The following is a 65,805-nucleotide window of genomic DNA, read 5'->3' on the forward strand; positions in this document are numbered from 1 at the left end:
TGACCTTTAGAGGCACAAGCAGCCTCAATACAAATATTCTAGTTTGGTCACTAACCGCCCCGCTGCCAGGGGGCCACACATGATGTTTACTTCTGCTGTGGTCAACAGCCTTTTCCCATAGCCCCTCCCCTGCTAGGTCCAGGCTGCATTTCTAGGTTGCCAGGGAACACGCTGGCTTGTTTTGTTTACAGTTGCCTCAGGCGGACTCCACCTGCCTCAGGCAGTTTCATTCTGCTGCCTGGGCGGTGCTAACCCTGCAGGGGAGTGCAGCCTCTTGTCAGACCAGGTTTCTCCCCCCCCACAATTGGGGTCTCCCCCACTCCCCAGCATCTGGCCTGACTACCCTGTTACAATACCAAACCTAGATTCAATACCTGATTTAGTTACAGTTTCAAACTTTCGCAGAAATATAACCTTAAATCAACCAGTCTGGAATTTTCTACTCAACACCGGTGAGATAAATTGTTACTCGGGCCCTCTCCATTGCCCATAAGAAGAAGAGGCAATCTGCGTGAGAGAACACTTGGCTTGCCCACCCCTCCACCCAAAAGAAGACATCCTGGTCTAAAAACAATCCTTTGTTTTCTTTTTGCTAATGTATTCCTTCCCACACTCTTCTTCCTCTAAAACTTTCCCTGTTGTACAGTACTTTCCAGTGCCCTTCTATTTGCTGCCAAATTCACAAATGGCTTAACAGAGCCAATTAGATGTTCAAATTTACTGAGTCGACTTTTGTTACCTAACAGAGCCTAGATTTTAACCCTGTCAGATTCCACAGCCCACACTTTAAACATAATATATTCCAGCTCTCTATAATACCTTATAATGAGCAATATTTCCTAATGAATTTACACAGATATGTGAAACTATACACATTCTCATTATACCAATATATTGTTAGTCATGTTTTACATATCTTATTTTTAATGTTAAAAACATAAACTATAATTACTTAATCTAGTTTAATACATATTTTATTTATCAGTTTAGATACAGTGAATCCCTTTCTAATGTCTGTACTCATGGATGCCTTTATGAAATGTAGCAAGCTGTTCAACACTAAATCCATTAAATATGTTACATATCAAAAATAAGAAACAATGTTCCTTTAGGAATTTACACTACAGAATTTTCTTCCTTTTCTAGTCAGTTAATACTAACAAATTTTAATTTCCAATGAGTAAAATGAATAATGCATTTTTTCCCTAAGGCATGAACAAAACCCAGCTTCTTTCTTTTCTTTGCTTTTAAAATAATAATTCCCAGTGTTTGGCATATAGCAGAAACTCAATAAATATGATGAATTCATGAGTGAATGGCAAGGGACAAATTCATGTACACCGAGACTGTCAAAATCTGCATTTTCTCCTCTGCAATTACAATCTGAACTATTTTTTTCTTAAATGGAAGTAAATAGTATGCATCTGAAACTCTCATTATTTGTAGACAATATTATTGTACTCTTGAAGAACTCAAAAGAATCATTTGAAATGTTTCTATAAAACAAGTTAGTAGAATATGAAATAAATATTCAACTACCAATAGTCCTCATATGAAAAATTAAATATATCCCTTATATATAATAGAAGATACCATTTTAATAATAAAAAATAAAATAACTCAGAATAAACTCAAAGTATTAAAAATTGTGTGAAGAAGGCATTAAACTATCCCCGAAGGACACAAAAGAGACTTGACAGAAGAAACATACTTGGGAATGTATTAAATGGGAAAACTCAACATTTTATAAAGATATCAGTTTTCTTTAACCTAATGTACCACAATAAAACTGACAACAGATTTTCTTTTATCCTGGAAATGAGATGATTCTAAAATTGTTATAGAAATATAAACAATCAAGAAGCTATGAAAATTCTAAAAAGCAAGACATGGGAATTCTGGGGTTGAGGCAAGGAAAACACAAGAGGAACCCCTAATTTTATTCACCTAATAAATATTAATTGAACACATATTTGGTACCAGGCATTTTTTTAGGTGTTAGGAGTACAAAATCTTTGCCCTCATTTTAGTGGAAATTAGTGTTATATATTTTACATTTAACACAGATTTAATATGTTTTAATGTATACTAATATATCATAAATATCATATATGTATATATTATTAGTATATATATACTTTGTCTTAAGGGGAATAAATGCCTTTAGAAAAATAAAGCAAAGAACAAGGCACACACCTAGACAATGGAATTTAAAATAACTGGGGAAGACAAAACCTTACCTTTATGTTTGCTTTTCCAACTTTATTTAGAGAGACAGTCCAGGCTCCAGTGCTGCCATACCCTCTCCCACTCCCACCATTATTAAATAACTTAGAAACAGAGTTAGGGGTCCAGTTAGGTTGGGGTGGGAAAGGAGAGGAGCCCAGTACAGCCACTGCAGCATTGCCTCTCGTCTTTTTCTTGGCCCCCACCTTCTTATCGTGCTTGCCAGCGTGCTTCTTGTCCATGGTGCCCTCCACTCCTCCCAGGTACCCGGGGGCCACGGGGTGAGTGGAGGAGGCTTCCTTGCGCACAGCGCCCCCGTGGATCCCGGAGGTCAGCCATACCTTGGGGAGAGGTACTCCCAGCAGTTTTCCAATGTAGACGACTCGCTCCCTGGTAAAGGGCAAACTCAAGGTTAGGGTAGATAAGCAACACGTTTTGGATTCCTAATTTGGTTGTCCAGTCCCTCCAGAGCACGTAGATGCAGATCTCGTCATTGGCATCCACATTCTGGTAGAACTTGGTCAGGAAGTAGCCCTTGGGCAGGGAAGCCAGAAAGTCTTTCCCTAGAAGTTTCACGCCCAACAGGGCTCTGGTCTATGGAGTCCCCTCAGGGCCCTCAGTGGTGACCTGCTTACTAGTCAGTAAGGTCATCCTCAATGAGAAAGACCTTGATGCCCTGGGGAGAGTCAGCAGTCAATGTCATTAACCCATGCACACCAGGTGAATGGACATGGGGAGGCAGGTTGTCCATGTGAATAGTTAACACTTAAGAAAGACTTAAAGCTGATCAGGATGTGAACCTTAAAGATTTATGGAAAGAACATTCTATGAGAAGGTCTTGAAGTGTGTGCATCATACTTAAAGTTTGCAGGATTCCTCTTCACCTCATGAGAGGAAGAGAAGAAATTCTGGCATTTCCAGGTTCTAGGTATGTAATGAAGGAAGCTGGTTTTAATATAAGCTGTTAACATTTTATCTAGAGAGTGTCTTGGAACACATGTACATAATTCTTTGTAATTCCAAGGAATACTATAGTGAGAAAGGATAGGAACAGTAGAGTACCAAGAGGGCATGGCTAAGTCTCCATAACTGAGCAGACCTACTTTCTCCAAGAGTTTTAAATCAATAACATTTTCATTTATTTCATATGTCAATCAACATACACTTACTGCATCCTCAATACTTCAGGCATTGTGCTCTTCCCTCGAAAATCCTTGTAAACAACCAGTTTCTGTCCATAGAGAAGACAGAGCACAATACACACTGGCTGAGTGAGTATATTCAATAGAAATACCCATTTCTTCTCTACAGCAGAATATATATATTCGATGGCACAAGCATTGAAGATAAAATATTAATAATGATTTGAAATGTTTCAGCCAACTGAACTAGATGCAAAGCTTAGAGTGTTTCTCATGCACTGTGCCTAGTGCCCTTTTGCTCGGACATTGTCAGACATAATATACACAACCACTTTATATCATTAAAAGACAAAAATGCTATGAATCACTTAAAACATGCAGGTCTGAAGAAAGAAAAGAATGACAGGCATACATATTAAGGTAAGGAAAGGTTAAATTATTAAAATATTTGAATTGCATTAAGTGTTTAGTGAAGCATTTCATACAGAAATAATTTCAATTTCAGACTTCCACTATTTTCAAAAAAGGTCAAATTCTTTCTTAAATTACTTCCATTTTAAAGAACAAAACATTTAAAATATATTTGGCTTCTTGAAATATATTTAAAAATGCTACACATTTGGCAATGAGTTTTAGAACTTAAGGTAAATTTAGAGATTATCATGTTCTTAATGCTTGTTTTATAAAGGGAACAAAGTCGAGAAATCTGAAGTAGTTGTTTTGCTAAGCAGTGGTAAACCAGAAGGAAAGGGCAAATGGGTTAATTATCAATCTGGTCTTTTTTTTATGTGCACAAATTACCTAAGAATATTGGTAAACTGCAGATTCTGATTCAATAGATCCAGGAGGGGAGATGATGCTGAATTTCTAACAAGCAGTCAGTACTGCTGATCTGGGGCCCACGATTTGAGTAGAAAGGTTTTACACCATCCAGACTGAGGTCAGTCTATACAAACGAAATAATACTAGACATTATTCTGGCTTCACATGGCTCTAGATGGCAGTTTCCAGGGATGATCCATGGAATATAGATTAAATAATTCACCAATATTCACATATTCACTTTGAAATTTGTACCATAGAAATAAAAAACTCATTTTACAATTCTCATGAAAATGTACTTTTTTAAAAAACACAGCAACATAGCCCTGGCTGGCGTAGCTCAGTGGATTGAGCACGGGCTGCAAACCAAAGCATCTCAGGTTCAATTCCCGGTCAGGGCACATGCCTGGGTTGCAGGCCATGGCCCCCAGCAACTGCACATTGATGTTTCGCTCTCTCTCTTTTCCCCTCCCTTCCCTCTCTAAAAATAAATAAATAAAATATTTTAAAAATCAAAAAAAATACACAGCAACATAGATGGAAGTTAACATAAAAAATTTAGCCAAGGAAACCCGCTCAGTTTGATTTAGGAAACTCAATTAGAAAACACTGACCTAGAAACACCAAACTTCAAATTAGCAAACAGTGAATTCTAGAACTTTCATTGAAAGAGTTCATCAAAATTTTATTTACAAAATATGTATTAAAATTAATGTCAATAGAATATTTATAATATCAGTTACAGAAAATTCAAAGTTCTCAGTGAATTTATTGTTAAATAAAATTGAATAAAGTAAATTGAACTGCTTTGGTTCTTATCTGCATCCAGCTGGAAGATGAGATCTTTTTTTTCTTTTCACACATTTGCGCAAATAGTCACTGTTGCTTTGAAGTTTGTTCAGACTGAACTTATGAAATCACTCCAGCGCTGTGAGGGGATTTCAGGAGAGCTCTCAGCATAACGTCAGTTCTCTCTGATTCAGATATTCCGTTGTGAGCATACAACAACTTTGCATGTTGGCGATGCAGGGAATACAGGTCTTTGTGTGAAAGAAATAGAAAGAGAAGAGTAAGCAACCAAACAGAAGCCTCGGGGATATGGAAACACGTGATGCTACAGACTAGCCAGAAACAATGTTTCAGTACTTTGTCAAAAATTCTGCAGTAGCATCGATCTTGGAGAATAGATTTACTCACAGGAGTTGGACACCCAGTCACTGCCCTTACTTCACACAGAAGAATTATATTATCCCATCTTCTGTAATGTCCTGGAACATATTAGCATCTTAAAAAAATAGTATGCTTTATGAGTGTTGTTTCAAATCACTATTGAAAACTAAAAGAGCACTCGTAACCTGAAAACAAATTAACTTTATGTTATTAAAACATTGCTTTATTCATTTTCCTTCCTCAGTATGCAGTTGTACTGATTTTCTTTAACTTCTATGGAAATTATGTCACTTTAGAGGACTAATTTTGGCAGCAAAATTAATATAATTTAAGCCAGACTCCCTGCCCTTCATTGCTCCTCAATTGCTTGTATCTGAAATTTTACTACTAAAGAGACTTTCCTTTTGACCTTGAAAAATTTTCTAGCATATACTCACTTTATATTAAAATGCATATGCCCAGATTAGTTAACACTTTCATTATTATCAGAATAAACTTATAAGTGACAGAAGGAGTTTCTTCAGAATGGGGATAACATGGAATGTACAGGATTCTAAAACAAACTTCCTTATCTAGTCAGAATTAACCCAGATGTATTCTTCCCAGATGCTGTAAGAATATTTTCCTTTTAATGAGGTAGTCATTAAATTTTCTCTATAGAAGATAGTTTTGATTTCACAGATGAATAAAATAACACAAAAATAAAATAACACAAATGGAACACGTATAAAGGACCCATGGACAAAGACAACGATGGGGGAGGATTGAATGTGGGAGGTAGGTGTGGGTAGGGCAGAAGAGAGTAATAGGGGGGAAATGGGGACAACTATAATTGAAAAGCAATAAAAAATAACACAAAAATAAAAATTAGAACGTTGACAAAAGGTGGCTGATTTTTTATTATGCCAAATAAGGAATTAAAAACTAAAACTACCATCATTTATTTATTTATTTCTACCATTACTCTATGAAAGAAAGGACATTTGATACCAAACATGAAGGGAGGAAGATAAACTCAGAATGAAGAGCTGAATTTGTTGTCAGGCTTTCTTATTTCCCCAAAGATTAAAGCAAACTTTGCCAACTCCAATATCTTATTCTTACACATTCTCACATCATCGATGAGAAGCATTGCTCTTGTTTTCCACTGGGGATAAGTTTGCCCCCCAGGACATTTGGCAATGTCAGGAGATATTTTTGGTCATCACGACTGGGGAATGTGCTACTAATATCTTGAGTAGAGGTTAAGGATTCTGCTAAACACCCTACAATGCACAGAGCAGTCCACACAACAAAGAATTAGCCAGCCCCAAATGTCAATAATGCCAATATTGAGAAACCCTGATCTAGGAGATCAAAGGAATAAAGAAATTCCTGTGTTGACAAGAGAACAGTTTAGTGGCATTTCAGGACAACGTTTTTTAGAAAGGACAGCACGGCCTTGTTTCCTGGGATTCTGACTCCTATTAAGCACTTTGACTCATATTTGAAGCCACGTGGGTCTGAGTTGTTTACCATTTAACCCAGTGCATTTCTCATTACCTCTCATGCCCTTTTTCCAAGGTAAATTTGCAGTAGAAAATGTTCATGGAAGTACTTGTCACAGCATCTGGCATGTACTGAAAGTTTAATAAATGTTGCTTTTCTAATATTTCCCTTTAAATCTTTTTTTTTAATAAACATTTTCTCCAGGTATAAGTCCATTGCTGCCTAATCAGATATCTGAAACAACTCACCAACGTTTCCTCAAAAAGGAAAAAATGGGAATCTCACATGCTGGGGGGATGCTGGATAGACTGATAAATGTAATGTAAATACTGAAGTTCATTCTAAATGTTCTGAATATTTTAGTTTGCTAATTTGCATAATACCGGTCTCAGAACTTTCTGGAATCCAATTCCCAATCAAAGAACTGTTTCTGTCTCTCTGCATTGAAAACACTTTAATGGATCACAGTTGCCATTTGGACAAAATAAAAACAAAATGGCCCCTTGAGCTGGCACTTTAGTTTGCTTGCTGCCTCCAGCTTCACTGCATCCTAATCTTTTGTCCTGCATTCTAGCTTCTCGGGTCACTCTGAATCCTTGTCCTTGATGAACTCTTTCTTATTTCTAAGTTTTGGTACATTTTTAAACTGCATCTGTGACCTACTGTTTACTCCAACCATGTTATTACACTTTCAAGGAGGTAGGGTGCCTGGTCCTCAGGTCTGCAATGGGCACCTCTCCATGTGCCCCTTTCCACCCCGCACTGCTCCCATCAGAGCTCCGCACTACAGAGTACCTGGCTCTGAAAATGGCTACCCCATTAGTTGTAAAACCTCTTAGAGTGGAAATCACACATGCCTTGTTAATTAATGGTTGGATTCCTAGTGCCTTTTTTAAGGTTTGGCAGATAGTGAGTGTCCAGTAATTATTTGTTAAATAAATGACAAACTCTTTTAAACAAATTATCCTGCTTTTCATATTTTTACTGAATTAATTACCTGGAGGCCTTTTTAAGCAATATTTAGGGAGTAGGCATTGACAGGAGTCCGAAAGGAAAGGGAAATGATAAACTCCACAGTTAGCAATTTGGCAGCATGCCCTGGAGGTACCCCTGAAAGTTCATGATCACTTATGAATGGATTTATTATAGAATGGCAATTGAGCCAGATTATTGAATTATGTCATATTTTCTTCCACAAGTGTCATAACAGCACTTCAGATTAACACACTTGATATTTATCATCAGAGGCACAAAATTGGAGTTAGGAGGAAATTTGAATTGGCCTCAGGCAAAATAAGCTGTGAGAAAGTACTTTTGAAAATACAACTCAGGCCATAGCAACACAACATATTTCCATTAAATGCATTATCACTGCACTGCTGTGATATTAGGAAGTGGCAGAAAAAAAATGGTACATAAAGTTATATATAACATAATATGGTAAGAGTCATATATAAAAATATTCTTTTAACTATCAAAACTGTAATCCCAGTGAGCTCAATGTCCAGACCAGAAGGGCTATCCCAGGCTGCTTGAGGGTTTCTCAAATGGCCACAGCGAAGTAGGCCGTACCCACTCAGGTAAGGTTACTTCACTTTTTTGTTATTATCTTTTCATTTAACATGTAAAGGAAAAAATATGTAAGGAAATAAGGATATAACCTCCAGCACCTCCCTTGTTCTTCAAAAAGTGTCATCTTTGTTTTATCAGTCTAGGAGTTGATGATAGAAGGGAGGACAGTTCCACCACTTTGGAGAACACAGAATCCCAGATTAGCTAACTTTTACCTTCTTATGTTCTGGGGAGAAGTAGAAAATCATATGTTTTATAGATGTGGCTATGAACAGAAACCAACTCCATCTCTGTGTCCCAAATGTCTTCAAGTTTCCATTCTGTGACCTTTAACCAATCTCACGGTCCTTAGCAAAGCCTTCTAGTTGATGATTATCTGTGTTCCTTAAAATGTAGCCATAAATATTTTTGTTAGTAAAGACCAGAATAGTATAACAACTGAGATCAGTATCAAACAGGTGATAGTATCGATAGCATCTTGTAATCATCCATCATAAGATGACTAGGAGGTAACAACATTCTTTGTCCCTTTGTCTTGTCAATCATTAGCACCTGAGTCATACTATACAAAAAATTAAGTGCTGTAACAGGAATTGTAAGCAGAGAAGAATCTGCACAGATTGCTGGGTCATCTGTCTGTTCTGACCTGACAGTGTCATGAGGAAATTACCCCATAATAAATTCTGTTATATTCTATGAAGTTGCCTGCATCATTCTTTGGTTTTAAGTACCTTTGTGTTATGGTGCCCATTACACCTTTGCCTCACCATCAGATGATCTCATCACCCATACTTAATGTCCAGGTTCCATATTAAACACTTTTTTTGCCCCACAGCTTAATAACCTCTTCCAGGTTTCATTTATTGTTGCATCATTCAGCCTGTTCAAATTATGGTGTAATAGTAGTCCCAGGCATGGAGTACAGCTTTTGATTAAGGCCTCTGAGTTTTAGATAATAATAAAATTAAAACCTTGAAGGTTATCAGGTGACATCTTCTTGGTACAATGCTCTTTCACCCTGCCATTCTCCAGATAGAAAACTTTCTAAAATGTATCTTTCTCTATTACTGCATGTACATGGCCTGGAGTTGAATTTGTGCTTATCTCACCAATTATATTACCATATTCGTGAAGAAAATAAAGTATATATATTATTTTTTATTTCTACTCAATGACAAAATCTAAAGCAATTAACAAAATATTGTTAAGCCAATGAATAAGTGTTTGTATTGAATGGATAACATTAGTTGAAATCCAAGTATTTTCAAAGGCTATGTTTCTTTAAGGATTATAACAGAAATATCCAGGGAGATGTTGGTTTCGATGATGGGTTACTTAATTATGAGTACTACATTGTATTTTTATCATTATTACACATCCTTTTCCTACCTTATCCATCATTCATCCCAAGCTTTTAATATTTTCTCTAGTAAAGAAAAAATCATAAAACCCAAATGTCTGAAGTACCATATTGCTGGTAACATTTGGTAAGACTCCATTTGACCTTTGTCTTTTTGTCTGTCTTTCATTTAGGTGAAGCGATAGTATTTAAGATTGGTGGTGAACACTTAGGCAAAAGGAATTATGAAACTGACCCTATGTGGCCTAGGGTAAAATCCTACTCTTAACAAAGTTGAACTTTACCCGTTTGAAAAACAAGTGATTCTAGAAACCCAGTCACATCATAAGAATTCACTTGGCCATTCATTACCCATCTGTTTCTCTCCCATTCCTTTTTTTTTTTGGGGGGGGGGGGGGAGGTGCTGTTAGTTATCTGCAGGTGGGTATTGTAGGATTAGAAATTTCTTAGCAATTCTAGTAACAGTTAATCAGTGTTGCAGGAAATAAACATCTGAGAGCAACAAGGGCAATTCCACTTGCCAAGCAAGTTGTTCCTTTGTAAGGAAAAGGTGACTTCCCTGTTAATGGATTGCAACGTCAGGAACTGAATAGTTTAGTTTAGCTGACAATGTAGTTGAGAGCATATACGTTGCTGGTCCTGGGCAACACTCTTATTTGTAGTGTTTGCTTAAACATTTCATAAAAGTGAACTAGAAGTTCAAGATGTTCTCAGGAACTGTGAAATAGATTTTAAGTTTCTGACATTTAAAATGAGCTATCATTATTTACTCAGTTGGGAAAATCAGGAAAATGTTCCCTTGTTGTTTCAAGAATTTGTAAAACACGCAATGCCTAAATAACATTTCCAGTAGACATATGAAAAGATGCTAATGTCACTAATCATCAGAGAAATGCAAGTTAAAACCACAATGAGATACTATTTCACACATGTCAGAACAGCTATCATCAATAAATCAACAAATAACAAGTGCTGGCAAGGCTGTGGAGAAACGGGAACTTTTTGTTGCTAGTGGAAATGCAGATTGGTGCAGGCACTGTGGAAAATAGTATGGAGATACCTCCAAAAATTAAAAATAGATCTGCCTTTTGACCCCGCAATCCTACTACTGAGAATACATCTGAAAGAACTCAAAACACTAATTTGAAAGAATATGAGCATCCCTATGTTCATTGCAGTGGTACTTATAATCACCAAGGCAAGAAAGCAGCCCAGGTGTCAATCAGTAGATCAGTTGGACAACTATGGGACATTGACTCAATGGAATACTACTTGGCTGTGAAGAAAAGAAAATTTTACCCTTTGCAATAGTATGGATCGGCCCAGAGAACATTGTGCTAAATGAAATAAGCCAGTCAGAGAAAGACAAATACCATATGATTTCACTCATATGTGGAATCTAATGAATGAACTGAAGTAACAAGGAAAATGGGGACAGACTCATAGATGGAGAGCAGGATGATAGCTAAGGAGGGAGGAGGTTAGGGGGTTGAGGGACTGAGCAAAAATGAAAAAGGACTTATGGACATGGACAAGAGTGTGGTGATTGCTGGCAGAGAAGGGGTTATATGGGAATTAATAGTAATGGAAAAAATGCATACAGATTAAATTAAAAAGTAACATTTCAAGGCTGTGCCTCAAAGTCAGCTTAGTGGTACTAGGAAAATAAACCAATATTGTCCCATGTGTGATGAGGAGCGCCACACTTGGGTAGCCGAGTAGCCAGCCAGATCTTCACAAGTCTTTCTCCTGCCTTTGGCTGTTTTCTTTCCATTTGTAAATGGTTTTCTGTATAATTTTAGCAATATCTGTGATATCAAACATTATATAGATGTGTGATGATTCCTAAATCTCTATCCACATCTTCAACTTTTGGGGGGGCACCAAATTCATTATTTTAACTTTCTGCTGGGTATCGCATCTCTATTGTAATGCAGTAACCTCACACTTAACATGCCAAATGTAAATCATTGCTTCATCTATATGTTCACTGTCTTCCCTCTCTTTTCTAATTGCAACAGCATTCATGATCAGTGTCAGTCTTACTCTCTCTCTTCTTCATCCCCATATCAAAACCATCTAAAGTTCTAACAATTGGAGTACAAATATGTTGTTTGATACCGCCATTGTTCAAGCCCTCACCTCGGTAACCTAGGATAGTCTTTGAACAGACTCATACTTCTTTAACAACTATTTTACTCTCACTCATTTTCTATGAAGGACAGAGTCACTATATTCATTACTCTTCAAAATAGCATTCAAACTTCTAATGCAAGAGGAACATTTTTTACAAGCCAGTTACAAACCTTTATCTGTAGGCTTATTTAATGTCATTTGATACCACATGCTTTTCTTCAGCAAAACTAAACCTACCATTTTAAAAACACATAACATTTACTTATAATCATAATTTTTTTCAAAAGCTGTAACTGCAGTAAATTTCTTCAGTTTCTACTCTATCTGAAAAAATCATAATCAAGTTAGTAGTTCCAACTCAAAACCTCCTTATTAAATTCTTTTCTAATTTCTCCATATATCTTTTTAATGTGATTCCATTAAGCATTGCTCATAGTTTCAGTAGGATAGTCCTTGTATCACATGGCATTGCAATTTATGTTTACATATTTTGCTGAGTGGACAGTGAACTACTCTAAGAAAATAAGGCGTCTTACTCATCTGTCTATCATCAGAACCTGGTCCAATGTTAAATTCTCCCCAGTGTACATTCTCATGATGCCCTATAGTTCATTTTCCTCTGTAACCCTTGCCTTAACTGGAGTGAAATAATAAATTGTGCAATTTGTTTTAAATTTCTATTTTTATTGATAGCATAACTCCAACAACTTATATTTACCTTTTCACTGCAACCATCTACAATAATTCCAGCAGATAGTAACTAATCAATAAATAGGTACTATATGAATGTGTGGAAAAGAAGTATTTCCAAAGCAGGAAACACCAAAAACATAAAAAGTATTGAGCCTGGTAAGTGATGATTATGTAATATCTGTTTTCTATTATACATCCCTTTGTTCAGTAGAAATATACTGAGCATTTAGAACATAGTACATTAATCCATGTCCCATTGTATTATTACTTGTGAAACTATCCTTCAATCTCACTTAATTTATAATTGTTAAAAGATAGTCTTCCCAATCACTTACCATCTGGGGAACCCTATGAAAATGAATCACTTTTTCTGATATTGTATTTTTCTTATCTATAAAATAAGAATAAATAATAAATTTAAAATTGCATTTTCTGAAGATGAAATGAGATACTGTCAATATGAGTGCCTAGCACATTGCCTGCTGCATATTAAGCACTCAGCAAACACCCTCCCTCTTCAACAGCTTCCCCTTGCTTCATGGCCATTCTCCATCTCTTCTCCACTCCCCATTCTTCCTCCTTCCCTTTCCCTCTTCCTTTCTTCCATTCTCTACCAGAAGGAAATTCTTTTAGAGAACTGTGTCTTATTCATCATGTTGTCTATAGAAGCCAGCACTGTCGCTAATAAATAGCAAGTATTCAATATATCTTGTTGGATTCATATCTGAATTTTCTGAAATATGAGCCCATTAACTTCAGGGCCATGTTAACCAGATTAGATAAATTGAGTCATTTACTCAGAAAAAAATCACACTAGTAAAAATAAAACTATTTTAAATAAGTTTTATTACTTGAGATTTGTCAGCACTGGGAGTAAAGAATTGGTTGCCTCAATTTATAAACAATCTACAGTGTAGTGCTGCTTGTCTTGAATGCTGATGAATGAAAGTTGTGAGCTTTGATTGTTTTGGAAGCTAGTGATTTAATTTATCTTATGAACATGGAGAGGAGAGTATAGAGGGTGGTTATAATAACAAGCTTAAGGGACTTACAGAAAGGTACTGGTCGAAAACAGAGACTAACAGTTCAATGATCCAGTGGAAAGAAAGTAAATCTCAAAACAGATAGGGCAGGTCAACACTTGAAAAAACAAGACCCCTAAACAGATATAGGAGAGGGGCAATGTTTTAATTTAACTAAAAGAAAAATATGGTCAGAGTGGTCAGGAACACAGTTCTGCCTTGAAGTACGAAATGTGGTCAACAAGGAACCCTAGTAGTCACATTCCCTAAGTCTCCTAGGTGCCTGTGTTTTACCTCCCATTACATCCTTCCTCTATTAGAATTAGCCATGTTGGTCTTTTCCTTTGCATTTGCTGACTCAGTATTGCAAGCCTCTTTCTAAGATTGACACAGGTTTGTGTCTTTTGTTACCCAATGTAATATTCTTCAAGCCAGAGGCATTAACTCTATCTACATTTGAAATAGAAAGAGTGTTAAAGAAAGCATAGTAAATGAGAGAATGGTCACACTGGAGACTGTCAAGAGGGTGTCATTCTCTTTGGTATGGCTCATTTACCATATAGAAATGTTTTGCAATCAAATTTATGATAAATTATTTTTTTCCAAAAGTGACTAGTATCTGTGTATGCATGCACATATATTTATCACATTTTCTTTCCTTTCTTCTTATACTTAAAGTATAAAAGGATACTGAATATTGTTTAAAAAATAAAAGGAAAAACCTTACAAGAAAATTATACTAGATTGTCAAGGAACATGTATAAAAGACACATGGACAAAGCCAAAGTGGGGTAGGATCAAGGGTGGGAGGTGGGGATGGCTGGGGTTGGGGGGAGTCGTGGCGGGAAATGGAGACAACTGTACTTAAACATCAATTTTTTAAAAAAGGCCAAAGACCCTTGAAAAGAGAAAATTATAGTAAATGTTGAATGCATATCATCATTTTTTTATTTTACTGATTTTTTAAAAGATTTTTAATTTATTTCTTTTTAGAGAGGGAAGGGAGGGAGAAAGAGAGAGAGAGAAACATCAATGTGCGGTTGCTGGGGGCCTTGGCCTGCAACCTAGGCATGTGCCCTTACTGGGAATCAAACCTGTGATGCTTTGGTTCACAGCTCGTGCTCAATCCACTGAGCTACGCCAGCCAGGGCATATCGTCATTTTAAATGTTGTATTCTATATTATGAAATTATGAAAAATAACTTACCAGTTTCAATTATTTGTAAAATGAGCCAAGATTGAGATACCTGTTTGCATCTGGATTTTGGCAACATCAGATATGGCACTTATCTCAGAAGCCTGGAAAATTGACCTTTTGGGCACTGAAATAGCTACAGCTCTTTGGAGGTGCAGTTTTCTTTCAAAGTGCTGATTCCTAAAAAAAAAAAAAAAAAAATGCTTTTGATACTCCTGTCAGCCCTGTGAGTGAGGTGCTAAATTAAATGAATGAACTCCTAAGTGTCACACAACTGTTTCTTTGTTTCTCTTTCTTCCTGTCCACCTGTGCTGCTAATTCCAAAAACAGAGCAGCATCAGTGAATTTAAGAAGGAAGTCCTGTATCAAGTAACAACCCTTGAGCAATAATGAGAAAGGTGATTTAAGTGTGAGCGATGGTTCTCATATTTGCCCCAAGAAAGTAATTGATTTCTCATTGTGTGGCTATAAAAGCAACACCATACAGACAGACACAGAATAGAAGGATAGAAAGACTGGAGAGTTGAGGCAGCTGACTTGTAATAAGGGAAAAAGAGACAAAGAGACAGAAAGAATATCTATTTTGAGTTCTTCATTGTTCAGGCATTGGGATAAAATGTTGCCCATCATATTTCTGAGCACCATTTGGCTTCATTTTACTGTTGCTGTGGCTTCAGAACCGTAAGGGAATGTTATGCTGTTTATTCATATTAAAGTACTAGCAAAGTGACCCTATTAAATACGTTCTGCGTTAAAATTTGATGTTTTAACACTTCTGAGATGGAGTTCTGGTTTGCTTTAAAAACTTTAAACAAGTGTATGAAGGGAATTGACATATTTTTCTTAAGATATCTCTCTCTGCATACTCAGAGTTTAAAGTAATGAAAAATGTGTTTCGGGACTATTTTAATAAGCTAACAATGCTTTTTATGCATGTTTTGGATTTCTCTTGTACTTGTTCAGAGTGTTGGTTACTTTCTTTGCATAGGCAATATATTCTATGGGTCTCCTCTGTGATTCAGAGTCACTCTACAGAAAAGGCCTGTCTCCACCTTTTAAATCTCAATGAGTCTGTATCCTTGAGCATTGTCTTCGAGTACGATGAAGTCAATACCACTATTTTTGACCAGTATGTGGATGAGCAGAGCTTCTATGCTTGTGCAGATTTCAAGGTGAGGTACTGATTAGACTATTTCAGAACTTTAAGTGGGAAGATGAAATTATTATTTAAAATTATTAGAATAACAAACTTTGATTTCTGATGAATTATGAAAGTTAGAGAATAAAACTACAGAATTTCTGAGAGGCAAAAAAATAAAATGAAAATTAACATAGGCAAAAAAGTGAAATATCACCATTTTTCTATTATAGGAGGCAATTATAGGATATAATTACTGCTTTTTTGAGAGAACTGTTTAAAAATATGAGAAAACGGAATGTAAGGCAGCATAAGTGGAACTTAGGTCAACAGAAAAATAGAAAGGAAACATAAAAAGTTTATTAGAAACTTTTTTCATTCTAGATAAAGACATTGTAACAAATAATCACCAAAGCTCTCATTGAGAAATAAGCCTTAGGGGCTTATAAGGCTCTTTCAGGCTGAGAAACTAAAGATATTCATTGTTCACATTCTAAACACCTAAAAATAATTGCCCCAATCTCTGTTCTCTAACATGAAACAGGTTTCTCAAAAGTCCTCTACACAGTTAGCTTTTGTGACATTGTTGGCTAAGGGAGATACTGTTAAAATCTTTGAGAGGAGGTCTGTAGCACTCATTTCGGAAGAGATGGTAACCTTTGTGCAGACAGATAAACCCATCTACAAACCTGGAGAGAAGGGTGAGTCAATATTCATGTTTTCTTTGTATCATTGACCTTGGGAACACAGTCTTTAAATTTAGAGTAATCCAAACACAGGGATTTTAGTCTTAAATTTATTCTTAATGTTATGGGATCATGTATTTCTAGACTTTTTACTGGTTGACTGAGTCAATTATAAAATAATTCCCTCCAAATCCAGTAATTGAATGCTTTGCTTCTTAAAATTTTGCAGGCTGCTATTACTTTGTACAAATTTTTGTGACAGGCATACATACCATGGATGTGGAGCAAAATTATTTGGCTTGAGTTATTGCTCCATAATTTGCTAGTTGGGTAAGCTAGTTAAATCTCTATTTAGATGCAGTGTTTTTATCTGTAAATGAAGATAATTAAAGTATCTCCCTTATGCAAATATTGGGAGAATAGTCAGTGTCAAACAGTACCTAGCACATAATAAAGACTCCATAAATGACATTTTATTACTATTATTATTCTTCATATCAGTAAAAGTAATCATAAATCTGAAAATCAAAGCAGAACCCTACAATTTTCTTTATTTTTTAGATAGAAGATAGAAACAAACACCAAACAAGGGTTCAGAAAGATGTTCCTTTGTCTTGACTCTTTTAATAAACGATTGGCTTCTGTCAATCAAATTCTGATGTTAGAGATTTTTCGTTTTCTCATTTTTAAAGTAGAGGGTTAAATGAGAGCAACTATACATTTTTTTAATATTATATATGTTTATGATTTATTGAAAAGAAAGAAATTAATTAAAACAGAATGATATGGTGAGATTTTTTACTGTATTATATTCTCTCTCTGGACTTACTGAAGTGCTCTGATGACAGGTATGTATACAAAAGTAGCTAGAATGGTTTTCTAGAATTCTGCTGAAATTAACGTGCTGTAATGTTTACTAGCATCAGTACATTTTCCCAGAAAAATTATGTCGAACTCCTACCACAAATATTCTACCTCTGTCCTTCTATGACTAACTCTGCCACCAGTTCCAGGGGTGGCAGCAGCTAGTGTCAGCTTGGTTAACAGCCAGCTTCCTCAACATGAGAAATTACAAATGTGCAATAAGACATCCTCCCAAATAAAATTCAAATCTCAAAGGATCAAATCAGAGCTAGGGGAGAAGGAAGGACAGTATTCTGTCATAGCAAGGCAATTAATTTCCATGCCTATTTGTAAACAAGAATACTTGGGAGAGAAGTAATAAGAAAAAAATTGTCCCCCTCTCTGTTGTCTTTTAGTTCAAGTTCGCATTGTGACACTGAATACACATTTCAAGCCTGTTGAGGATTTGGTGAGTTCAATAATTTCTAATGGTACAATTCAAATTTAATCAAATTGAATAAATTTATTGCAATATAAAGTGTTGTCGGGAAGCTTTTCATAAGCATGAAAATAGATGTAACATGGAGAACCATATAGGTGTAGTTTCATTGGTAGATCTCACATTTAAACATAAAATTTTTCTTCATCATGACTTAATTTATACTTCTTTAAGACTTTTCATTATATAGGAAAAGTGTGAGTTGCATGTTAAAGGTAAAACATGGGTTTACCTGTAGCAGTAAAACTTTGCCCTCTGGGAAAGTGAGGGCTAAGTCTCAATACTTAAATTACTTCAAATAGTCTTTATAAATACAAATATGTGGCCAAAAAGCAATGCACTGTTACAATATTAACTTGCATTTTTTCCCTCTTTCAGTATCCTTTAATCACACTTCAGGTAAGAGATCAATTTTTCATTCCCATCAGTTTAAATATTCAGGTAAATAGTGATTTGTGTCTAATTTTCATTATGCATAGTTATAAATTCAGGTAAATCTTTATGTACACAATGCAACACATCAGACAAAGATCTACATAGAGGGCTGTCACTTTTAGTCAAAGCTTTGTGACAAACGCAGTGACTTAGGTTTTAGAATTAGAATTATGCTTTTTCTCTTTTTTGGACTTAAGAAAAATACACTATAAGATTGAATCTGAACATCTAGGAAATTATGTTGTTTTTACAATTTGAGTTATGAGTTCAATAGAATGTTAGAACTTTCTTTACTTCCCTTAACCACACAAAGTACCACATGAAAGAAAAGATAATACTCTCATATGGCTTCCGTTTTTATATCTTCTTTATTTTCTAGGATCCTCAAAACAATGGGATTTTTCAATGGAAAAATGTGACTTCTTTTCAAAATATTACCCAACTCTCATTCCAACTGATTTCAGAACCAATATTTGGTGATTACTCCATTGTTGTGGAAAGGACATCAGGAAAGACGCTGGTGCACCAATTTACTGTGAATAGATATGGTATCTGATACTTATAGTTGTTCTACATAAATGAAGGTTTCAAAGGACCAAACGATGTAACTTTTACATTAAAATTAGGAATCCTAGGCGAAGCTGGATTTGGTGTTCTGCCTTCTTCCTTTCTTGGCCTTTCCCGCTTTGTCATCTTTCTTGCTGCTCACTTCTTGCCAGTATCCTGTTTCTGGCCCCTGCCTTTTCTTCCTAAGATATATCTCATTTTATAGAATCCACACAATCTTCCAGGAAAAGTCTAAAGGATTACCACAAATAAAATGTAAAGTTATGAGAATAAAGAAGAGAAAGGAAAGGGGAATAGTTAATCATTAATGAGACACCATCATTTACTAATGCCACACAGATTTTGAAGCAATTGAAGGGTGGTCTATACAGATGTATACAGAGAAAAATATTGTGCACAGAAGCATACTTAGTTTCATAACTCTGATGTTTTGCTCTCCGGTGATTGTGGGGGCTGAACTATGTTTCCCTTTGTTTCCAGTGTTGCCTAAGTTTGAAGTAAAAGTCAGTGTACCACAAACAGTAGCTATTTCCGAGGAAGAATTCCCAGTGGATGCATGTGCTAAGTAAGTATTTATTCAGGAGATTTGACTCCACAGGTCAACACAGGCGCAGAGAGAATGAGAAATGAAATTAACAATGTAACTTTAATTATTTATATGCTTACGTTAAAATTATCAGACAAGAAATGGATTGTCATTGTAAAATATTTTCAAAATACAAAGAAAAACATAAGAAATTACCTATATATTAATTCTACTGGCATGATTAATAGTGGGATTTATTTTCCTCTAAATGTTTATGAAGTTTCCACAATTGCAATCATAATTTTCTACCCCCTATAATTAAGAAAATATGTCCCTATAGTATGCCAGTCTTTTCATGAATTCCAGTTCGTTCCTACACAAATGTCTCTATATGGTCATTCCAAATTTACTTAACCATTCTTTTATTCTACAACATGTAAGCTGTTCCATTTTGTCTTTCTAGTACTAAAAAATAATATAGTGTATGTCTTTGTGTATAAGTGTATAAGAAGTAGTTTTTTATTTAAAAATTACTTAAGAAAGAATTCCAGAATTGGAATTACCAAAGCAAAATATGTAATATTCTTTTAGTCTTTTTATTGCCACGTTGCTCACCAAGTATGTTACTCCGAGGCACAATTCCAGGGGCCGGTGCAAAACTACCTGCCTCCCTGAACCTTCATAGTCTTGGGTGTTTTCATTAACAGAAGAGAAAAGAAAAGAAACTTTCACATATGTCTTGGTAAAAAGAAGGCATTTTATCAATTGAGTTGAATTCATTTGAATCCTTTTAACGTAAAAAAAAGTTCTTATATGACTTGAGAAATATTTATTTTCTTTTTGGGAAATTATTTCTAATGCAATTTAACTTCTTAAAAAGTGCGATGCCTTTTCTCGCCTTTCTAAAAAATAATTTAAAATAGCTAATATTTATTGAGTGCCAAATACTGTGCTAAGTATGCATTTATTATATTCTCACCACGATGCTATGTGATAGCTATTATCACTTTTATTTTATATAGAGAGACAATAAGACACAAAGAATTAAAATAACTTAACATTAATGGAGCTTTCTGATGACAGAATTTGGATTTAGATCTACACTACTTGACTCCAGAACTACTCTCCTAATCAAAACCTCTGTTGTAACTTATGTAAGCAATTAAAAATACTAGTATTTGCCACATTTTTAAATACTGTTTAATTGATTAATACAAATTACTTGCCTTTGATATTTTCAGTAGTATATCAAAGATACACTGGGTAAAGGGCTATCTAATGAACAGATGCGGTAGTGCTCACGAATGCCACAAAGAATCTTGAAAAGCACTTTCTAGCTTTTTTATAATATTTAAAATGTTCTTGGGACTCCTGGAAAATAATCATAATTTTTTTGAGTTTCAAGAAGGGTAGCTGAACATATGTCAGAATTTAATAAATGTAATATTTGAGAGATTGTAGATTATCTTGTTAATAAAATAATAGGATAATCAACATAAATTTGAAGAAATCCAAGATCCTAAACTGGCTTCACTTGAAAACCATACGCAAAGCCAGGATTGTCAATGGGATTAACATCTATAATTAATCTGCCCAATGGTATGCTAAATTCATATCAGAAGAACCAAAATGTTTAGGAAGCATCACTTTCATAAAAGACTTGTTAAGCTAAATACTGATATGGAATTGGGACTTTTTGAAACTTCTTTAATGTTATATTCTACTTCAATTTGATATTAAATAGTATTTCCGTATCAGCAATTATAATATCCTGCAATAGGACCAGGCAATTGAGACAGGAGCTGTGTGTGCTATGAGGTTATTTCTGGGCAGGCTGTGAGAATATGATGAACAGAAGCTGTGTGTCTAGGAATTACATCAGTGCATCAATTAGTTGTCTGCTTCAAGTTGTATGCCACTGTGCCTGTGCACTGTTTGTTTAGTGTTCCCTGGGACTTATCTTGCAGCAGCTAGAGAAGATAACGGCAAATTAGATTATTTTAGCAAACAACTTCAGAGATGACTTACACTTTTAAGGAAGAAGAAAATTCGCTGACAGGCAGACATATTTATAACCTGAATTTAAGCGAATGAAAGCTTAACTACAGTTTTTAAGTCAAAAACAAAGAGAGAATGTTTATTTTGACCTGTGTGAAAATTTAAGCTACATATTTCACAGACATGTGTTATCCTATAGATAATACTACAATAAAAGTTTTATTTTATGTATAAAAGACAATAAGAAGAAATAAGATATTTCAGGTATAACTTAGTCTTATGTCTCTTTCATATGTAATTGATATTTAGAGCTGACAGAGGAGTTGAATGATTTGGGCTGAATCAAAATCTCAGAAATATTAAGAATTTTTATAAAGAGAGAAATGAAGTAGTGGAATGAAAAGAATGTGGACTTGGAGTGAGGAAGATCTAAGTTTAAATTCTAATTCCATCCATTACAATATGGAGAAATGAGTTACTTGACCTCAGTTTACTAACCTGTAAAATGGGACAATATACCTACCGTACATCCCAGAATTACCGGGAAAAGTAAATAAGATAATGTTCATAAACACCAGATATATACCAGTGTCCAATAAGTAGAAGAAAGTGTAACTGATAATGTAATTATATCAAGTTTTGCTGTATACTCATTTCACATTTATCTGTTTTCCTGACTCTTAGTGGACCAAATCCTCAACTAACACAAAAAATCCCTCACATCAATTGTATTTGCCTTTGATTAAATCTTTTTTTTAATATTTTATTTATTTATTTATTTATTTATTTTAGAGAGGGAAGGGAGAGAGAGAGAGAGAGAAACATCAATGTGCGGTTGCTGGGGGTTATGGCCTGCAACCCAGGCATGTACCCTGGCTGGGAATCGAACCTGGGACACTTTGGTTCCCAGCCCGCGCTCAATCCACTGAGCTATGCCAGCCAGGGCTGATTAAACTTTTAAAACACTTATATTTTTTGTATGTTTCAGAAAAAAATGAAATATTTATTTTACCCCACCTCATAAAGACACCGTACTTTTGATCAAAGCATATTTATTTTACACACATATTTTTGCTAAAGGAAAAAGTGTTGCAAAAAAATTTATTTTTATGAGATTAAAATACAATTTTAAAAGCTCAATTCAATCATTAAATCATAGTCACTGAAATTTTAGAGTCTACATTACCTTGAATTTGATTTTTAAAAAGAAATTGAATTCTGCTAACTGATCAAATGCCAAATCTGTTCATTCTGTGGGGACGATATCACCAACAGGTGAGGATTCCTAACAGAATTTGGTCATTGGGGTACTCATAGGTTACAGATTTCACATACAAATTCTGAAGGAGGCCATAAAATATTACCATGATTTTGCTCATCTATAATTACCAATACACCTTCTCTTACCAGATACACCTTTGGCCAGCCTGTGCAAGGGAAAGCCCAAATCCGGGTGTGCAGAAAATATTTTTCCTCTGGGAATTGTGAGAAAGACAACAATGAAATATGTGAGCAATTTATTGTACAGGTACAGATCCTAATCTTTATTCTAAAAAAAGGTCTTGTTCATTTTCATTATTATTCTTCCTTTGATTTCACTTATAAAAGGGATATAACACTATTTTAATTTTGTCTATAATGGAAGTTGCAGTTAGATAAGATAAATAATGAGGAAGAAAATACAATGTTTATCAATAGTCTCTTATCTCTAGGCTATGTAAATTGTTGCCCGCCTATAGGCGGTTAATAATTCTTAGAGTTGAAAGCTCTTATTGGCTTCCTTGTTTTATAACCTGTCTGGGTGACCTTCCTGATCTTTCTCTGAAGATTCATTAGTTACCCTTTACATAAATGAATCTCTTATCACATTCCCCATGGAATCTAGAATTATCCTTATGAAAAAAAGGTCATTTGCAAACTTCTCTGCAATCCAGAGTATCTATATTTATTACTTTAGATTTAAAGTTCATTTTTTTTGGACTACAACATTTATTATTAATACAAGTAAGAAAAAATCTATTATCATGAAGTTTAACTCACTCACAGGAAATCAACTCATTTTTCTCTTTTACTTTCCAAAAGTTGACAAATCACTGTCTGAGTCAATTTGATAAAGCTCACTTTTGAAACCACCATTTGCTTTCTCAGTCTGTAGCATTTTAACCTTAAGTGAAAAACCCTGCCCATCTCTCTCAAGATCATCTTTGGACTCCAAAAGTGAAATTCTTATATACTGCACAGTTTATATTATAAATCTGATTGTCCTGAAGCTACTCACCAAATTTGATGCAGACCCTTTAAGTAAATATCAATATTTGCTAAAGATGGACAGAAACTTATATTTTTTTAATTGTGGTTCAATTCAGCTGTCCCAATTTTTCCCCTGTCGCTCTACCCCTGCCCCAACCCCTCCCCTGCTCCCACAGTCAATCCCTACCCTGCTGCCCATGTCCATGGGCAATTCATACATGTTTCTAGATTAGAACCTTCCTCTTGTTTCCCCCTGTTATCCCCCTCCCCCATCCCTGACCATCCTTCCCCTCTGGTCACTGTCAGTTTGTTCTTAATTTCAATGTCTCTGATTATATTTTGCTTGCTCGTTTGTTTTGTTGATTAGGAGGTTTCACTTATAAGTGAGATCATATGGTACTTGTCTTTTGCTGCCTGGCTTATTTCACTTAGCATAATGCTCTCCAGTTCCACCCATGCTGTCTCAAAGGGTAGGAGTTCCTTCATACTTTCTGCCGCGTAGTATTCCATTGTGTGAATGTACCACAGCTTTTTAATCCACTCATGTACAGATGGGCACTTAGGCTGCATCCAGCACCTGGCCACTACAAACAGCACTGCCATGAACACTGGGGCGCAGAGGATCTTTTGAATTGGTGTTTCACGGTTCTTAGGTTATACACCCAGTAGTGGGATCACTGGATCAAAAGGCAATTCCATCTCTAGTTCTCTGAGGAAATTCCATAATGCTTTCCACAGTGGCCACAACAGTCTACATAAGGTTCCCTTTTTTCCACATCCTTACTAGTACTTGTTGTTTGCTGATTTGTTCACGATGGCCATTCTGACTTGTATGAAGTGGTATCTTATTGTGGTTCCAGTTTCCATCTCTCTGACAGCCAGTGATGTTGAGCATTCTTTCACATGTCTCTGGGCCCTCTGTATGTGCTCCTTGAAGAAGCAATATTTTCACTGTTATATGTCCTCAGGCAGGGGAGATAGAGGAAGGAATGAACAGATGGGACTGCATCAAATTAAAAAGCTTCTGCACAGCTAGGAAGGACATCAGCAAAATGGAAAGGGAACCAACCATATGGGAAAACATATTTGCCAATGATGCCTTGGACGAGGTTTGATCTCCAAAATGTATAAAGAACTCAAATGAGTCAATAGGAGGAAGATAAAAATAGACCCTGCCCGTTTTTTAATTGGATTGTTTGTCCAATTAAAAATGTCTCCATTTTTACATATATTGCTTAAAATTTTTGTCATTTTGATAGACACATTTATTTTTTAAAATATGCATTACTAGTGAGTTTGAGTATATTTTATATATTTATCAGTTTGTATTTGTTTTTGAGAACTCTTAATTATTCTTGCTTTTCTTATTTCTGTGAAAAATAAACTTTCATTTTAAATATTGTCCTTTAGCCTCTACGCAAACACTGTTTTTTTAAGTCAAATATTGACTTTGATTATGGTATATCTGAAATACCAAAGTTCTTAATGTTTCTGGATTCTCAGCTTCAGAAAATGGTTTCACCTACCACTATGCTATAGATGTAGCTAAGTATACTCTTAAGATTTAAAATTTAAAATTTTTACTAATCAACATAAAGTAGTTTTTATTGTGTTCTGAATAAGAAATTTAGCCTTCTTCCAAGTAAATAATTTGTGTTGGCACCTAATCTTATATAATTTTGTTCTCTTTATTTTAAATCATGCTCCTAAAAAATTTATCTATTTTATTGGTCTTACTCTGACCTTTTATTCTTTTCTTTCTAATATTACTTTTGTGTTCCCAAATAATTTATTTCAGTTTTTTATTAATTCTTTTCCATAAAAGTTTAGTTTATATTGCTGGCTTTTAAAAATGTCAGTTGGTTCTTTTTGTTAAAAACACATTGCTCTACATTTTCCTCACCCATAACTAAACACCATAGACTTTGATACCAAGCAGTTTTTCCTTGACACTAGATTCATACTGATTTACCTCACATTTTCTGTTTGACTTGGTATTACTGGAAAATAGTTTTCCTTAATTTCAAAGCAGTTAAGTTTCCTTTGAGTATTTTTATCATTTCTTTTTAATTTGATTCTGTTATATCTGATAACTGATAATCTGATATCTGATAATTATCATTAGATAAATAGTAAAATTGCCTTTTCTGTTGCTGTTGATATGATACTTGATGGTTCAGAGGAGAACATACTCTGCAGTCCAAATGATTGATTGGTTCTAAAACCTTCTGTGTGACCTTGAGCAGATTATATAACCTACCCGGTGCTTCAGTTTATTTACCCGTACACTGGAGGCGACCACAGTATCTAGCTCATATGGAAGTTTTCAGAATCAAATGAGTTGCTGTATCTTTCTAATAGTTTAAATTTGAAGTCAATAAATATTTTTATTTTAAATATAACTAAATCTATATTTCTCTAATTACTGATGTTACCAAGGAAAGATTATCCATACATTGCTTCCTTATTTTCAATGACTATTTGACATTAAATCGTGTTTTACTGTTATACATTGGAAGATTGATTCTATTCCACCTGTTATTAGTGCTTCTCAGCATGATTTTAATTTACTTTTAAAGTATCATTCAGTTTTATTTTTATATTTTAATTTGTTTCCACCTACAGTGTTTCTAGGAGAATGGCCCTGAAATCTGTAAAACATACAATATCTCTTTACTTCATTTGCTGATGAAAACTCTTCTCCCTCAGTCTTTTGTAATTCTGTGGTCATTCCAACAAGTATGGGAAATAGAGCCATGGGCTGTGCTAAAATGCCATAATCTTGAGAGACTTTTGAATCCCTAACTTTTTCATTGTACCTTCTCTTTATTTTTCAGTTGAGAAATGGTTGTGTTTCTCAAGTTGTAAATACAAGAGTCTTTCAACTCTACCGTTCTGGATTTTTCATGTTATTTCATGTCACTGTAACTGCTACAGAAATTGGGACAGGTAACGGTCATGTTTTATGGGCAACCTGAGGAGATGCACAGCTTCATGAGGAGAAATTTTATAGTTTAGTGATACTCAACCACAGTGACCAACCACAGATCAATCATTGCTCAATACAGTAAAGTGAAGTACATTTGCTAATAGGTCAGTTCGAGGATTGCTTTTGAGTAAGATTTTTCTAAAAATATTTAAAATAAAATTGTGATGTAAATGCTGCACTCAACTTGGAACAGGACCACATCTGTTTACCTTGCTTAAGAAAACAACAAAGTTGAGAAGTTGTGACAGAGACCATGTGGTCCAAAAGCTTAGAGTGATAATAGATTCTTTAGAGATGTTTGTCAACCTCAGATTTAATACAGCTGGGAATATTTCCAAGTGCCAAAGTGAGAGTGAGAAATTTACAAAATTGCACATCAAGTGATACACCTTCTTTGACACTGTTTCTCATTTCTTACAGGTGTGCAGATCAGTGAAAAGGCTTCTATTCCTATTACTGAATTCCTTGGGAGTGTGAACTTTGAGAACATGGACCCTTTCTATAGAAGAGGAATTCCTTACTTTGGCACAGTAGGTTTGAGTAAAAAAATATATGTTCTCATTTCATTTTCTTGGATAATAGATTGCCCTTCAAAATTTTCTGAACATTTTTCCCCACTGTCATAACACATTCGTGACATTGCTGCATCTGATATACTAGAAAAAGCCCTAGGCTAAAAGAAAGTGAAACATACAATTATTTCCATACTATCTGTTTATTTATAGAAGATCTGTGTATTAGAATTTAAGAAACTTACAAATAAATGGTTACATTTATGAACAGATAATTCCTTCTCAGTAGAAATATGACACTTCAAATTTTGAAATTTAATGCTTCTTTTTTTTCTATACAGCTTAAATTTTCTGGTCCTAATAATGTCCCAATGGTGAACAAGTTATTGCAATTGGAGGTCAATGACAAATTGTTAGGAGAGTACACCACGGACGAGAATGGGGAAGCTCAGTTATCCATCGACACTTCAGATATCTTTGATCCGGAGTTCCACCTGAAAGTAAGTCACCAAAGAGATGCAGAGGATTCAAATGTTAGGAATTTTGAACATCAGAAATGTCTTACAAGATAACTTGTATTGAGAATGCATTTCAACAAAGTTTTAAAATTAGGGTATTTTATGCAATTGCTTGTTCATTAGATAATACATGAGAATACTTATTTAAGAGGATGAGGTAATAATAGCCTATTCTAATTGTTATAAATTCTCTAACAACCTATTTTCATCTGTGAAACTAGAAATAGCTCATCAAAATGCTTTGACTTCCTTGTTCATTTTATGCATAGATATGGAGCTTTGATACTATCATTTCCCCTTTTCTGCTTCTTAAACAGAATTTTATAACAACATATCAGTGTTTAAATGTAGCCAAAAGGCAACAGAACCTAAAGCTATTTTGTGACTTCAATTACAAAGTAAAAATAAACGATTCATTGTAAGCTTAATGAAATAAACATACAATTATGGTCATGTTTTGTATACAAAAACAGGAGAGTGCTTTAATATTTCAACTTCTGATAATGTTTAATTGGAAGGTAGAAGCTAACTTTTCTCCCTCCTTTGAAAGGATAAGAAGCCTTTCATTCTGTAATAATTACTGTCCTTGAAAGGTCTTTTATCTCCAAGATCCTTTGTTTTCTTTTATCTTATCAGGCCACATATATTCACCCCAAGAGCTGCTATGGTCCTGGCTGGTTGACACCAGAGTACATGGGTGCCCATATGTCAGTCCCACGCTTTTACTCCCGAACCAACAGCTTCCTGAAGATTGTTCCTGAACCAAGGCCGCTTAGATGCAATCAACAAAAGATTATTAGTGTGCATTATTCCCTGAACAGTAATTCATATAGGGACAATTCAAACATAAAATTCTTTTATTTGGTAAGTCTCAGCTGGTGGATCCTTGGATCTTGTCTGTCTGCTTAGCACAGTACAGTCTAGAGCTTCTACATCAGGCATGCATGCCAGTCCAGGTAGGCCAATCTCACTTCGCTGGTGAATACCATTGGAACCATTGAAAACAAACACAGAAACAAATAAACAAACAAACACATAAACGGTCCAAGGCAATTTCAGTTTCCCGAAGGTTGGGAAACTTTCCAGAGTCTGCTATTTTAAGTATTTAATTATAACTCACATAAAGTAAATACTTACATCCCTTTGTGAGAGTAAAATATTACGCAGATACCAGAAACTAAAGTAGAAGGCTGATTTGTTTTAGAGGACTGATTTTGATAAACAGTAAAAGAAATTAACCCTTTTGGTTCTGCCTCATATTTATTCACTTTGTCTGTAAAAGGCATATTGAAAGGTGAAAAGCTACAGACTTGGAAATTGAGACTTCTAATTAAAATCCTCCACCCCCTCCTTGTTTTCATGCAAGCTAGTTGATATTGGACAGATTGTTTAAACTCTCTAAGCCTTAGCTTCCTGAGCTGTATATTTGTAATTGAAAATAATAAGACATCTCCAAGGTATTCTGTGTCAGGCAGTGTTATGAGGGCTTTACATGAGTTAACTCACTCTTCCACCTTCCGAATAGCTCCATTTTACAAATACAAGAGCAGAGACAAGGGAGTGAAATGTCTTGGCTTAACTCAAAGCCAGGCAGCCTAAACAATTTCAGAGTTTTATGCACTCCCCTTACACAGGACACTGCATACTACTTTTCAACAAGTTTCCAGCACATAATAGAGTCGCAATCAATTGTAACTTTCTCTATTCTTTTCCACTTGTGCGGACTCCATTTTCAATATTTATTCATGGAAAATACCCTATCAGAGAGTAGAAGTATCACTAGATTATAAATTATTTAATGATGATATGATATTTTAAATAATGTGATTCCACATATGTGTTTTCTTTTTTCTGTACAGATGATGGCCAAAGGAGCTATTGTCTTCAGTGGACAAAAGGAAATCAGAAACAAAGGTTTACACAATGCATTTATTTTTTAATATGTATTCTACCTTCATTTTTCCTTATTTTAAAGAAAATATTATAGTAATAGAGTCAAGAGGTTAGGTTAGAAGAGTGCTTAACATTATGATTTGTGAATGGAAGGCAACATTTAGCATGGCCCAAGGTAACTTGCTAAATATTTTGATGGAGATTTCAACCTGTTTCTATTACTGCCAGCTTGTCAATACATTATAGAAAAATGATACCCAAAACCCAAATATTGCTGTTGCCTAAATTATGCAATATTCATATTTGTATGTATAGTTACCATTATTTAATTCATTTGCATTTAAAATGAAGCCCAATTTGCTTTTTCTATCATAAGTCATTCTCTTTTATCTAAGTGTACCCAATGAACCAGGAAATTTTTGCTGTTGCATCTGTTGATGACATCTCCTGTTTACACAGCCTGGAATGGAAACTTCTCATTCCCTGTCAACGTCAGCGCTGATCTGGCTCCCTTGGCTGTCATGCTCGTCTACACCCTTCACCCCAGCGGGGAAATTGTGGCTGACACTGTCAAATTCCAGATTGACAAGTGCTTTAAAAACAAGGTGATGCTTCTTGTTTCTTGCTGGTCCTGAGCGAAAGGGGTGAGCAGTTTTCTCCCTGTCATCTCAGTACTATAAACTTTACATGGTATTCTCACAGTAAGTGTTTTGTAACTAATCATTAGGGGGATGAGAGAACCAGCAAACAGAATGAATAACTTTTGACCACAATGCCAGTCCTGAGATGATGGGAGAATGGCCCTGCAAAGAGAGTTAAGGGTGACAGTAGCCAGGAGAGAGAGATAGGTACAGAAATCTATAAATATTTATTTGGAAGATATTGAGCATTCACATGAAGTAATCTGCCTCTCATTCCTTCTCTTTCTCTCCTTCAGGTTAGCATAAAGTTCTCTAAGGAGCAGGGACTCCCTGGCTCCAGGACTAGCCTGTATCTTCGAGCTGCCCCTGACTCCTTCTGTGCTCTCCGGGCTGTGGATAAAAGTGTTCTTCTACTGAAACCAGAGCAAGAGCTATCAGCTGAAAGTGTAAGCGCTCTGATTTCTGCATTTTCCCCATTTTCACTTGGACTCCTACACATCAAGCCTTTTAGATGATATTTTTGAGGCGGAACATGTTGAAAGTATTGAATATTCTCTTCCGTTGTTCCTTCATGGGTTGTATACTTCTTTCTCTTGGCTCACCAAGCACTCATAACAATACAGAATTCTGTAGATAATTATAGAAGGTTAGGGATCATGCAACAATATGATTTTGAAAAACATCACAGATATAATTATATGTGTGTGGAAACCTAGAGTTAAATCTCTGTGTTGAAAGGTATGCTTGGATACAGTCTAAAGTTATTATCTAGGTATTTATCTTCAAACTAGGAATCCTAGAATTTCACACCAAGTTTTTAAATTAATAACTGTTGATTATTTCCCTTTCTTTTAAAACAAGTACACATAAATATGGAAATTTTTTACAATTTTATTTTCCAATTGCACTTTATATTTAATATTATTTTGTTTTAGTGTTAGGTGTACAACACAATGCTCAGATGACCACATGCTTTACAAAGTGGACCCTTCTTATTTCCGGTCCCCACCTGGCACCATGCATAGTTATTACAATATTATTGACTGTATTTCCTAAGCTGTACTTTACATCCCAATGACCATTTTACAGCTACCAATCTGTACTTCTTAATCCCTTTACCTTTTTCACCCAGTACCTCAACACCCCTCCCCTCTGGCAAATGTCAGCCTGTTCTCTGTACCATCAGTCTGTTTCCATTTTGATGGTTTGTTTTTGAAATTTATGATCATATTTAAAACTAATAATTTTTAATGTTTAGTTTAAAAAATATTAAACTAAACATTTTAAAATTTTAATAATTTTTAAATTTTTTATTATTAAAAGTATACCTCTTGTCTTAATCCATTTGGCCTTCTGTAACATGTGGGCTACCAGAGACTGGGTAGCTTATAAATAACAGGAGTTTATTTCTCCCAGTTCCGGAGGCCAGAAGCCTGAGATCAGCATGCCTGCACAATCAGGTAGAGTGTCTCCCTGATTGCAGACTTCTTCTGCCCTGGTGGAAGAAACAGGGAACTTTCTCGGGCATCTTTTATAAGGGTATTAATCTCATTCTTGAGGGTTCTGCCCTCATGACCTAATCACCTCCTAAAGATCCCACCACCTAATACCATCACACTGGGCATTAGGATTTCAACATAGGAATTTTGAGAAGGCAACAACATTACGTCTATAGCACCTGTGTGTTGTAGAAAAAGTGCCCTGTTCCCAAGAGTCACCACACCTCCTGGAATGATCTGATAATTTCCCATCAGCCATGCTTTTTGGAACTGCCACTTTTGGGCCCATTCATTTCAAGCCCCTTTCCTGTTTCCTGCTGAGTCTGAGGACTAATGACTCATTTTTTGGCACTTAATGTTGTACGTTCTCTTATCTGAAGTTGATTTTGTGTGTACTTCCTCTAATTTCTCTAGGCTACCCTTTTTCAGATTGTCTCTTAAGCCTTCCTCTCTAGCTTTCCATGCCCTAGGCTCTTTAGCAGCAGTAGAAGCTCTGTTAGAATTTGGTGTTATTTCTCTACAATCAAGTAATTAGAAGGTCACAGTATTATCTGTACCCTAGTAATGTTAAAAACACAAGTCATGGATATTATTACTTCTTGTCTTTGTTATCATGTTTTCTTTAAAATGATGTACAAGAAGATTTAGAATCAGACAGCTACAATTTTTCTCAAGGTTTGGGAGTTCAAGCATCATAACTGCAATGAATTATCTGTACTCTAGGCCTTGGCTTAAGCCATGGATCGTCAGGCCTCTCTTTCTTACATGATATCTGCATCCTGCACCAAAGCTGAAATTTTTTAAAACATATTATTAACCAGCTAAAACAAAGTTTTCCTCTTCTAGAAGAATGAGTTGACACAAAATGTTGGATCCAGTATTATAGCTTTACTTTAAAAAAAAAACCAATAAATGATTACAGCACAAATTCACCAATTTTGTAAAAATAAAGGGAGTGCTTAACATCACTGAGAGCCATGTGATTTTCTCATAGGTGTACAACCTGCTTCCAAATATAGAACTTCATGGTTATTTCTATCATGGTCTCAACCTTGACGATGGCAAGCCAGACCCTTGCATTCCTCAGAAGGATATGTTTTACAATGGTTTGTATTATACACCTGTGAGCATCAATGGGGATGGAGACACCTATGATATTGTCAGGGTAAGAGCAGTTAAATTTTTTTTAATTTATCTTATCTCAATTTTCATTTTAGTATTCATAATATATATCTATATTTTATTATTTATGTAGTTTTTCCTATTATTTGAGATAGGTATCAGTCATTTGCTTAAAAAGCACTCAGAAATTATCTTAGGAGATATTATTTTTTGTTGAAAATAAATTAAGTGGTAGCTGAAATTATAAAACCTCATGTTTGAAGTAATGAGACAGTCTTCAATTTATTGTAACAAATCTTATACAGAAATAGTTGAATCAAGAAGCTGTAATATAGTCAGGGCTTCATCCAAACCAGGGCTATCAATTAGATATGCTGAGACCGCCATGGAAGTTCTTTATAGTTGAAGTCACGGGTATAGAAGAAAAGGGGCATGGAATTGCATAGATTTTTATTTCAGTTCCAGCTCTTCAAACTGCAGACTGTACATTGTGTAAGTGTGTGAGAGACTATATGTGTGTTTGATGTTAATTAAGATAGTTATAGTGCCTATTTCAATAGTATTTTTCTTTAGACTTCAATGGAAAATGATGTAAAATATTTAGCAAAATCCTAGTACATAATGAGTGGTAGATAAATCAGACTGATTATTATTTTTTCCTCCAAATTAAAAATTTTTGATACCTCAAATACAGGTGATTTGACTTCTAAAATCCCAGACCTTTGTTAGCAGAGGAAACGTGCATATTTATCATTATAATGTAGATAATAGACCTTCTTTAGGTCTTGCATGAAAAGAATGCATAACTTTTCTTTTGTTGTTTGTTTCTTTGAAGGCCATGGGTCTGAAAGTCTTTACCAATCTCCATTATCGGAAACCAGAAATATGTTCAATGGAGTGGGAGCCATTCCTTAGGCCATTGTATCTACAGAGAGGACAGTCACCAATGTACAGTGCCCCATACGAACGTACATGTGAGTAATCTAGAATTTTGTGTCTGAGAAATAGCCAAAGACGTATTTGAGATGAAACTATAAAAAATAGGAATTTTACATGTAAATTACACCATGTTTTTAGTTACAGCTAGACATCCTGCAAAATAAAGCAGAATATGGCAGAATGGGAATGGTTTGGGCTAAAAGGAAGAATTGGCCTCAGATATGAAAGGAAGTTTAATTTGATTTGTAGAACACAATATCAGAAGTGTATATGAACAGGTTATGCATTGTGATATGGAAGGACAGTCATTATAAGTGAGTACGATACAGGAGAATAAGGTGTCTTTAAAAGACCCTTATGCCCTTATTATGTATAGACCATAGTTCACAGAGTTCAAGGCAGAGAATATGTTGATTCCCAGACAGCCATACAGCTGGCATCAGAGCAGCGTATTCAAATAGGAAGAACTATTTCCTACTGGAAGAACTTTAAGCACAAAACTCAGTCACAGTCTTAGATGAGTAAAGTAATTAGGTAGATTTCCAATGCAGAAATTTCCTCACAGAAACAAAATGAAACAAGCCATCAGATTATAACCCAAATCAAAACTATATTTTAAATCTGAAAACACTTGAATATCACCCCTTAAATCCTTCTGACCTACCACTGAGATTAGTCTAGTAGTAACTTAAGTGGGGCTGATCCTAAAGATGGGTATGAGAAACACCATTTGAGAAAAAAGAAAGGCCTCACAACTTTCTACAAGGGTAGATTCCATGAGTTCAAGTCCAGAAGTTGAAACCACTTTGAAGTCTTGGTCAAGAGGTTGAAGCTATCAACTTTTCTGCTACTAGATCAAACCATAATTTGAGCTTGTTGGACACATCTAAACTTTTTAATATCTTTAACTAAAACGTACTGAAACCCAAAGTCATTCATATGATCTCTTTCTTCAATTATTCATTTATTTATTCGCTCAACAAACATTTATTGAGGTCAGGGGTTTAGTTATGTATTGCAAATGCAATGGCTTAATCTCTGCTCTCCTGGAATGTTTAGTTTATCAGGGAAGCTTTATAGTGAAACGTAATTTTAGAAAGCTGACAAGAGTGCATTAAATGGAAATAAGATCAATAGAAAAGACCTAAATTTCTCAAGGGTTTATTATGTTCTTCTGGAAAAAGTTACATTTATACTTAGACCTGAAATATGAATGGAAATACACAACAAAAGGAGTTAGAAGGGCATTTCAAGAGGAAAAGTACTATGAAAAATAAGGTAGAAAGTTAAAGCATTTCAGAATGGCAGAAGGTACAGTTCAAAGGCAAGAGTAAAGATAGCTAAAGCAAAAGGGATAAACAGACAGCTCATGAAGATCTTGTAGGACATTTAGAGAATTCAGAATTCATTCTAATGCAGTAATTCACGCTACTGACAAGTTTTAAGTAGACAATCTAATATGTGTTTTCAAAAGATATTGCTGCTCTTTGGAAAAGGGATTGGGACTTGTACTGTCTAAGACTGTGAAATGTTATAAAAGCTAGTAATTGAGTTTAGAAACAATGGTGTTTGGACTACTAATAAAAAAAGTTGTTTTCATTTGATTGGTAACGATATGAAATGCAGGATGTGGGTGGGGAAGTCAGGAACAATTTTTAAATTTCCAATTTGGGTAAGTGGGTAGATTCTGGTACCTGTCATGGAGATGGAAAAGACTGGAGACCAGCAGGGGAAGATATAATTAGTTAACTTTTTGAACAATTTAATTTTAAATGCCTGTAAAGCATCCAAAAAGAAAATTGCACAAGGGTGCTGTATGTACAGCATGGAGCTCGGAAGAGAGGTCCAGATGGGAGACACAGATTAGGAAACCTCAGCATAAGTACTATAATAAAGCCATGTCTAAGGATATGAATGCAGAAACAGAGCACAGTAAGAAAAAGAGGGCCTGAAACAGAGCTCTTAGGAACAAGTCAAGGATGAGGAGATTACGTCCTCAAAAGAGAATGGCAAAGAGGTAAGAAGACAACCAGAAGGAGCTGATATTAAAGAAGTTAACAATAGAGACACTTGAAAAGGACATAGTGATTAAGAATGTCAAATAGCCTAGAGGCCATGCAAGAAATAAGTGTTCTTTAGAATCAGCAATATTAACATCATTAAAAGCTTTAGTGAAAGTCCTGTTAGCATAGTGGAATCAGCAGGCACCAAACTGGTTTCTGGCTGACACCAGGATGTTCGATGAGAAACCCAATTCAGTAAATAGACATCACTTTTTCTAAACTGAGCTGTGGAGGAACAATGTAAGCTGACTGTTTGTTGGGAGAGATTTGAGCATCAAAATGCCGATGCCTAGGTTGAGATGTACATTTATTGGCAATGAGCACTAGGAGCAATTTCTTATAGTGCTTCACACTAAGCATATATATATTTAAAGGCACAGCTTATAGGTCCATGTCATTGAAACATGTATTTTTATTCTTCCAAAATAAAGCATCTCTCTTTTCTTTTACCTGGTGAAGTCATGGAGGAGTCTGACTTTGTAGAACGGGCTGTAACAGAAACAGTAAGAACAAACTTTCCAGAGACATGGATATGGGATCTCGTCAGTGTCGAGTGAGCTTTCAACAGTTTTGTATCCAATGTGTCTTTATTTCTATTTTTTAATTTTTAAAAAAAATCATTTTTCTATTGCTGAACCTCTAAATTTTTTTTATTTTTTAAATATATTTGATTGAGTATACTACTATAGTAGTACCATTTTTCCCCCTTTTACTCCTCTCCACCCTGCACACCCCTCCCACTCACATTCCCCTCCTTTAGTTCATGTCCATGTGTCATATTTATAAGTTCTTTAGCTTCTGCATTTCCCACACTATTCTTACCCTCCCCTGTCTATTTTCTACCTACCATCTATGCTACTTATTCTCTTTACCTTTTCCCCCTCTCTCCTCTTCCCATTCCCATGTTGCTAACCCTCCATATGATCTCTGTTTCTGTGGTTCTGTTCCTATTCTAGTTGTTTGCTTAGTTCATTTTTGTTTTTGTTTTAGGTGTGGTTGTTAATAATTGTGAGTTTGCTGTCATTTTACTATGCATGTTTTTTATCTTCTTTTTCTTAGATAAGTCCCTTTAACATTTCATAAAATAAGGGCTTGGTGATGGTGAACTCCTTTAACTTGACCTTATCTGAGAAGCACTTTATCTGCCCTTCCATTCTAAAGGAAAGCTTTGCTGGATAAAGCAATCTGGGATGTAGGTCCTTGCCTTTCATGACTTGGAATACTTCTTTCCAGCCCCTTCTTGCCTGCAAGGTCTCTTTTGAGAAATCAGCTGACAGTCTGATGGGAACTTCTTTGTAGGTAACCGTCTCCTTATCTCTTGTTGCTTCTAGGATTCTCTCCTTCATTTTTACCTTGGCTAATGTAATTATGATGTGCCTTGGTGTGTTCCTCCTTGGGTCCAACTTCTTTGGGACTCTCAGAGCTTCCTGGACTTCCTGGAAGTTTATTTTCTTTGCCAGAAATGGTGAATTGGAGAAGTGAATGGTGATTTGGAGAAGTTCTCCTTTATTATTTGTTCAAATAACTTTTCCACTTGCTGCTCTTCCTCTTCCCTTTCTTGTACCCCTATAATTCAGATGTTAGAACATTTAAAGATATCCTGGAGGTTCCTAAGCCTCTCCTCATTTTTTTGAATTCTTGTTTCTTCATTCTTTTCTGTTTGATTATTTCTTTCTTCCTTCTGGTCTATTCCATTGATTTGAGTTCCAGTTTTCTTCCCATTCCTATTGGTTCCCTATACATTTTCCTTTATTTCACTTATTGTAGCCTTCATTATTTCATCTAATTTGTAACCAAATTCAACCAATTCTGTGAGCATCCTGATCACCAGTGCTTTGAACTGTGCATCTGATAGGTTAGCTGTCTTTTCGTCACTTAATTGTATTTGTTCTGGAGCTTTGATCTATTCTTCTGTTTGGGCCATTTTTTTTGTCTTGAGGTGTCTGTTATGTATGAGGGGCAGAGCCTTAGGTGGTCACCAGGGCGGGGCAACCCAGCGGCTAGGTTTTGATGCTGCTTGTGGGGGAGGGGTCTGAGAGGGAACAATGGCACTTGCTCTGCTCTCTGCCTGATTTCAGTCACTTTCCCTGCTTCCCCCAAGCAAACTGGGCCCTTCTGGTGCTAATTCCCAGGTGGGTGGGCTTGTGCACGCTCTAGGGCCCTGTGGGTCTCTCCAACAAACTCTCCTGTGAGGCTGGAAGTCTCTTCCAGCGCCTCAACCCCACAGGTGTTTTCAATTGGTGTTTTGAGACTTTATTTCCTGGCACTGGAACCCTGGGTTTTGCGGCCTGTTTCACTCCCCAGTTTTGCCTGGTTTGTCTGCGAGAGAATGTGGGACCACCCAGTTCCGCAAGCCACCTTGCACGCCAGGCTTCTCCACAATCCTCTACCTCACTGGGTCCACCCGCTGCTGCCTTGCACCACCACCTACACCCCCAGGGTCCACCAGCTACCACTGTTTTTGCCACAACCCCTCTCTGCCCGGCTGCCTGACTCTGGTCTTTCTACTGGTCTGGATGAATGTGTCTACTTTAACTCCTTGGTTATCAGACTTCCATACAATTCAATTTTCTATCAGTACTGGCTATTTTTTTGTTTCTTTTAATTTTTGTTGTCCTTCTTTTGGTTGTGCCAGGAGGCACAGTGTGTCTGCCTACACCTCCATCTTGGCCAGAAGTCCTTATTTCTATTTTCTTTTTGTTATTATTTATTTAAACTTTATTTTTTGGGTATATAAAGCATTACCATATTTGTAAAATATGTAATATAACACTCATTTGTGTGTGTTGACCACATATTTTAATATTTCTTCAGTATTGTTTCTCATTAATTTCATGCAGACAGGTGTAACATAACTTACTTTAAAAAATAATGTGTGTAAAGGAATGTGGTCTTTTTAAGGTTAAATTTTAAGGCTTTCGTCTAATGCCCATCTGAACAATATAACTCATTTTTAACTTGCAGTTAATACTTTTTTTTTGCTTGCTCTGGACTAAATTTAGTTTCCTGGTTTAAACAAAATAAATTTTACCAATAATCTATCCTTCTAGTTCCTCGGGTTCAGCAAATCTTTCATTCATCATCCCTGACACTATAACTCAATGGGAGACAAATGGCTTCTGTGTAAATGGTGATTCTGGATTCGGCATTTCATCAACAACTGCTCTGGAAGTCTCACAGTCTTTCTTCGTTGAAATGACCCTCCCCTTTTCAGTTGTCCAAAATGAACAATCTGATGTGATTGTCAATGTCTTCAGCTACCTGAATACATGCGCAGAGGTAAGTTGTTGCCTTTGGAGACAAAGTCTAATAAGGGCAAAAAAAGTCCTTAATATTTTCCTTGAAGATTGACATATTATTTTCATTCTCAAATGTGAAATTGTACTATAAAGTAATAAAAATTGTTGCCATAATCCTCAAATGAAAGCAATTGCTTTAATGCACAGCAATGATTTAAATGCTGCTTTGAGAAGGTCACTTCATGACATGCATTCTACCATATTTATCTTTGCATGAGAGGAGTCATTTGGTATCTTTTATCTCTGCTAACTTAAATTAGGTAGAGCAGAATCTTCTCAAGATTGGAGGGGGAATAGTAACAGCAAAGTATTTGGAGTGCCACCCTCATTACCATGACTTTCTTTTTAGATTTCTGTTCAATTGGAAGAATCTCAGAATTTTGAGGCAAATGTCCGCACCCCTAAAAACAATGGCAGTGATGTTATTCAAGCTGGAGAGAGGAAAACATATGTCTGGACTCTTGTACCTAAGAAATTAGGTAAGCAGCTATCTATCTATGTCAATCCCTCATGGAAAACCAGCCCATTTTTATTGCTTCTATTTATTTTCCTTAAATTCTCTATACAATTTTCCTCATCACATTTTTAACTTGACTTTTTAAAAAAATTCTCATTAAAAATATTATTTTTATAATCTAATTTCTTGGTAATGCTTGTGTAAAGCAAAACCATTCTTCATTTATATAAAAACATAATGTGATCAAAATACAATATAGATGCTAATTTGTATGAACTACCAAGACTTATATATATTACCCCAAATGAAGGCCCCATTTTCATTAATGCTAACCAATTTAATTCTCACTTGTTCCTTCACCTAACATCATGAACCTGTTTCACCCATACAAAAATTACTCCTTAATCACAATAAATTTGCCAGGATTTGCAAATTTATTAAATACATCATGAGATACGAAAAAAAACACTTAGAGAGATCAAACATTGAGAAGCATATCTCAGTGCAGATATTACCTGCAATATAAAAATATATATTTGTACATACTTCTTGAAAATATAAGGGAAGGGAAAAAGTTAAAAAGAGTCTAGAAGACAAAGAAGATAGATGAGCTCCATGCATGATGGTCACTATCACTCACTAAATTAAAAAGTTAAGTGTCATTAATTTTTTTATTTTATATCTCATATTTATTGTATTTTTGTTTTTTTTAATTTATTGGGTGACATTGGCTAAAAGTGTATAGGTTTCAGATACACAACTGTATAATACATCATCTATATATATTGTATTGTGTGTTCACCACTAGAGTCAAGTCTCCTTCTATCACCAACAGAGTATTTTTATGAGATCATTTCAGTTCACCCATAATATTCATCTGTCTAAGACTACTTTTCCTATTAGATTTTAAGTTTTGCATTATTCTAACTACACAAGGTCTTCAAAAATCAATTACTAAGCATTAAATGAGTTAACAGTGAGAATCAAGGAAAAAATCAGAAGATACCTTGAAACACATAGAAATCAGGATACAACAACCCAAAATTTATGAGACATAGTGAAAGCAATCCAAAGCGGGAAATCCATAGCATTATAGGCCATTCTCAAAGGAGAAGGAGAAGAAAAGGAAAAAAGAAGAAGGAGGAGGAGGCAGAGGAGAAGGAGAAGAACAAGAAGGAGGAGGGGGGAGGAAGAAGAGGAGGAGGAAGAGGAAAGGAAGAGGGAAGGAAGAAGAAGCAGCAGCTCAAATAAACAATATAATTTTACACTTAAAGGAACTTGAACAACAAACAAAGCTCAAAATGAGCAGAAGTAAGGAAATAATAAAGATCAGAGCAGAAATAAATCAAATAGAATCTTTAAAAAATGATACAAAAGATCAGGGAATCCAAGAGCCTGTTCTTTGAAATGATAAACAAGATTGACAAACCTTTAACCAGATTCACCAAGAAAAAAAGAGAGAGGACCCAAATAAATAAAATCAGATATGAAAGAAGAGAAATATCAACTGACACCAAAGAAATACAAACAATTGTAAAAAAATATATTGTGAACAACTATATGACAAATAACTGACAACCTCCACAAAATGGATACATTCCTAGAAACATAACAATCTTTCAGAACTAAATCAGGAAGAATCAGAGAATCTGGATAGACAGATTACACCTAGTGAAATAGAAGCAGTAATCAAAATACTCCCAACACACAAAAGTCCTGGACCTGGTGGCTTCACAGGTGAATTTTACCAAACAGTCTGAGAAGGACTAACACCTCTCCTCAAACTATTTCAAAAAAATTCAAGAGAAGGGAAAGGTCCCAAGCTCATTTTACAAGGCCAGCATTATCCTAATTCAAAAACCAGATAAAAACACTTTGAAATCAAAAAAAAATTATTGTCCAGTATCTCTGATGAACATAGATGCTGAAATCCTCGACAAAATAGTAGCACACTGAATACAGCAATACACTTTAAAAAATCATATACCATGATCAAGTAGGATTTGTTCCAGGAATAAAAGATAAAAATCACATGATCATATCAATAGATGCAGGAAAAGCATTTCAAGATTCCAACGATGTATTTCATTGAAAATGAAACAAATATTTCCAAAAAAATTTGGAACAACAAAAGGCCCCATATAGCAATAGTATTCCTGAGAAAGAACAAAGTTGGCGAATCATGCTATCTAATATCAAACTATACAATAAGGCCATAGTAATCAAGACAACCTGGTACTAGCATAAAAACAGACACATAGATCAATGGAACAGAATGGAGAGACCAGAAATAAACCTACACCTTTATAGTCAATATTTCACAGAGGAAGCAAGCACATACAATGGGCTAAAGACAGTTTAATCAATAAATGGTGATAGGAAAATTGGCCAGATATGTGTAATAGATGAAACTTTCTTACATCACACACAAGAATAAGTTCAAAATGGATCAAAGACTTAAGTGTTAGACACGAAACCATAAAAATCCTAGAAGATAATATAGGCAGCAAATTCTAGGACATTGCTCACAGCAATATTTTATCTGATATATCTCCTCAGGCAAGGGAAACAAAAGAAGAAAAAAAACAAATGGGGGCTACATCAAGCTAAAAAGTGTTTGCACAGCAAAGGAAACCATCAACAAAATAAAAGACAACCCATGGAATGGAGGAACATATTCATCAACACATCTGACAAGGGGTTATGATCCAAAATTTATAAAGAACTTACAAAACTCAAAACCAAAAAAGCAAACAATCCAACTAAAAAATGGGCAATGGGTCTGAATAGACACTTCTCCAAAGAGGACATACAGATAGCCAATAGATATACAAAAACATGCTCAGTGTCACTAATCATCAGGGAAATGCAAATTAAAACCAAAATGAGATATTACTTCAAACTACCGCAATGGCAATCATCAATAAATCAGCAAAAAACAATTGCTGGTGAGGACGTGGAGAAAGGGGAACCCTTTTGCACTGTTGGTGAAAATGCAGAATGGTGCAGCCACTGTGGAGAGAAATATGGAGATATCTCAAAAAATTAAAAATGGATCTGCCTTTGACCAGCAATCCCACTTCTGGGGGTATATCCGAAGGAACTCAAAACACTAATTGAAAAGAACATAATCACCCCTATGTTCACTGCAGCATTATTTACAATTGCCAAGACATGAAAGCAGCCCAAATGCTGCTATTGATGAGCAGCCCACTCATCAACAGATGAGTGGACAAAACAACTATGGGATATTTACACTATGAAATACTACTTGGCCATAAAAAAGAAGAAAATTTTACCTTTTGCAACAGTATGGATGGACCTGGAGAACATTGTGCTAAGTGAAATAAGCCAGTCAGAGAAAGACAAATACCATGTAATTTTGCCCATATGAGGATTCTGATAGACAAACTGAACTAAAAATCAAAATAGAGCCAGGCTCATAGAAAGAAGGATGACAGCTATGGCGGAGGGAGAGGTTAGGGGGTAAAGAGATAGAGCAAAAGGAAAAAGGATTCATGGACATAGACAACAGCATGGTGATTGCAGGGGAAAAAGTATAAGAGAGCTAAATAGTAATAAGAAAAATACAATAAAAATGTTTAAAAGAAATGAAGTGTAACAACAAAGAAAAATCAAGAACAGTGTTTTAGTTATGCATATTGGTATATAGGTTTACAGGTAATATTAAAGCAAGAGAAATATATTTTCCAATCCACTAATTTTTACAATAGGAAACAAGATTAGTTGTTGTTGTTGTGTTTTGTGTGTGTGTGTGTTATTTTTGTTTTTTATTGTTCACATGCAGTTGTCTCCATTTTCCTGCTACCACCTACCCCCATCCCCCACCCTCAATCTTTCCCGCTTTGGCTTTGTCCATGGGTCCTTTATACATGTTCCCGATGACCCTTCCTTTCTTCCCCTGTTATCCCCTTCCCCTACCCCAGTTACTTTATTTCAGTATTTCTGGTTATATTTTACTTGCTTGTTTGTTTTGATTAGACTCTACTTACAGTTGCGATCATATGGTATTTGTCTTTCACTGCCTACCTTATCTCACTTAGCATAATGGTCTCCAGTTCCATCCATGCTGTGCTGAAGGGTAGGAGTTCCTTCTTTCTTTCTGCTGCATAGTATTCCATTGTGTAAATGTACCACAGTTTTTTAATCCACTACTTTACTAGTTGGCATTTAGGTTGCTTCCAGCACTTGGCTAATGTAAATTGTGCTGCTATGAACATTGGGGTGCACAAGTTCTTTGAATTAGTGTTTCAGAATTGTTAGGGTATAATCTCAGCAGTAGGATCACTGGTTCAAAAGGCAGTTCCATTTTTAGTTTTCTGAGGAAATTTCATACTGTTTTCCACAGTGGTTGTGCCAGTCTGCCTTCCCACCAACAGTGCACTAGGGTTCCCTTTTCACCACAACCTCACCAGAACTTATTGTTTGATGATTTGTTTATGATGGCCATTCTGACCAGCATAAAGTGGTATCTCATTGAGGTTTTAATTTGCATCTCTCTGATAGCTAATGCTGCTGAGCATCCTTTCATATGTCTCTGGGCCATCTGTATGTTCTCCTTGTAGAACTGTCTATTTCTATTCAACATAGTATTGAAAGATTAGTTTTATTTCATGTATGGTGATATCACAGGAAATAAGAAACTAGATTCCTTTTTAGCACTTGATTTAAATTCAGTACCCTTTCCACACTGTCATATTTTATCATTTTTGTTTATTTGATTTGGGGTAAGTTAGAAGCCCTGATTATCTGATGTTATGTCCCTATATTGTCATACGTACCTTGTAAGCAATATCAAGTAATCTTCTCAGTTGGCTTTACAGAACTATTATTTTTCTTTAGAATTTTTTATGTTCTAATTAAGTAAATGAATCATGTATTTAACATGAGAAATTTTGAAACAGGTAAAAACAGAATATACCATATTATTTCCTGTCAGGTAAAAGAGGAAAATATTTTGGTCTAAGCATAAATATGATAAAATTCAATGCATCCCATTCAAAATGTGGTTTATGGGCTATTTATTATTTCCCATTACAGAAGTGGCCAACAATCACTTTCGCTTATGTTTGGAAATGTTTTCCAGGTAAAGTGAATATCACTGTAGTTGCTGAGTCCAAACACACTAGTGTGTGCCCAAATGGAGCAACTGAGCAGCAGAATCTAAATTGGAAAGATGCTGTGGTCAAAAGTTTGTTGGTGGAGGTACGTACATGCACAACTATCAAGTTCTTCCAGATAAGAAAGGGACAGTATCTAATGGGTTAAATATTAAAAGACATTCTCTTTTTTTAGTATTTAATTGACAATAGTTACTTTTGATACAAAACATGTCATCTGAAATTATTTCAAACAGCAATAAAATTCATCCTTTTCTTACCTAATACCTGACCCAGAATACTAAAACTTATCACTTAAAATAGGCTTGATGGCTTTTTGTTTGCTTCTGACTCATGATGTTTTATGTGTGCTTCTTCTTTTTCCCTTCCCCTTTTTAACTGACTCAAATCCAAGACAAACCTACCTGTCCTACAGTCCTATGTAGCTTCCATCGCCCTCACCTGGTGGCATGTTCCTACTCTGCAGAACACTTTGTATATTGGAGATGCTAGGCAGTATCAGAGGAGTTGAAAGTGTCCCGAAATGACATCGAAGTTATCTCTGTCCAAACAATGGGAGCACAGGGCCTTCAATGGATGTTGTTAATGTACGGTAACTTCCCGATATAAAAAGAAGGGAACAATGAATGGATCTTCTCCCCAGGACAAGTATGGCTAGTCATACTTATGTAAGATGAGGCTTGTTACCTTTCCTTCATGGAAAGATGATCCAGACTCATTATTTTTGTATTTGTTTTTGTTTACTCTTTGACAGCCTGAAGGTATTGAAAAAGAAATGACTCAAAGTTTTCTTATCTGTACAAAAGGTAAGAAGATCTTTTAGGTGGTCAACTTAGTTCTAAAGAAAATTTATCAATGCTTGCCATACTGAGTACCTCAGTCAGATGTTTATTCAAAATACCTAATAGAGGATTATTTTATTTCATGCCCTATTTTTATGGTATAATTTTAGCCAAGAAAAACTATAGTAATTACAGGCTTTTATCATTTTTTTTTAGTTCACCCAGCTCATGGGTCTGCCTCAACCTATTTTTCCTATCTTGTCTATTTTTGGATTCTTGTGTCATATGATTGTGACAAACTGTTGGAAAGTGGGAAATTGGGATTATGCCTGAATTACACATAATGTTACCTTTACCTTTGTATCTTGGGATGAAACAATCACTGCCCTTCAATTGCCTGCTAAATGGCCATCACAGTATTGTTTTATCTAGTTGATAATATGATTTTAATGCCTAAAAGGTGTCTCCAAAATTTATATATTGTGTGTGCTTTTTATATGTCATAGTCAATAGTTTTTGACATTTTTATACATCAGTAGTATAAGCACTAAACTAATGAAGAATAGTAGCCATTATCTAACACACAGATGCACATATCATTTCCAAATGTATTGTTATTCTAAACTAATCAAAACCACAATTTACCTCTTCTAACAAGCAACTTGTAAAATGAAATAATGTCATATATTATGTAATATGTTTGTTCCACAAGTCCTCTGCTATTGCTTATAAAAAGAAGCCAGCCCCTTATTTATTTTATTGATATTTTCTTTCCAGACACCAAAGCCTCCATGCCTGTGGTTTTGGATTTGCCAGACAATGTGGTAAAAGGATCAGCTAAGGCCTTTTTTACCGTTGTGGGTAAGTTAAACTTCGAGTTTCATGTTGATTTGAAAATATTGATGGAGGTTGTCTTTAAAAATTCCTTAAAATAACTTGATGGAGAGATTTTTCTATATTTACTATCAGTTGAAGATAATTGTTGTTGAGGATTATCCTCTAAGCTTGTTTCCATGTAGGAATCTGAAGAATTACAGCACCATTTTCAAATCTGTCCCTAGGAAACATTTGTTCTAGTGGATGATAACTGGTGTTTAGAAAACAAAGAGTTCTATTATAGTTTATTAATGTAAAATATTAAATTCCCCTCTGGAGAGCCAGAATAATCTTTGCTTGTTACAAATGCTGGAAATTTCCTCAGTAATAAGAGAAACTTGTTTTTCAAGATTTAAATTTCTCTATCATTAACATCAACACTTTTGGGGAAAGGGATAGAATATAGTTTATAATTCATAGGGTCAGGTTCTCAAAAAACAAAAAAGGAAACAAACACATTTTTTTAACTTTCTTTTCTCTGGTAATGAGATTTTTCAGAAATACTTTTCATACCGGAAACTCTTTTAACTCCACCCTTCATGTCTGTCTCCTCTTTAGAATTTCTTCAAGAAAATTTTCCTTGTTTCCACCTTTTAGACTCAATTTTAAATATTTTCTACTTCTACTATGCCTCTTTAGACTATAGTTATTAATGCTCATAAACCAATTTTAAGTAACAGTAGCTTTCTGCTTTTCTTATTTTTAGGGGATATTCTAGGACTTACAATGCAAAATCTGGAGAATCTTCTCCAAATGCCCTGTGGATGTGAAGAGCAGAATGTTGCTCTCCTAGCATCTGATACCTACGTCCTTGACTACCTGGAATCTACTAAACAATTGACAGAGGAAGTTAAATCTAAGGCTCTGGCTTTCTTATCTAATGGTGAGAAGGTTTAAGTAATTTCTGCCCATAGTAGATGAAATCAGTTGTTACTAATCCCAGGATGCCAAAAACCTGATATTATGAAGCAGTCTCATGGGCAAAAAGCAGACCTGCCCCGAGGTGCTCTGAATTTGAACTATGTGTTTGGTTTTTGATTTTGGTATTTTTAGAATTTTTTAGACTTCAATACCTGTGTAGTCATTTAGTGCCACAATATAAAACTGTGACAGTTCAAATTATGAATTCAGGTTTTTTAGTGCTTAATATTTTGCCAAGCTACCTTATTTGTTGTTGCTATTAATAGTAGCTAGCAATGGTTTATTTATCAGCTTCTGTATTTATCTTTCAATTGTGCTTCATTGCAATGAAGTGATTGGGTTTGTATGTAGGAAAAAGGTGTATAAACCTTGTAAAATATGATGTTAAGGAGAAGTCAAGAGGTATGATTTCTTTAGGTTTTCTTTACAGAAAGATAACACTGAAACAAAAAAACCTTAATGAAATATTGTAAATGCCAGTTATTAAACTATGCTCCGCCACATGTAATGTCTTATTTGTCATTAAAACTCTATGAGGTAGAAGTTATTTTTTCTCAGTGTGGATAGAGAACCTCAGGTTCAGAAATAAATGAAATAGTCACCTAGTGATTCATGTCTGTCTAACACCAAAATATAAGGCTTATGCTACACCATTCTTCTTCTTCTAATTTTCTTTGATTAAAAAAACAATTTTCTACAATGTTGTATTTTAGGCTATCAAAAACAGTTGTCTTTCAAAAACTCGGATGGCTCATATAGTGTGTTTTGGCAGAGGAATCAGGAAGGAAACATACGGTAAGACATGAACATTTTATTTGAAATAATGTAGAGAGGATCTGAGGAGGGTTTATGGGAGAATGAGAGGAGTTGAGTTCATAGGAGATTTTAAAGTAAAGTGGGTTTCAAAGGGAATCGACAGAGGTGAATCATTAATACGAAAATATTTGATTATTCCAATTCTAATACAATATGCCTAGAGTCTCATGGCAAATTAAATGACACCCTCTCTACTCCCACAGCTTGTTGACTCCATGGAAAATGCCACAACTTAATCTGCATTTCTTAGAGTCCCATGCAGATGTGGGGAGTAAAACTAGAAGTACCCAAAGTAACTAATTACACCCAATCTCTCACCACATGTGGATAATCTAATGAACTACACAGCCTGAACTTTGTGTATAAACAGGCTGGAAATTACCTACTCTAATTTTCACATATTGCTGTTCAAAACCTTTTATTGACCTAAAGTAAAGAGCCACTATCAATACTAACTACAGTCAACATTAGCCAGATTAAAGCAATGGTGATGAATCCTTTGAGTAGCTGACATTATCATTTCTTTCTTTTCTAACTTTCACCTCGCTGGTGGTATGCATTACAGGTTCAGTGCCCTTACTTTTAAGATATTTGAGGCAATGAAGAAACATGTTTTCATTGATGAACGAGTTCAACAACAGACCTTGATCTGGCTTTCAAGCAAACAGGAAAGCAATGGCTGCTTTAGAAGTAATGGCAAGCTTTTCAACAATACCTGGGAGGTGAGAGATTAACAGAAATAGCCTTTCCCTGCTCTTTTGTATTGCCTACCTTCCCTACTTCTGGCCTAACTAATCTGGAACTTGAAAATTTTTTGTGTGCATATTACCCCTTCTGAGTCTGTGGCAGTTATAGGCCTATGGTGTGTTAGTCAACAGCAACACGACTAGATAAAAATAACTCATCAATCTATTATTTGCCTTACTGTCTTTAGCCCTTCCATAGAATCAATCTATTTCAGGATATAAACTAGCAATAGGAGAATGGGGAGAGAAAAGAACTTTGAGAGAGAACATTCACAAGTTTGGAGCCAAAAGATATGTTAATGAAGGGGGCCTTGAATAGGTCATTATTCCTATTCATGGGTGACAAGAAAGTTCAGGGAGAGTATCTAGTAATTTACATTGTTTCAATGAAGCACTCTTCCAATACCTTCTCAAGTCAAAGCATGAAGACCTCACAAGTCAGATGAAATAATCACTTCTTCCTTTTTCCTGTCCATATGTAGCTAAATCACTAGGCATCCTCTCTCCTATTTTACTTTCTTTGTAGATTGCCGCTCACCTGCATTCTATCACTACTAGTGTGGGAAAATGTGTTTAAATTATTTCAAACCTATTTCTCACAGCAGGAGGCCCCCGATAGAGAATAGAATCTGTTGTTATGTGAAGAATCAGAATTTTTCATGTTCCCTTCTAAAACACGTCCACATTTCTTTTGATTGGATTCATTACTGGTCACTGTGTCAGTTTGTCTAATCTTACCCAATCTTTTTCCATAACTGTGTGTGTGTGCACATTTTAAATTGGGTGGGAGAAAGAAGCAAGAAAAAAGTAAAAACTTGCACTGGTCCCCACATCTTATTTTAGCACCCAAAATCAGCAGTTATTTACACCTTGATAACTGAGCTCCTCAGAAATATTTTCTTCTGACGAAGCTTATGCTAGAGCAGCAAATCCCAGATGCTATTGGACTGTGATTTGCATCAGTATCACTAGAGTCATTAAAATTCATTTCCTTGTATCTTATTCCTGACTTTTTGAATCAGAATCTCTTGTGTGGATACTGGTTCATTTAACATTTAAGTTCCCCATGATGTTTCTATGCACAGTTTGCAAACCACATTAACTTAACGCTTTTCTAATCTTACACTACAAGAATCCGAGTCCCCTGATCATTGTTACTTCCCAGGATAATTTCCCAGGGATGTTGAGGAATATTCACAACTTTCTGGTCCATCCCATGAGAAATTCTTTCTTTGCTTTTTCAAATTAATACCAAATAAAGTAAAATATGACTCTTTGTATGAATTGCTTGGAATTCATACTTAATATCAGGCAACATAAATACAGTTATATGTCATTAAGTATACTTGAGATTAATTTTATGCCATTTTTCATTGTTATGTTGAATCCTGATGGATTTTTGCTCAGATAGTATGGTTATTAACAATTTAATTTAAAAATTTCACTCTTGGGTGGCTTTTAAGGAATAATGGTAATTGTTTCCATGTTTCTTTTTATACTTCATTTCATTGGAGAAAAACAGCTGTTCTCTTGTGCATTGCTCTCCTGTGTGACTCATTGTGTTTGTGCATGTGTGTGTATTAGGGAGAAGATGAAGAGGACATTTCACTCACTGCGTACGTTGTGGGAGCGTTCCTGGAAGCTGGGCTCAGCTTCACAGTAAGGATTCCCATCATCTTTCAGTTTCAGTCATTCGAATGCATCTTAAACAGACTGTGAAATAGGAGTTATTTGAAATTCTCACACTGGGTGAAACATCAAAAGAACATTTCATTTATTACCTCTCTTTAAACTGATGTTACTCAAGTTATTCTACATTCATAGAAACCTTTGATGAACACTATTGGGCTTTTCCCTAGGGAAAATATGCACACAGGCACGCATATAGAAGTTTTTCATACCGTTTCAGGTGTTTACAGATCTTCTGAAGTTCAGCTATGAATTTCAGATTAAGCTACCAATCTCTACATCTAACCATAACCTAGTATTATGTTTCACTAACCAATTCAATGTGTAAACATTTCAACCTACTTGTTGCTCTTCTTGGCTGCCTCCCAATCCAAAGGTCAAATTATCTGATTGCATAATCTATTCCTGAAAGAAGATACTAGGAAATTTCATAGTCATTGCATATCTCAAAAATCATCTTCAGAAAAATCTCAAAAATCATCTTTAGAAAGTTCTATTTTAGTATTATAATAAAGTATCTTAAATATAAAAATAAGTTTGTATTCTTTGCCACATATAAGAAATTTTTATTATTAACTAAAATATGACTGATCAAATATAGAAACTGGCATTTTTCAGATTACTTAAATTTTATTTCTCAAATACTAGTAATCCATTTAAAATTAATTTTATTGATATTTATAAAGCATAACATATGTTTATATATATGAGTAGGTTTGTATGTAAAGTATACTTCAAGGATATATTATGTATGGTATAAAGAATGATTAGTTTAAATATTCAATGAGCTTATAAAGTGTTCAGGTATCATTTTAAAATATGTTGTTTTTCTGCATGACAAGTTTCCTGCCCTACGGCATGGGCTTTTTTGCCTAGAGGATGCATTGGAAAATGGTCTTAGCAATGGCTATGATTATGCAATGCTAGCTTATGCTTTTGCATTAGCTGGAAAAGAGAAGCAAGTGAAATCCTTACTCCACATTCTGGATCAATCTGCTACAAAAATAAGTAAGCATTCTTATTTACTTTTGCTAACAGAGATGACCTTGAGAATAAAGTGATGACACTTAGTGATCATATAGGAATTCTTTCTTCATTGGTATATTTCTGTTTCTCTGATGGAATTTTTGAATGGCCTTTTATCCTTAAAGAACACTATCTATTTTCTGTTTTCTACTTTCTCTTTTCTGTAGTTTCTCCTGAAGTGAGCAAAATAAAGGAAATCCAGCTTAGTGACCATACTATAGAAAATAAAAACTGCTTGTAAAACTTAATCACATACCACTTTGACTTTAGGAAGTTGCTATTTAAAGCTATATTTGTTTCTTAAGGTTGCAGTACAAAATGCCACAGACTAGATGGCTTAAACAACAAAATTCATTTTTGTTTTTACATGGTTCTTGAAGACAGAATTACCAGATCAAGTTGTCAGCAGGTGTGGCTTCTTCTGAGGCCTTATTCTTGTTTGGTAGATGGCCATCTACTCCCTCCGTATTCACATTGTGTGTGTGTGTGTGTGTGTGTGTGTGTGTCCATGCACGCGTGTCCCTGGTGTCTCTTACCCGTGTCCAAATTTCATCTTCTAATAAGAACACCAATCATAATGGATTAGGCCCCTAATGGCCTCTTTTTAACTTATTCCCCTTTTCAAAGGCCCTGTCTCCAAATACTGTCAATTCTGTATTTGGGGGAGTAGAGCTTGAACATATGAGTTTTGAGGGGCACCTTTGAGACCATAACAGAGGTCAAGAATGAAATTTGCATCATTCTTATGTGTAGTCAGTTCTCTTCATAGGGACTGTGTGAATTTTTTTTCTCAGATAATGTGATATATTGGCAAAGAGCTAAGAAACCCCAGACAGAAGCATCTCCATCCTTTATTCCTTGGGCACCTTCTGCTGAGACTGAGAAGACTTGCTATGTACTGTTGGCCATCATTTCCCAAAAAACTCCTGACCTCACCTATGCTAGTAAGATTGTGCAGTGGCTTGTCCAACAGATGAATTCCCACGGAGGCTTCTCTTCCACCCAGGTGATGGATGTGGGTCTGATATTAATAACAATAGGTTTGATGCAAAAGACACTACTCTACCATACTCTAGACAGCAGAGACAACTGTAGAAAATGCCTGCGGAGACAAAGGATATTTGCTGTTATAAATCCTATTATATTTAGTTAACACTTATTTATTGGTCAGTTTCTGTGTATCAGGAACTCTACTTGGAATTATCTATTTACAGATGAATAAAATGAGGACCCTTTTCAAGGAATCTATGCCTGATTTATATCTCCATTTACACAGTAAAAATAGAATGTAAGTCTAGAAGAGATTGTTGTCATAAACATCAGAATCTTGATGATAAGTTAGATATTTTGGCCAAAAAGAAATATTTTTGTGGTTTGCACATCAGGAAAAGCAAATGAAATGAATGTATAACAGAAGAAATCGGTATGAGAAAAAATGATATATGTCCTTCTAACCAAAAAAAAAAAAAAGCAACATTTAAATGCAAGGAAATGCAGTTTTACTGCCTTGGGGAAAATCTTCACTTCCTTATTTGCTTTCTTTTTACTGTCTTTATTTCAGAGTAAAACCTTCTTAGTGACTCTCCCACCAGCCTTGTAAGAGTCTGACTTCCCATCTTCAAAGACAGTTGGGTACAAATAAGCATTGCCTATGGCAGCTTAATTATATAACATCAAATCAAAAAATATTTGGCACTGCTTTCAACAGCAGATTATACTTTATATAATCCTTTAGAACAATAAAATCTGATTAAGATCAGTAAAAACAAATTTAAATGGCAACAACTATCACAATCATATAGTTTCCTGATCTTGAGGATATTGCTTCTTGGTGTTCTATTGACCTGTTTAGGAATGTTTGTGTGGACTGATTTAAATACTGCAACATAAGAGAGCTCATATCCTTGCTTCTACGATTCTGTGCAGGACACTGCTGTCTGTCTTCTTGCCTTAACCCGCTATATGAAGGTAACATTCTCTAATGGTCAAAACACTGTCACCTTTAGTGGTGAAGAATCCAGTGAGATTTTCCAGGTTAATAATGACAACCGCTTACTGGTCCAACGTTCAGAGCTAACAAAAGCATACGGACAATACACAGTAGATGTGGAAGGACATGGCTGTGCATTTATCCAGGTAATAAATACCTACCTGAGAGGGACATGAATATTTGTCAGTAAAAATGTCAGACTATCTGTTCAGTTATATGTAAAGTGTTATTCTACCATTTTTCATAATTCTATGATTATTTTTACTCTTTCTCCCATTGATATGTTCTACTCATTGGCTGAAAATGCAAGTTATTTTATGAGGAAGTATTTACTCTTAAGGATAACTAGGTAACTGAAAAGTTTCTTGAGGAGTGTCACTGTTAGAAAGTATTCTGATATTTTTATTAAATTATGTTATAAAGATTCTTGTGTATTTTGAAAGCTAAACAATTACATTTAACCTTATTCCTTGATGAAGAGAAATATAAGATATTGTGCGTTAGTAATGAAAATAAGAGAAACAACAAGTCCTTTAGTTTTTACTACTGAATAAATGGATGGGTTTTTTTTTAATGATTTGCTATCTTTTCTAGGCTACCCTTAAGTATAATGTGCTACTACCTAGAAAGGAATCTGGATTTTTCCTTTCCTTGGAAATGGTAAAGAAAAACTCTTCGGATATATTTCAGAGTACTTTTGACCTGACAGTAACCATCAAGTAAGTATCCCATTTTAATACCAACTTCCTCATTAGAGAGAGGGTAATATATTACAAGAGAGTTATTTTAAACCATAGCAAAATAACAAACTATGAATGATGGTACCTATGATGTGAGTTTACTTGTTAGTGTGTAATTTCTATAGCACAGTCATTTTATAGCTTTCTGTATAGACACAACAATTTAGTACTTAAACTAAATCAGAGCTAGAATTATACAAGTGTAATTTGTACTGCATGCAAATATAACTTGCAGGCTTCTGCCACACAGACACTCCAGCAGTGCCTCCATTTTTTTATGGAAGTACTATTAGTGGAGATACTATTTTTCCACCTAAAAACATGCACAGGTGGGCCTAGAGGAGGATATCTGTAAATGTTTTTTCTATAATTATACAGAGTAATATTTAAATTTTTATTTTTCAGATAGAAAAGCAAAATAATTCTTTTCAATTAAAATATAAACTATACATGCCAAAGGGTTTTAACCTTAGTTAATATGTGAAGAAACACTAAGAAACATCATTTTGAAGGATTTCCTTAGGGTTTCCAAATGATAGTTTCATGAACACCAGAACCAAAATAAGAACTAAATTAACTTCACATCCCAACAATCCTGTCCAGTGTTAGGGACACAACCTAGAACTTCTCTTAAGGACATGTCTCCTCTATGACTCTCCCAACATCTGACTTTTTAACTGAAGATTTCCTTTAGGTTTTGTGCACACCTACCACAGACAAGTGTAATATTAATGTATAACCTTTGTTTATAAATTCTGACTTTGAAACTTCAGGTAATCTTAAAAGTAGGATTTGGGGAAACTATAAGTTCAGATAATTCATTATTTACTGCAATTTATGTCGCTTTATTTCATCTCATCCTTTATCATTCCAACCATGCCATTCTGAGATGTTTGAGAATGGCTTTCTTCAGGTGTTTTCTCTTCATCTGTGCCTTTTCTCCAGATGTATAACTCATTAGTATGTATGTACCCACCACACTTGCCATAAGTCACTTTTCTAAACTGATATCTAAACTAGTGTTTTGTTTTTAAATTTCAGATACACTGGAATGCGCAATAACTCCAATATAGTCCTTGTAGATATAAAAATGCTATCAGGATTTACTTCAGTCATGTCATCCATTGAGGAGGTAAATAATAGAAACCCAATCTTTCAACACAGAAAAAGCAATACTGTATAGATGCAATAACTAGTTAGCAAAACCAAGTTATGGAATTCTTCATTTAAACTAACTTATTCAAGAGTTCATATTTTTATTTTTGATGTAGTGTTGAAGGATGGTGTTCTTAACTTATAGCAATTAGCAAGCATTATTTCCCATAGTCTGTAGTCTGTTTCTTAAGTTCCTCTTTGTGCTTATGAAAATATCATGGCACAAGGAACCATTCCATAAGTTAGAGTCCTGACAATTGGTTAAATAAAAATTATAAAGCATTCAGCACTGAAATAGTACTCTTTAATATAATTGCCTAACCTTCCCTGCCAATTCTTTCAAAGCTTGAAAACAATGGCAAAGTGATGAAGACTGAAGTCAAGAATGACCATGTTCTTTTCTACTTGGAAAATGTAAGCTGAGCAATAATGTTTTTTCTTTCATGGTTTTCTTTATTTCTTCTAAGGATAATTGAATGAGTCTATTCCTTATAGATATTCATGACATGGTTTCTCAAACAATATTGGACATTACAGATTATCAATGGTCTTCTATCCTCATGATTATCTTCTCCCAGCTAACCCTAATGTTATTTCATGCATGCCTTGACTATCTGACTAGATAATTCTTAAGTTTAGAAACATAATTTCCCTGTTTTTCATTCCTCATTGCATCTCACATAGTTTGGTCACAGAGTAGCTCTATAAATCTATTATAGTTTTACTTGAACTCTGATGAAGGTGGCATGTGTTTTAGTCATCCTTTTCATTTATTTATTCATTCATTTATTTATTTACTGTTGTTCAAGTACAGTTGACTCCATTTTCTCCCCATCGCTCCCCCCACAAGCCATCCCAACCTCCTAGTCATCCTTTCTATGTGTACATTATTGCCACTCACATAAGTGCCTACATTACTGCTTTCAGACAAATTTCTTGCAGCTCAATATAAGCAATAGAACTCAAATATTTGTACAATTTCATTTTACCTCACTAATTATTTAAGATCATGTCCTTATGTCAGATGTACAATATTGATACTTTCGATCTATTTAATTGGACAGATCATGAACTTCTGGAGATAATTTTCTCAGAGATTTTTTCCAGATCTTCTCTGATGTATTAGTAATTTGTGTTTTATAGGTTTCTGGAACAGCAAACAGTTTCACTTTCTCTGTTGAGCAAAGCAACCTTGTGTCCAACATTCAGCCAGCCCCAGTCATGGTGTATGATTATTATGAAAAAGGTAGGCAAGCCACAACCACACCCTAAAGCTGTTGAACATGATTATCTAGATCTAAGATTCCCAGAGCTACAAAATTTTCCAAAATCATCTTCAGTCTGCAAAGACTATATACAATCAATGGTTCTATTTTATATATTGAATTTTTGTTCCTTTGCAATATGTCTTCTGACTGGGCCAGTTGCCAGTTACCAGAGTTTTTCAACACCTAGAATCCTTCTGATATAATGTGCAAGAGCTCCCTTTTAACTCGGAATACAAACTATGCTAAGTGTCAAGTCCTTTTTGTTGTTCATGGCAAGACTTACCATTTCATGCTACCTTTATAAACTTCAATCTGAAAAGGATTGTTCTGAAATGTTATAGGAAATGTTAACAGATTAGGTTCCATACCAATTACTAAGATATTATAAAAAAGAGACCATTATAAATAAGAGACCATAAAAAATTTCCCTGGATTATTCATGCTATTAGTTCCATATTGAATATCCTACAAAGTTTGTCCAGAGGTATTTGAATTCTGACTCTGTCATTTACTAACAGAATATATTTACATTATCAAGTGCTTTAAATTTTAATAACATATTTTTGGATTTAGAAAATAGAGAAGTGATTGACTGTCTTGCAAAATTACTGAAAAGAATAGGCTTCACGTATCTACAACTGTCCAACATAATCTGATTATAGAAAGTTTGAGCTCTACTATGGATGAATTTGCTCTTTATTTTCCAGATGAGTATGCCATTATTTCTTATAATTTCAGCAGTGTTTCAGTTTCCCTGTGAGACAAAACAAAACACAGAAAAAGGTAAGGAAATTGTATCCAGTATAGACCATTGAAAACACATCTGGTAAGATAATTAAAACCTAAAAATGAAATATTGAATACAACAAAGAGAAGTCTCTGGTATTTAAGGAGGTTTGTATAGATATGCACTAGATGAGCATTCTACATTATATAAGATTATATAAAATCTTAATAACATTAAGTTTTATTAATTTCTTTAAAATAGCATGAAAGAATATGCAGATAGTTCATTTTAAAAATCTCTCATTTTTGTTTCATAAGTTGGTAGATAGGTCATTATATATGTATGTATGTATATTTATACATATTCATATACATGTTAAATGTGTATGTGTGTATATAGATATGTTTGTATATCTATACTTATGTATGTGTACATTCCCACTTTTATTTATTTTTTAAAGAATGTTTTAAATCCTAGGTAGAAAGGTATTTGCTTTGAAGAAACATTCTTCTGAATCAAACCTGAAAGAAAACCATGCAGAATCTACAACCTGCTATGACTTCTTCTCAGATTTTCTTTATTATCCATTAAATGCTGTGATTTCACATCGGAGTCTCTGACTTTCTTTTCTTCCAGTAGCCCATAATTTTCATCCTAAAAAACACAGGACTTCATTTGATAGCAAATAATTTGCTTTATTGTTATAAATTCTGAATTCAAGTTTTTAGGCATTATGACATATAGCACACATAGAATGCCCCAACATCCAGAGAAAGAGAAAAAGTCGGGGTTCATGAGGAGGAGAAAAAGAGACTAAATTGAACAAGATTTCATGTGAGCTCAAGAAAATAAAATAAAAAACAAAACAACAAAATCATAAAGTCTTTTCAGTAAAAGACCATCGAAGAATGGTGGGGGAGTTGCTTACAGAATCACAAATTAACTGATAAATTTATTGGATTTCTGTTTATGAGTGAGAATTTAATCCAAGGGCATTTTATCTTTTTAAAATTATTTTATTTTTCTGAGCTTATCACTTATTACTGAAAAGCAATGCTCAAAGTCTACCTTTGGCTTAACTTAACACTACTATTATAGCAACGAATTAATATTGAGAAGAAGGAGGTAGGAAAAAACTGGGAAGAAATAGGGATGGAAATGAAAACAATTTCTCTACTAACTTTAACACAAGCTTCTGCCTCTGCTGAGACACTGCTACAGACAAGAAAAAGCCAAAAGTAAATTTTCCAGTTTTAGAGTGGAAAAAATTTTAGAAAAAGTGTCCTAGACTCTATCAATATTCAACAAATTTAAAATACAGTGTTTCCATAGGAGATGATTAGACATTTATTTGTGTAACCTTTCTGTCAGTGTATACTTTAAATAATACCTAAATTACAATTAGCCCTTAAAAATCTTTATTAATTGGTTTATCACAGATGAACTGTTAAGCTCAAGTCTATTTCTGGTGCTACAAAAATTTATTTTGCTGTGTTAAGAATATCTTCATACCATCTGAACTCTCTTATTTTACCAAAACATGATGCATTACATGTGTAGATAAGATACCAGTATTCATATTTTTTAAAAACACCCCATCTCTCTATCTATTCAAGTATTTAACTTAAGGAAAATGTGACTCTTCTAGTACATTTTTTGCTAAAGGGTCAAGAAAAATGAAGGAAATTTACTTTGTGATAAATAATTTCTCTTACTGGGAAACTTTGGTTTTCCCAAAGTAAGTAATCAGTTCTTAGCCCTCATTTTACCTGGCATATATTCAATATAAGTCTGCTCAGATAATAAAATTTTTCTTCAAATTATAAGCAAACAAGGAGGGTATGCAGAGTCAACTATTTGCTATACCTCAAGACACAGACAAAGTCTGGGATTTAATGTTTATATCTGCAAAATTTCATGATGTCACAATGAATATTGGAGGTAAAAGGAACTGAGATCAAAATATCTTTGAAAGATTTAGACTGTGGATGAACAATACAGCTCTGTTACTTACACTTTTTATTGAAATCCCTCTCCACTGTATTTTTGACAAAAAAATAAAACAACAGTCATTGCCCTGGTTCAAATTTTAACAAAAAATTAGGCATAAGGTATATTCCAGTTTAGAAATGTTGCATAGGAAATGCCAAGCTTTGATGTGATTGTGTGTGTGCTCACTTAAGAAGTTTTTAGCAAATTAGACCACCATGTAATATTTCATGGAATCTTTATAGTTCTGATTCAGAAGACATTTGTGTTATCAAATCATCATCTGGTTCTTGTTCCTCTTATTCTCCACACAAAAATACTTTGGACAATGGGAATTCATTCCATCTGTCATGTTCTTACACTGTTTTGCATTTTGAAATAAATTATACATATGTTTAACTAATGTCTGAATACTTAGCATTCCTTTTACTGTCTTCTAGAAATCCTATTCTCTGATGCCATTTCATCAATTTTGTCCTTTCTCTTTTCTTTAGTCTCAGTTTCTTTTCCTTTACTTTTTTCTTCCATCATCACTTAAAGGCTTTTCTTTCTTTCCCATAATATACACATTTTTCTTCTTACTTTCTGTAAACTTCTTAATATCCTTGGTTCCAATTGTTTCCCAAACATTCTGGGAGACCTCTGCTACATTGTTCCTGAAAATGTTGTTTTGCTTATCTTGCATATTTTCATAAAGAAAATATAGCAGTGCTATTTATATTAACCAAGTGTTAGAAACAGCCCAAGTGTCTATCAGATGAGTGGATTAAAAAACTGTGATACATTTACACAATGGAGTACTACACAGCAGAAAGAAAGAAGGAGCTCCTAACCTTCATGACAGCATGGATGAAACTGCAGACTATTATGCTAAGTGAAAGAAGCCAGTGGACAAGCAACAAATACCATATGGTATCACTTATAACTAGAATCTAATGAACAAAATAAACAAATGAGAAAAATAGAACCAGAGACGTGGAAACATAGAACAGACTAACAGCTATAGAAGGGGAGGTGAGGGGGGAGGAATGGTGGAAGGAAGGAGAAGGGATTAGTCAAAGAACGTGTTGAATGGCCCACAGAATGGCCCATGAATGGGACTGACTGTGGGAGAGAAGGCTGAGCTGGGTGGCATATGGCAAGAGGGAAAAAATCAGGATAACTGTAATAGAATAAAAAATAAAAATTGTGACATAAAAAATAATAAACTTAAACCTGAATAAAGAAGAAAAAAAGTAGATTTGGGCAAGGTGAGTCCTTTGTGGCTCATGGTTTTCAATGTTTGTTTGAACCTAAGGTCAGAGTTGCTCATCAAGCTGAATAAACATTGCAAAGAAGCACAGAAGGGTATTGGGAAGTGAGAATGATTCCATGACTACAGGGCAGATAAAGAAGCAGTATTCACATAGCTCTTCGTTTCTTTGATTACTTCATGCAGCATTTTCAGAAATCTTTTACCTCTTTTATGGAACAGGAATATCTTCATTAAAATACATTTAATTTTGTTTATTAATAATCCTGTATTTTAAAAGTTAGAAAATTGTGTTATTTTAATGTCCATTTCTAAATCACTGAAAAAATGTCATGTTTTTGTATTCTCTGGTTAGCAGAACTTTGGGAAATTTCAAGTATTACAAGTATCTCTTTTACTTCTTAATGTTACCAAGTTGAGAAAAATTTTTTCAAGCGCACCTCTTCTGACATAAGGATAGATGTACATTTTAAGAGATGATTCTGGCTCACAAATTGCTATTGGCCTTGACTATTTCCTAGAACAGTGGTGGGTTTTTCTTACTATCTTCTCTGTTCTTGGCTCATTCACTCCATCCTGGTCACTCTCAGAATGCAAAAATTTCTTTTTCACCTCTTGGTTGTCCAGCATCAAGTGTGACTCTTTATGAACAATGAGCCCTGAGGGGAAAATCTCAAATGTCATTTTTTTCCTTACTCAGTGATATTAGAGATCAAGGCCCGTGCATACAGGAATATATATATGCATGAACAACTTAATTGATAAAAGCTAGAAACCTGGAGTAGGTTCATATAAATAGCAGAAACCCAGAACAAAATGTATTGTCTCTCACATTCCATCTAGACCATTTTACCCCAACCCAAATGTCCTTCAAAAGGTCTTGCAGAGAGAGATAAACTGGGTGAAATAGCTTCAGGGACATCAATCTCTCCTGCCATTTCTTTGCCCCCATTTGCTGGCATCCACATAACATTTGACTATCTTCTTGAATTTCATGGTTTGGTAAAAACTTTTCCAAAAATTAACAGGCAAGAATAAGTTTTCCTGATAATAGAGGGAGGAAAATTGCTGAAAACTGGAGACTTCTAAGTAAGTATATTTCACCAAAGAGTATACCTCTTACTCAACATGCAATAACTCCCTCTCCCCTTCATGAATGAGAGTTGTAGCACCAGTGGGGTGGAATGGGGAACAAGGAGTAAAACAAAAAGAGGAAGAAGAACCAACAAACAATTAAATTTTTAAAAGAGAGAGAGAAAGATTGCCAGGCACAACCTGAGAGAGATGAAAGTGGCACAGGGATTCAGGTCTTAGAATGAAACAAATGTAGCAAAGGTTTAAATTCACACAAGACTAAAAACTCTTTTTAAAAATTTATTATTTATTTATTTATTTATTTATCTATCTTCATTTACTTATTTATTTATTGTTGTTCAATTACAGTTGTCTGAAAACTCTTAAAATTAAAAGATATATGCTTGTATATCTTCACTTTGATTTTTCCCTTTTCCTTAACCAGAATAGAAAAGTGTTGAAAAAGTCAAAAGTTAAATATTCTAATGGCAAGAGCTAAAACAATAATAACCACAAATTCTGAAGAGAGGGACGATGTTGTGAAAAGCAAACTTCCACAGAAGATATCTTCTCCTTCATGTGGGTTTAAATAAATGCCCAAGGAATGATTCTGGAAAATGAAATTGAGGAGACTTTTACTTTGATGAGCTTTTTAGCATAAGGCTGCCATTCAGATTTATTGGCATGGTAGATAGCTAAATCTGGTATTTGCATGACTCTTCTTTGCTAAATATTGTTGCTCAGAAGATAAAGTGAAACTAAGGCTATGGTTATCCCGACAGATTTAACAGTGTGGTGATGCCATGCCACAAGGCATGGGGAGGGGGATGGAGGTGGAAGCGGGTATGGGGGTATAAGTGGTAATGGACAATACAATAAAAAATAAGCTACTTAAAATTAAAAATAAAAATAAATAAATGAATATTATCCAGTAGTTTTCAGTTGGAACATAGACAAACAGCTAGGTCACAGCAGCTCAGCTGGAGAGAGTTCTATAGTCTGTGTCTTTCCCTCAGTGCTGCTTTCCCTCGGTCCTTCAATGCCTCGGTGCCCAGTATTGGGCTCATGATAAATCCAAAATGGCTGCAGTAAACTCGTGCTTTGTCCTTATACTACTATAGTCCTCACGAGTCCATTTACAGCTACGCTCATACAGATATTCGTTGGTGAAGAAATTCATACCACTAATAGTTTCTTCCTGCAATATTTCTTCTATCTAAAGCATGCCCTGAACATAGTTACTAGCACTTCCATCATCCAATGTGAATTTTCTCTTGGCATCTCATGGATGCTTGTTTGCCCCTAAAAGAATTATACAACCTCGATAATACAACCTTGTAAATTATACAACCTTGATAATAGCTTTCTGCTAATCCAACTTACCTTTGTTGTTGGGCTATAGGATAACTTACCTAGGATGGAAAGCATTCTATTTCTGAGGGCAGAAAATTAAATCAGTGCAAATGGAGAGATTAAATCAGATGTAATCAAGTAATTAAAATCAGGCATGCTTAGCTTACACAGCCCTGATAATCCAATGAAAGTTTCAGACTCTTAAAAATTTCATGTGGCCCTGGCTGGCATAGCTCAGTGGATTGAGTGCGGGCTGGGAACCAAAGTGTCCCAGGTTTGATTCCCAGCCAGGGTACATTCCTGGGTTGCAGGCCATAACCCCCAGCAACCGCACATTTGCACATTGATGTTTCTCTCTCTCTCTCTCTCTCTCTCCCCCCCTCCCTCCCTCTCTTCCCTCTCTAAAAATAAATAAATAAAATCTTTTAAAAAAATTTCATGTGAATGCATAAATTTTCTAGAGGCTTATATAATTCCTGAAGCTAATTTATAAAACAAATGTTTAAAATCCCTGGATAATTGAATTTCCCCTAGAGAACCTAGTGTCTATATATCCAGTCATGTTTATCCTGCCCCCAAAATTTAGGAAGATCTTTAGTGGTGCAGAAGAAGAGTAAGGGGTTAGCCAAAAAAAGAGGTCTTCCATTCAAACTCTGTTTTTCGCTTCTAGAATTTGAATTTGAAAAATAGAATATAAACTTTATCTCCTTCCTTTCCCTCACTCTATACATTAGGAACTGCTGGTATTTGGAAGATTCATTAATCTTAGCATCCTATTCTCAACCTTTAAGCTACAATGAGAAATTACTAGTATGTATTTTTATTAAGCCTTAAAACTTTTTTATGTGCATTTGGTGCATTTTTCCAGAGCTATGCAAAAAACAACAAACCTGTACTCACATCACAATGTGATCTTGATAGGAACTTTTTAAAATTTTCAGAAGGCACTGTTTGGTATAGTGGTTGTTAATAATTATATCCAATAGTAGCAAGCACTCAGTAATTATTTGTTGAAAATCATGTGCCCTTGAGACACGACACCACTTCTCACTGAGAAGTTAATAGAGGACAAAGGTTTAAAGTGAGGATGTTAGCTATCTATGTGAACATTTAAGGGAAGAGAAATGTTGAAAAGAGGAATAGAAAGCACTAAGTCTTTAAGGCAGGAAGGTTCTCAAGCACTGCAGTAAAGCAATGCGTTCAGTATGGCTAAAACAGACAAAGTAAAGGGGAAAGCAGATTGGTGGTATTGAGAGTGAAGATCATTGTGGGGAGGGCAGACAAACTTTCCATTGATGACTCAGAGGAAGAACATTAAGCTGGATTGAACATTATTTTGCCACGAAGGCAGTTTTTAATGATGTAGCTGAAAAAAATATCACTGCAGTCTGAACAACTCAGCTGAAAAGCCCACTGGCCTGATCTCTGAATCAGCATGGTAATACCAAAGATGAGCCTGTCTAATAAAACACGAAATTGAACATTCCTTGCATTCTTTTCTATCATTGTCCTGACTCTCAATATTTGTTCCAGGAAATTTTTAAAAAATGAAAATGTGTTCCTCAAGTCCCAGAACTTTCCAGCCTGCTCTCTACCAGGCCAAGTATTGAAAAGGAGAAAACATATACAAAAAATCAGCAAGTTATCATGAAAGGCAAATTAGCAAAACCAGAATTCCTTCTTCTTTTATTTATTAAAAACATTACTATAAATATCTCATGATAATATGAACTTTAATTTCATTCTACATATGTTAATGATTCTAACTCTACCTCCCCCAGTGTACACAGAGGTGGCAAGGGCACACTCATTCTTCCCACTCACAGTTGCGCAATCTTCTGTAAACATATTTTTCTTTGGAAATGCCATTGGTTTAGAAATATGTTCAAAGGTAATGATGTCTTTCACAGTTTTTTTAAATAGCTTTATTTTGAAAAATTTTTAAATGTTTCATACAATTAACACTGTAGAAGAATTATCAGCAATTACAAAGTCAAGTCTTTCTACATTTCATTATTCCCTAGTCTTTGTAAACACTATTATTAAAGTCAGAATTTAGATTTTGGTCTGTTTTTTCTCATATAGCAGTAAGTAAAGTTCTTGATGTTGGGAAAAATCTTCATGTTTATCACTTTTGGTAGATGTGTAATATTTTACCAAGGTAATATACAACATGTAACTTAATTGTAATTAAACATTTCCACTCGTCTAAAATTTTACTAGTATTAAATTTTACTTTAGTAATGATTTGGTATGTTCATTTTTATTCATTGTGTAGGAATTTCTTTACTGAGTCCGTTATATTTGGTTCTCAAAACCATGGATCTCACACATCAATTATGTATAGCAAATATCTCCCACACAAAGAAGAGCTTCTAAGTTAAATATCAATAATAACTGACACTTATATAACACTCACTCAAGGCCAGGTACTTTCTAAGTGTTCTACATATGTTAATGAATGTAATCCAATCACAGAATTATTATTAAGCCAATTTAACAGATGAGGAAGTTAAAGCACCAAGAGTTTATGTAATTTGCCCAAATGACACAGTAAGTG

General features: G+C 34.9%; 1 protein-coding gene and 1 pseudogene across 2 annotated transcripts; one reads left to right on the forward strand and one right to left on the reverse strand.

Annotated features, from left to right (window-relative positions):
* The window catches only part of LOC118498568, a 4,185-nt pseudogene extending 617 nt beyond the window's left edge, over positions 1–3,568 (reverse strand).
* An 11,747-nt stretch (positions 3,569–15,315) lies between these two features.
* LOC114513506 (ovostatin homolog 2-like) lies at positions 15,316–58,184 on the forward strand. 2 transcript variants are annotated; one of them, XM_036019366.1, is made up of 36 exons: positions 15,316–15,507; positions 15,815–15,998; positions 16,509–16,665; positions 17,910–17,962; positions 18,371–18,391; positions 18,807–18,975; positions 19,475–19,559; positions 22,929–23,046; positions 26,606–26,717; positions 27,178–27,287; positions 27,611–27,769; positions 28,424–28,651; positions 29,647–29,701; positions 30,140–30,285; positions 30,618–30,767; positions 32,815–32,985; positions 33,778–33,916; positions 36,404–36,497; positions 38,995–39,223; positions 39,593–39,722; positions 44,808–44,926; positions 45,596–45,647; positions 46,401–46,484; positions 47,206–47,382; positions 48,134–48,215; positions 48,802–48,958; positions 50,567–50,641; positions 51,514–51,679; positions 52,492–52,703; positions 53,624–53,833; positions 54,282–54,406; positions 55,469–55,559; positions 55,928–55,996; positions 56,726–56,828; positions 57,558–57,633; positions 58,059–58,184. In XM_036019366.1, the coding sequence occupies exons 1-35, from the start codon at positions 15,443–15,445 to the stop codon at positions 57,608–57,610; spliced, it is 4,350 nt and encodes a 1,449-aa protein (XP_035875259.1). In that variant the 5' UTR covers positions 15,316–15,442; the 3' UTR covers positions 57,611–57,633; positions 58,059–58,184. The 2 variants fall into 2 exon arrangements, with proteins under 2 accessions (XP_035875259.1, XP_028388642.1); XM_028532841.2 differs by having other exon boundaries at positions 58,055–58,182.
* Positions 58,185–65,805: the final 7,621 nt, after the last annotated feature.

Source organism: Phyllostomus discolor, chromosome 2 (assembly GCF_004126475.2).
Source record: "Phyllostomus discolor isolate MPI-MPIP mPhyDis1 chromosome 2, mPhyDis1.pri.v3, whole genome shotgun sequence".
Lineage (NCBI taxonomy): Eukaryota > Metazoa > Chordata > Mammalia > Chiroptera > Phyllostomidae > Phyllostomus > Phyllostomus discolor.

Coding starts and splice junctions, on each gene's coding strand:
- LOC114513506 (XM_036019366.1), top strand. CDS start 15,443: ATGTTGCCCATCATATTTCTGAGCACCATTTGGCTTCATTTTACTGTT. Junction 50,642..51,513: donor AAGCTGGGCTCAGCTTCACA/GTAAGGATTCCC, acceptor CTGCATGACAAG/TTTCCTGCCCTACGGCATGG. Junction 52,704..53,623: donor GAGGCTTCTCTTCCACCCAG/GTGATGGATGTG, acceptor GATTCTGTGCAG/GACACTGCTGTCTGTCTTCT.